This window comes from Bufo gargarizans, chromosome 6, assembly GCF_014858855.1.
Source record: "Bufo gargarizans isolate SCDJY-AF-19 chromosome 6, ASM1485885v1, whole genome shotgun sequence".
Lineage (NCBI taxonomy): Eukaryota > Metazoa > Chordata > Amphibia > Anura > Bufonidae > Bufo > Bufo gargarizans.
This window is the reverse complement of record NC_058085.1, coordinates 322,775,699-322,847,787: the sequence shown is the minus strand read 5'-3', so window position 1 is coordinate 322,847,787 and position 72,089 is coordinate 322,775,699. Positions and strand designations below refer to the sequence as shown.

General features: G+C 46.0%; 1 protein-coding gene across 1 annotated transcript; it reads right to left on the bottom strand.

The window, feature by feature from the left end:
• Positions 1 to 33,083: 33,083 nt before the first annotated feature.
• Positions 33,084 to 62,955, bottom strand: NSFL1C (NSFL1 cofactor). Its single transcript, XM_044296342.1, has 9 exons — positions 62,800 to 62,955; positions 57,992 to 58,092; positions 56,514 to 56,588; positions 44,233 to 44,401; positions 43,960 to 44,052; positions 36,243 to 36,352; positions 34,825 to 34,962; positions 34,584 to 34,748; positions 33,084 to 33,454 (listed from the first exon to the last, which is right to left on the bottom strand). The coding sequence occupies exons 1-9, from the start codon at positions 62,902 to 62,904 to the stop codon at positions 33,292 to 33,294; spliced, it is 1,119 nt and encodes a 372-aa protein (XP_044152277.1). The 5' UTR covers positions 62,905 to 62,955; the 3' UTR covers positions 33,084 to 33,291.
• Positions 62,956 to 72,089: the final 9,134 nt, after the last annotated feature.

Below are 72,089 nucleotides of genomic sequence, written 5' to 3'. Positions count from 1 at the left end.
ACCCAATTATGGATTTTTTATGTATTGTTTGATAAAGTATATGTACATTTTTTCTACTATACCCTTCTAGTCTCAGTTTATCCTTTGTTCGTGTATGCTTATGTACACTGAGTGGGTTTCTCACTATATAGGGTATAGTTGTGACGTCACTGGGCCAGCGGTAAACAGTGAGAAGGCCGCGGCACGGCTGGAGCGCCACTGCCTTCTCAAACAGCTGATCGGCAGGGGCCCCAGGTGGCGGACCCCTGCTGATCAGATGTTGATGATCTATCCAGAGGATAGATCATCAGTTAAAACAAACTGCAGAGAGACTTCCGGTTCCGGCGCTGAGATCACGCAATAAACCAGCACAGAAGGGGTAGTTTTGGTAACCCTAAACTCCTCAGAGCATTCTGTCCTGTGCTCCATGGACACATACTTACTCCGGAGCGGCAACAAGCAGGTACGGAGCGGAGCGTCACAGGCCGACAACACCATGCTGAGCAAGATGGCGGATTTGCGCCCAGCATCCCCGAACAGTGCCATAGATAATGCCACCGATGCCTTGCCCGTTACCCAGACGGAAAGCCAACCTAAGATGGCTAAAATAAATTACAAAACTATAGCCATAGAATTAGCCAGGCACTTGGCACCTGATATTAAAGAGACACCCTCTAAAACGCTGACGCAGTCTCTACAACAACTGCTCAAAGCGGTAGCGCAGCTGACACGTGCTAGAAGATCTTGGGCAGCGGCTCGCCTTGATGGAGGAGGAGAATTCTAAGAACGGTATGGCTATTCAGGAGCTACAAAAGCACATCAAATTGAAGGACCGTCTGGAGGACTTGGAGAATAGCTCCAGATGGAATAACCTGAGGCTCTTAGGCCTACCGAAATCTATCAAGCCGCAGGCTTTCAAAGACATCTGGGAGAGGGAACTACCAATAGCCCTGGGGCTAGATGGCAGGCACAAAGTAGAAAGGGCTCATCGCGTTGGACCGGTGTCAGATTTACAACGTTCACCTGCTAGGGGTGGTAATGACCTGATACCGAGACCCCGTCAAGTCATCATGCGCTACTTGGACTTTAATGATAAGGAGTCCATTCTAAGGGCCTTCAGAGCCTGGAAAAAGCCCCTGAAGATTAGAGGGCACGTCATCCTACTCTTTGCAGACTATTCAGCTCAAGTCGCAAGACAAAGAAGGGAGTTTAGCGTCATATGCTCGACTCTATTCCGACAGCAAATCAGGTTTCAACTGCAGTATCCGGCCACAACGAAAGTGAGTCTTCCGGATGGAACGATTACCTCATCCCGAAACCCATCAGCAGCTGCAGAATGGTTGCATTCGCTACTAGAATCGGAAGGTCCTCGGGACGCGGGAGACCATAGATCTGCCAAATCCCCGTTGAGGGAGAGAACCAGAAGCCCAGAATGGAAGCACCTACCTCAGAGGGAACGAGGTCGCAGGGGCTGGGGAAACCACCCAGTAGGGGCTGTATGCCTCACGTCAGCTAAGGACGCTAGCTTTTTCATGTTTAATGCTACTCATTGTCCTTCTCTTTTTTATGGGAAGAGCTTATGTCCGTTTAAGCTATCAATTACCACGGTTGGTGTTAATATAAAAGTTAGCATGTAGTTACCTGCATTACACCTGCCGCTGACATAAGGATATCAGCGGCAGCAAAAGTAAATTAAACTAGTAGATGAGTAGAATGTAGAAGGTGGGGGTTGGAGGGGTCTTTGCAACTCAGAAAAAAGGAAGCAATAAGCCTAAAATAAGGTAGAATTTGGGGTAAAGGAGCTGGTATTCATCACGGTTGACGCTTACCTTTGATGGGTTACTGTTACCGAGGGGAAGGAAGGGGTAGGTTACATTGTTGTGTCGGGGACTGTTTTCTTTTATTTTTCTTCTCTGTTTACTGTCCTGCCAGAATCACAAAGGTGGTGTGGGTCTTGCTGAATCTATTTCTGGGCGATTGATAGGTACTGAAACATGAAAGTGATTTCATGGAATGTAAAGGGCTTGAGGTCTCCCCACAAAAGATGGATGGTGTTACGTCACCTAAAGAGAGCTAATCCTGACATTGCGCTTCTTCAGGAGACACATCTAGCGATGGGGGATTTAGAAAGAATGAACAAATTGTGGGTTAGAGAGGTTCACGGGTCGGTTTCGATTGACAGGAAAGCGGGAGTCCTAATGTTATTGAACAAGAACCTGAGCTGCCAGGTCCTGGGGTCATCATCTGATACTAGAGGCCGTTGGGTCCAGATCCTGCTATCAGTTCAGGACACTCAATATAGTGTTTACAGCATTTATGGCCCTAATACTAATAAGGCTGGTTTCTTTAATGACCTAGATTAGTACAATTACTGACTGACCCCTGCCCAAACAAAATTATAGGGGGAGATTTCAATTCTGTAGTGATGGCAACGGATGATAGAAAGCAAGGTAAACCCTTGCAGACGAGTTCTAACCCACAGGACAGAGTCATGGGTAGGTTGATGGAGGGAGTGGTCCTGGTGGATCCATGGTGCCAAATGCATCCTGACGAAAGAAGTTACACCTTTTATTCACATTCAAAAAACTCATGGTCGAGACTCGATTATATCCTGGTTAGCTCCCACTTGATGGGAAAGGTGGAAATGGCATCTATTGGCGACATGGTGATATCGAATCACTCCCCAGTCTGGATCCAGTTCAGGGACAAGTATCCCAGAGGATCAGATTATTTATGGAGGTTCCCCTCAAATTTAGTAGCCAGCGAATACTTTGTTAATAAGTTGATAGGGTGGTGGGAAGAATTCAAAGGTGATAATCAAGAACATGAAGATTCACCTGAGCTGCTCTGGAATACCTCCAAAGTAGTCATTAGGGGAAAGATCATGAGCTATATATTCGGAATGAAAAAGCAAGCCCAAGTACGTCTGGAGCAGACCAGTTTGTTAGTCAGGCAAACATACCAAGCTTATATTCAATCTCTCACTGCCAAGAATAAGCAGAAATGGGTGACAGCTAGGGGAGCCTTCGAGACCAATGAAAAGGATAGGGAGTTATTGCATAGCACAAACATCACAGCGACCCTAAATAAATTTGGGAACAAGTTGGGCCGCCTTATGGCTAATCTTGCAAGAGGTAGAAGAGCTCCCCAGTCAATACTAGGAATGAGAGAGGCGAAAGGTGGAGTCGCTACTAATCCGGACATCATAAGACAGAGTCGAATTACCCCGTCTTAACTCAGAACAAATACAAAGTCTCAATGGTGAGGTCAGTTTAGAAGAGCTTCAATCAGTCATTAAAAAGCGCTGTAATTCTAAAGCACCTGGTCCAGATGGCTTTACCGGGGAATATTACAAGACCCTGATATGTCAAATCTCCCCACTTTTGCTAAAACTGTTTAACGAAGTGCTAAAAGGTACTGCATCCCCAGATAAGGAGAATGTCACGTACATCAAATTATTGCCCAAACCTGGAAAAGACCCCCTCTCACCAGGTTCTTACAGTCCCATTTCGCTCATTAATGTGGACACTAAGATCATTTCAAAGATTATGGCAGACCGTCTAGCGCTAATATTACCTTCCCTGATCGGGAAAGAACAGGTCGGGTTTGTGCAGGGACATTCAGGGGTAACGAACATCCGCACGGTACTAACGGTGTTGGACAGGGTGCATCACCAGCCTAGGGTGGGAGAGACTCCAGCCATGCTCACTCTGGATGCCGGGAAAGCATTTGACAATGTTCGGTGGGCATGGCTGGAGGCAGTCTTGGACAGGATGGGTTTCTCAGGGGCATTTAGAGTCTATTTATCGTAGCTATATAAACATCCCGATGCAAGGGTTTATACACAGGGATTTCCATCTCAACCCTTCAGACTCCAGAAGGGGACTCGTCAAGGTTGTCCGCTTTCGCCCCTTTTGTTCAACCTTTCTCTCGAACCATTAGCCAGGTACTTATGTCACTCAGGCCTTTATGAAGGGATAGGGATTGGAAGGAAGCAATTGAAAGTCGCAGTATTCGCAGATGATGCAGTGTTTTTAGCCAAACGACAGGAACACATTGAGCGAATAATGCAAGCTCTGGCCCTTTTCGGGATGTACTCGGGTTATAAAATAAATACATCAAAATGTGAGCTATTGACCTTAGCCCGGAAAGGCGAAGGAAGGTTTCATCTACCCCTTCACTTGGGTATTGCTAGGGCTCAGAGTTACATTACATATTTAGGAATAAAAAAGGCAGAGAACCACATTCACTGTACCGCCTGAATTTCCCCCCACTTATCACCAAAATCATAAATGAGCTGGATAGATGGCAGGGACTCCCATTATCTTTAGCGGGCAGGTGTCACCTGGTCAAAATGATGAGCATGTCCAAGCTTCTTTACCCCCTTCAGACGATCCCACTCCTCAGGCACGCGGATATTAAAACGTTGGAAAGCAGGTTCACCCGTTTCATCTGGCAGGGGGAGAAGCCCAGAATATCATTAGACAAACTAAAACTTAAAACAAAATTTTCCGAATATTAGAGGCTATAACCTGACCTGTCTCAGTAGGCATATCCTGGATTGGGTCAATGGGACGTCGTTTTACTTGAATCTGCTTCTTGAAAGGCAGTTGGTGCGACCCTGGGACCTGGTGGCTCTATTACATTCTAAGAGATCTTCCTTATCAAATCTCCAAACATCTTCCCCTTCGGGGTAATCCCTCTTTTGTGCCAGATAGAAGTAGCGCATTCTTCAAGGATTGGACTCTCAAGGGGGTTAATAAAGTAGGCGATCTTTTCCATGGGACGGAGGGTAGATAGGCGACACTGCAAGAACTAAAAGATAGGCTGGGGCTGGGTAATTCATCATATCTGCAATATACCCAGGTTAGGAACTATTGCAGATGTTTAGCTAGGGATTTGACCAAGGAATGGTTTCCTAATGATTTTAATTTATTTTTGAACATTAAAACAAAAAGATCCTTGTCTATGCTACACCATGTGTTGAGAGATAGGTGGAATACCAAGGACCCTAAAGGGATCTTCAAAAAATGGGGCCAAAAATTGGGTGTAGCGGAGATACATTACCTATGAACAGGGCTCTCAGCTATGAGCAAGGCCATTCTAAATGAAAAGTGGAGGGAGACCCACGTAAAAATATGCCATTTATGAGTTTGACTTGCCTAAATCCACGTCCAATCCTGGGAGACTGACGGTGTGCCCAAAATGCTCAACTCCCAAGACCGACTTATATCATGGCTTGTGGCAATGCTCGAAGCTGGGCAAGTTTTGGGGTGAGATCAACCAGCTACTAGGCAAGATTAGTAAATACTGCAGCGACATTACACCATCACTGGCAATATTACATTCTGACAAAGAAATGAAGACTGTTAACCAACGGTCAGTAGAGAGGAGGGCTGGTCTCCCTGTTTTACCTCAGGTGGGGCATAGATTGATTATGGTAGCCAAGAGGAGCCTGCTGCAATTATGGATCTCACCAGAGATCCCAACTCAGGAGATGGTGATTGCCCAAATGTGTCACTTATTTCACCTAGAGTTGTTAGAATCGCTAAAGCAAAAAGAATCATTGGGAAAGCATCTTTACCATACATGGAAATTATTTTTGCTGGCGTATATCCCGAGCTCAGAATATAGACAAATAATGGGTCCCTTTAAGTTAACTACTTGGTATTTGCTAGAAGATGTGAAGGGCGGCCTGGGTCAGCTGAAAGTGATCTAATCTGGCCTTGATATACTCTTTGTTAGCCTTCCAGCTGGGTATGTAAGATAGTCAGGATAATTCTAAGTTAGTAAGGTGATTTTGTGATCTTAATCTTGTATATGGAACTACACCAGATGGGAGGGGAGGGAGGGAAAGCAGTTGGGGGGAAGGGGTGTTTTGGAGATAACATAAAACCTCATTTATACTGACCTTGATTTGATTCCTGAATGGAAGACTATTGTACAATCTTCACTTATCTTGATGTATGTTGTCTCCTTTTGCTATGTATAAAACTTAACAAAACTTAATCAAAAAAAGATATTGGAAAAAAACAAACAAACTGCAGAACCCCTTTAATAATGTATTGTTATTATCCATATTGCTTCCTTTGCTGGCTGGATTCATTTTTCTATCACATTATACACTGCTCGTTGCATGGTTACAGACCACCTTTCAATCCATCAGAGGTGGTCGTCTTTGCACAATTTAGGATAAAGCACTAGCCTATGTGTGCTACCATGGTCCCGGCCATCAGAGAGGCTGACGTTTTTTCCTATAGTGTGCAACCATGACCACCACTGATGGATTGCAGGGTGGTCTGTAAACATGGAAACGAGCAGTGTATAATGTGATAGAAAAATGAATCCATCCAGCAAAGGAGGCAATGTGGATAATCACAATACATTAGTAAGTGGCTTGTATTAACTTTCTCTACATGATAAATGCCACTTACTGAAGTGAGTCAACCCCTTTAATGTTAGGCATAATGCCTGCATAACAGTACCCCACCCAATTTTCTTTATTTCTTATTATCATTTAAAGAGACAATTCCATCATTTTTCCTCTGAATGCCTGTGCTGTACCAATATCTGTTGCACAGACCCAGTGTTCTTGTAGTTTTGCTTATTATACCCATGCACAATGATGTATTGTATCAGCATAGACTAGCATCGGCCATAGTCCAACTGTTTTCAGCCAGGCTAATCACGTCTAATATAAAAATGGTAAAATTGGATCAATATTTTAGCCCAGAGCTGTATTTATAATTCTGCAAGCTTCAGAGCTGAACTCTCCCAGCATTCCCTGCCTATTCAGTGTCTGCACCGGTTGCTCTGTTGCATTCTGGGAAATGTCATCTAACGAGGGGACAATTAAATGGGATCTGTCGGCAGATTTGTACCTATGACACTGGCTGACCTGTTGCATGTGCACTTGGCAGCTGAAAGCATCTGGCTTGGTCCCATGTTCATATGTGCCCATATTGCTGAGAAAAATTATGTTTAATATACAGGCTCGGACTGGCCCCTCGGTGGGCCCCTGCAACGTAAGTGAGCCTTCATGTCTTTTTTTTTTTTTTCAAACAATTTTTATTCAATTTTCTGAATAGCACATCAAGAAGCATATGGATAATTTTGACAAGTACAGTTGTCATGAATGCACAAAAAAAAAATACACAAGATATCCATTTAACATATTCAAGTGTAAGTTGCGTTAAATCCCTCAACCCCACCCTTAGACCCCTTATTCCATCTGGTTACAGCCAACCTTCGATATTCTGGTTTATTTAATGACATCTTTTCAACATTTCAGATCCCTATTCAACCTTTAAATTCCCTAATGTTCCTTTTAAGTCCCTAATCAAGTACCATTCTGTAAATTTGAAATTATTCATAAGCATGTGTACTTCCTCTGCCGACAGATGCTTGGAAATATAAATATTCCACTTTTTATGCCCTTCTGCCTCAAGTTGATCCATCAAAAGAAAGTGTCTCATTTGATTTTGAAATTCTGCTTCGGACGGTATTTGGGGAGACAACAGTTGCGCAACAAGCACTTTAGAGCCACTAGCAACGCTCCATCCACTAACCCAGGGATCTTAAGATTTTCTGGAAAAATATGGAATAGAAGTACTCCCGGATCACAGGGCAAAACCAGCTTCTGGGTGTCTTTAACCCATGACAAGACCCATTTCCAGAATAATTGGACCTTTGGGCATAACCAAATACAATGATCAAGAATAGCCTTTGGAGCGTCACATTTAGGACATGCGGTCAGTCTGTCCTTATTATCACTTGAGCGCGGGATGTTAAAGGAGTATATAGCTCTGTGGATTAATTTTAACTGCATCTCCCTCCATCCCTCACACGCAACCACCTTCCTAATTAGTTTTAGTCCGTTCATAATTTTATCATTTCGGTCCTCCTCTTCACCTAATAACGCCTTCCACCCCCTACATAATTGGCCAAACGTTTTATCGTCCTCTCTATCTCTCAAATGCTTATATATTTCTGACAGAGTCACCCTACTTCCAGTCTGTCCAAGCAAGATATCAAATCTATTTGCTGTATACTCCCGGCTAACGTCACTCAATCTGCTTTTGCTAAAGTGAATGAGCTGATAATACTGAAGTTCATGGCCCTTTGGGATCCCATATTTCTCCTGAAATTCCTGAAAAGTCAGATACCTTGCCTCCTTGTCGTGAAGAGTATGTCTAAACATCCTCACACCCTTATCTTTCCAGATATTAAATAATAAGGACATGTTATACAACTTCCTCACTTCCTTCCAAGTAATTATTGTGTCCCTCAATATCACTGCCGATTTAATGCTTACTGGTAGGGAAGCCAATTTAGTGTGCAAGAGCGCCCCTAGATCCCAACCCTGGACTAATTCCCCTTCAAGTTTAGTGTTAGAGTAGTGGGAAGTCTGCGCCAACCAATCCCTGCAATGTCTAAATAGACTTGCTAAGTTATATCTTCGTATATCTGGAAAACTTACTCCACCTTTATCTACAGGCAAGAATAATGTTTTTAAGGCCACTCTTGCCGTTTTGTTTGACCACACAAAACGAGCGAAGGCGCCATTTAGCTCTTTTATGTCTTCATGCCGGATCAAAATAGGTAGAGTCTGCATGGGGTATAGTAATTTCGGAAAACTGACCATTTTTATCAAATGGCACTTGCCTAAAAGCGATAAAGGGAGATTCAGCCACGTATTTAATTCTTGAGTGATCTGTTTTATAAGGGGTGTGTAGTTTAAGTTGTAAAGTGAGTGAGTTGAATGACCAATTTTAATTCCTAAATATGTGATATAGTGTTTGGCAATTGAAATTGGATACCCTTGTATAGCCTTTGGTCTCCTTGGATCCGGGTGCCCAATGTAGAGCAATTCGCATTTACTAGTGTTAACTTTGAAACCAGAAGTCTTCCCAAAGTCCTCAATAACATCATATATTTTGCTGATGTCTTTCTGTGGATTAGCCAAAAAGAGAATTATGTCATCCGCAAAAAGAGATATTTTCACTTCTTGCGTTCCAATATGAATCCCTTCAAATACATTAGATTGTTCTAGAAATCTTGCCAGGGGTTCAATTGCAATATTAAACAGGAGTGGGGAAAGAGGGCACCCCTGCCTAGTTCCTTTTTGCAATGGGAAGGGCTATCTGTGCTCTTGGTTCTGAATATAGAGCCGAAAGGTAAGCTCTAAACTCCCCCTTTATATTCATGAAATCCAAGACCTTCATTAACCAATCCCAGCACACATTATCGAATGCCTTTTCGGCGTCAATCGTCAACAAAGCCATGGAATCTTTCTTAGATTGTTGCCTATTGACATGATCCAATACTGCCATCACCCGTCTTATGTTAAAGACTGCTGACCTTCCTTTTACAAAGCCCACCTGAGACGGTCCTATCAGATCAGGTAACATGGTGGCCAATCTATTAGCCAAAATCTTAGAAAAAAAATTTTGGTCCACATTAATTAAGGAAATTGGCCTGTATGACGATGGCAGGAGAGGATCTTTTCCGGGCTTGGGCAAAAGGCGAATGTGTGCCGTGTTATTGGTCAAGGAAGACACCTGACCCCCTAGAACTCTATTGAACCCATCCCTTAGAACTGGGATCACTACTTTTCTTAATGCTTTATAAAATTCCCCTGTGTACCCATCAGGTCCAGGTGACTTTCCTGATTGCAGGGATTTAATCGTTTCCGAGATCTCCTCTAAGGAAATAGCTTTATTTAATTCCTCCAGTCGACTATCCAGGAGTTTTGGGATTTTTACTTGGTTTAATAAGTTAGTTACAGGTGCCTGAATCTTAGAATCCTCCTCATATAGTTTTTGATAATATTTCCTGAAGATCTCCAGGACTTCAACTGGGTCACTATGTTTTATTCCTTGGTCATCCGATACTGTGGGAATATAAATGGGACCCCTTGGGGCTCTAGATAATCTAGCTAGAAGTCTCCCAGACTTATTCCCATATGTAAATAATTTAGATTCCTTTTTAGTTCTATACATATTTTCCCATCTACTATACCACAGCTCGTATTTTTTTTTAGCCACTACCCAATCTAGTTTGTGTTGTTTAGAGGGGTTAATGAGAAAAGTCGAATATTTCTCTCTCAGAGAGTAAATTTTCTGGAAGTTTTTGCTTTTAGATTGTGGACATAGGAGATAATTCTACCTCTCAACACCGCTTTTTCCGTATCCCATAGTAATATGGGGTTATCTGCATGCTGTGCATTGTCTGCTGTAAATTCCAAATGCCATCCCTTTAACATATCTATAAAATTCTCATTTTCCCCCAGGAAAGATGGAAATCGCCATATAAAATCTGAACCTTTACAGATTTGATCCCTCAAATCTAGTTGGATCGGTGCATGGTCAGAAATAACTAAATCTAATATTTTTGAGTTGCTGACTCTTCCAAGTAACCTGGCAGAAATCAGAAAATAATCAATTCTAGACCATGACTTATTAGGCGCGGAATAGAACGTATATTCTCGACCTTCAGGATTTCGAATTCTCCAGGGGTCAATAAGGCCATAATCCTGCGCTAAGTTTTTCAATGCTTTTACTCTTCTTGTTCTCCCTTGTTTTTGACTTTTCTCAGTTTTCCTATCTTCACCCTCATTCATGACTGTGTTCATATCTCCCCCTATTATAACATTGTGCTTCTGGGACATTCCAATGGAAGAACTAAGAACTGAGCATTTTCACCATTAGGGGCATATACGTTAATCAAACATGTTTCCTCACCTGAGGATTCTATAATCGCTATTTGCCATCTCCCCTCTCCATCTGACGTATGCTGCACAATCTTACAATTCAAGGATTTATGAAGTAGTATCAGCGTACCCGCTTTCTTGTTTACAGAGGCTGACCCCAATACTTTTCCCACCCACATCTTTTTCATGCGTACAAATTCAATTTCTTCAAGGTGGGTTTCTTGCAGCATAGCAATATCCACTTTACAGCGTTTTAGATGCTTCAGGACCATATTGCGTTTTTCAGGGGATCGAAGCCCCTTAACATTCCAAGAAACTAATCGCATGATCTAATTGTCGCATGTTCTAGATGTGGATGCGAAGTTATAGCATATAACCAGATGGAAATAACCTTACCCCCCTCCCCTTCCCAACTCCCCCTCCCCTCCCTACATAACAGTGACTTCAAACTATCACCTAAACTGTATGAAGTATCCTCTCCTCTCTCTATTGTAACCCTCATTTGTGGTTTCAACAGACTCCACTTTTTTCCGACATACTTGGTCAGTGCACTTACTGCAAAATTAAGACATACAATTCTCAGTGACAGGAGCGATGCCACCTGTCAGCAATGTATCATACTATATCATATTAATGCTGGTAAGAAATACAACCTACATAGAACAGTATACTATGTACTAGAAGAACATCTTATCAAAGATGGTAAACTTAGATAATATTCTAGATCTATTACTATCCATAATATGGCTTAAACATTAAAGCATGACAACAGTCACCATTTCATCAGGTTTCACCAGGGACCATATCCCGCCTTCTCTTAGCTGCTTCCGCATAGGAGACGCCATTTTCGATGCTTGCTTCTCTTCCATCCTCTTTTCTCTCCGAGCGTAGATTTCGACCCAGTGGTCTTTGATCAGGGAAGTCTGTCACGAACTATGGATCCGATCGCTCCGGATCCCACAGCTGTGACGTAGTGGTCTGTGACGGAGTCTGCGCACACACAGAGACCTCACGTGACCGGGGTATTACCATTCGGCTAACACCCCCCACTACACTTCGGTAACTGCCACCACGTGGGTTCCCGGTCCACAAGCCGACTATCCGGGTCATTCACTATCACACAGATCAGTGGATGAACCGGATATCACTTACTGACCAACCGCAGTCAATCACCCCCAGCTACAATTCCTAAATGCAATTTAACTAACTACCTGGTAACGTCTCTTCAAAGGCAAGGTACGTTGTTCAGCAGCTTAGAATATGGAAGACTTGGCCACTTAGATTTTATAATCTTTAATAAGCGGTAAAAAGCAGTGCATACAAGTCTAATGAAAATGACTATAAAACTACAGAATAATAATAACAATATAAATAATCACGACAGTTCAAATGAAAGGGAAAAAGATGAAAGAATACTTAGTTTCTCTGGAGGGTTTCAGATGGTCGTTCATATGTCCTTTTTGAATCCTTGCAAACCCCTTTTCAGTATGTATCAGGGGAGACCCTCAAAGTTCTTCTGATACAGGGATATGCCGTCAATGTCCAATTAAGTGTCTGGTGATGTTCCATGGGTCTCTCTCCTCTGTCCTTGTGCATGGATTTTTATGAACTCTCCCATGGGCAGGAGACTTACTCCTGGCAGCCAATGGCAGCAGAGTGACTGTGAAGCTTAGGGATTGGCCCCCAAGTGTTTTATGACCCCATCAAAGTTCAGTTCCTACAATGAGGATTATACTTAAGCTCGTATCTCCCTGATACATCGGCATATTTTTATACAGAATACATATTTGCGATCCTTATTTATTTACCTACAGAATGAGACCACACACGGTAATGCTGGGACCTGTAGTTCTTCTACCACCCATAGGTCAGCTACGGAATCACATCCTCTAGTCATATTTGATACCCAATTAACCACAATACTCTGTAGAGCCTGGATCTGGTGTCAGAATGGGCATAAGTTGATTCCTAAATGAAATATGAAAGTGGACTGGTTTTTTGCCCAGAGCTAATTAAGGGCTATTAGCTCTCCTCAAACCAGACCTGGAAATTAATGACGTCACGCTCCAGCCAGGCTTGACAGCGAGCTGATCTTATCTTATAGCAGTGATGGCGAACCTATGGCACGGGTGCCAAAGGCGGCACTCAGAGCCCTCTCTGTGGGCACCCACACCCTGGAAAAAGTCTATGGTGTACCAATATGCCTTAGACTTTTCCTGCCATTCAGCAGCGCAGGGTGCACTATGAACGGCACAGGCAGCGCACTGAATGTAGGCAGGCTATTGTAGATAAATGATAAAGTACATGGAAGATATACTATATTGGACTGTAGTATTCAAGGTAAATTGCTGTGTTGGCACTTTGCGATAAATAAGTGGGTTTTTGTTGCAGTTTGGGCACTCGGTCTGTAAAAGGTTCGCCATCACTGTCTTATAGGATGAGATGAGCTGGGCCTGGTATAGCTTTTATGACCTTTTATTGCTGGCCTTACAGAGTAGTGGTAATAAAAGTGTCCATCTATATCATAGGCGACCCAGGCTTCAGAAGATGAGAGTTCACTGTTTTCTTTACATAGGCCAGAAGCATATAAGATGGCCACCCAGAGGAATTATGTATGTATGCCGGCACACCGCCCTCTTTTAAAAGGTTGCCTGGGGAAATGGCCACAAGCCTATTCCACAGCAACCCAGCCATCTCCGGCCGATTCTCCCTGCCACGACAACCCGTTGGCATTTCCATGTAAACTACCTTTTCTGTGCTGCACGGTGAAGTTGTACTGCTGCAAAATCAGGCTCCATCTCAGCAGTTTCGCATTGTCTCCTGCGAGACGTGCCAACCAGCTGAGGGGATTGTGATCAGTGATCACTGTGAAATTGCGTCCATACAGGTAGTGTTGTAGCTTTTGCAGGGACCACACAATAGCTAAACACTCCTTCTCTATTGTGGAGTAGCTGGTCTCCCTGGCCAGTAACTTACGGCTCAGGTATAGTACAGGATGCTCCTCCCCGGCCTGGTTCACCTGACTCAGGACTGCACCCAGACCAAAGGCGGAAGCATCCGTGTGGACCACAAACTTCCGAGTGAAATCTGGGGCCTGAAGCACAGGAGCACTGGCTAGTGCATCCTTCAGGGCCTGGAAGCCTTGCTCGCATTCCGGCGTCCATGACACCATCCTGGGCAGCTTCTTCTTGGTCAAGTCTGTCAGAGGCTTGGCCAGGGCGCTATAGTTCGGGATGAACTTCCTATAGTACCCGGCCGTTCCCAAGAAAGACATGACCTGCTTCTTGGTGAGAGGTGTTGGCCATCTCGTAATGGCTTTCACCTTCTCTATTTCAGGCCTCAGTGTGCCTCCTCCTACTCTGTGGCCTAAGTAAGTGACCTCATTCATGCCCAGCTGGCACTTGCTAGGCTTAACAGTTAGTCCAGCCGCAGCAAGTTTGTCCAGTACTTGCGACAGGTGCATCAGATGCTCCTTCCACGTGGGGCTATACACGGCAATGTCGTCTAAATAGGCGACAGCACATTCTTCTAGTCCTTCCAGCAAGTCATTCACAAGCCTTTGAAAGGTGGCTGGGGCATTCTTCATCCCAAACGGCATTACAGTAAATTCGTATAAGCCGAAAGGGGTGATGAAGGCCGACTTCTCCTGAGCCTCCGAGGTCAGGGGAATCTGCCAATACCCCCTGCTCAGGTCCATGATTGTCAGGTAGCTGGCTCCTGCCAACTTATCTAACAGTTCATCAATCCTGGGCATGGGGTAAGCATCCGAGGTTGTGATGGCATTCAGTTTCCGATAATCCACACAGAACCTGGTTGTCTGATCTTTCTTCGGGACCAGAACCACCGGTGAGGCCCAAGCGCTGTGGGATTTCTGAATGACCCGAGCTGCTTCATCTCCTCGATCTCCCTCCTGAGGTCTGCCTGGACCTCCAGTGAGACACGGTAGGCGGACTGCTTTGTGGGAGCATGTGTACCTGTGTCCACATGATGGACTGCAAGGTGAGTTCTCCCGGGTTTCCCTGTAAGAGTGTCACGGTGAGCCGTCAACACTTCTAAGAGCTGAGATCTCTGCTGGGACGAGAGTTGAGGGTTGAGGGTTAAGTCCACCTCCAACTCTCGAGTGTCAGCTAGCAGATCTAGTAGGGGGTCGGCCTCCTCCCTTTCGGGCAGGCTGCAAACCGGCATAACATGTGGCGTTCTCTCGTGATGCTCCTTGAGCATGTTGACGTGAAACTTCTTCTGTCTCCTACCTCCCTCTCCAAGGCCCACCACATAATTTACCTTACTCAGACATTTGACAATGGGGTACGGCCCTTCCCATGCAGCTTGCAGTTTGTTTTGCCGCATTGGCAGCAGGACATAGACCTTCTGCCCCTCCTGGTAGATTCTCTCTCGGGCAGTGCGGTTATACCACTGCTTCTGTTTGCTTTGGGCCTGCACCATATTCTCCTGTACCAGACCTACCAGCGACTCCATTTTGTCTCGGAACCTGAGGACATAGTCTACTACAGAGACTTCAGTTCCGGCAACCTTGCCTTCCCAGGACTCTCTGATTAGGTCTAGGGGACCTCTTACTCGTCGACCATACAGGAGTTCGAAGGGCGAAAACCCGGTTGACTCCTGGGGAACCTCTCTGTGGGCAAATAGCAGGTGAGGTAGATATCGTTCCCAGTCCTTCCCTTGCGCCTCCACGAACGTCTTCAGCATCTGCTTCAACGTCCGGTTGAAGCGCTCACAGAGGCCGTTTGTTTGTGGGTGGTAAAGGCTGGCTACGATATGGTTCACCTGTATTTTCCTACAGAGCCCCTGCATTAGTTCAGAAATGAACTGAGGTCCTTGGTCGCTGAGAAGCTCAGCTGGGAACCCCACTCTCGTGAAGATCCCCAGCAGGGCGTCTGCAACCTTGTCCGCCCTAATGGAGGATAACGCCACTGCTTCCGGGTAGCGCGTCGGATAATCCACCAGGGTTAATATGAACCGTTTACCCGAACTGCTGGGGATGGCCAGTGGACCAATGATGCCCACGGCCACCCTCCTGAAGGGTTCATCAATTATTGTTAAGGGATTCAATGGAGCTCGGTGACGGTCTCCTGCTTTGCCAACTCGCTGACAGGTGTCGCAGGACCTGCAGTACTTGGCGACATCTGCCCCGAGGCCAGGCCAGAAAAAATTCTGCATCACCCGGGACTTTGTTTTGGTTATTCCCAGGTGACCAGCTAAGGGGATCTCATGAGACACTTGCAGTAATTGTTCCCTGAACTGCACAGGTACAATGAGCTGCCTCTTGAGTGGCCCCACCCTACTGTCACTGTGGGAGATGTCCTCCTTATACAGTTTCCCATTGTCCCAACACACTCGGTATTTGTCTCCCTCAGTGGGAGGGCTGGCAGCTAACCCTCTTAGCTGCTCCAAGGTAGGGTCATCTCGCAGGGCCTGCTCAAAGGCGGCACTACAAGTCCCAGCCAGCTGTCCTGTGGCGAACAGGGACAGTGGCTGAGGCTCTGACGCAGTTAAGTCCACGGGGTCCGAACCGGTGGAAGGGGACACTTCCACTTGCTCTTCCCCAATGGAGCGTTCCGCTGCGGCTTTTGCAGCCCTGCGAGTGACGGGCAACACAGGCACAATAATGTCATCACATTTAACATTTGCACAACTTGAATCAGTTAAACACATGTTTGCTACCTGTGTACATACACCCGCCATCCCCTCTACATCTCCTGTCATAGGAGAACTGCTCCCACACACCCCACCTCCCACCTCCCGCGGTCCATCCCCAAGGTTATCTGATGTTACGCAAACATCCTTGCACAGTACCTCGGTATGTCCAGGGACCTCCATAGGGACGGGTGAGTCCTGTGTGCTTCCAGGGGGCACGTAGCACGAGACCAATCGTCCTAGGTCAGTGCCTAATAAAACATTTGTGGGGATCTCCGCAGAGACTCCCACCTCCCTTACTCCACTCCCAGCCCCCCAATCAAGGAAAACACGAGCTAGGGGAACATTAGGGCTCACCCCCCCAACTTCCGTGATGGTGAGGCTTTTGCCGGGAATAAGGTCTGCGTCATCCACTAGTTCAGGCCGAACTAGCGTGACTTCGGCTCCTGTATCGCGGAAGCCTGTGGTGCATCGGTTGCCCACAGTAACCGACTGTAGGTTGTCTGCGGTGTGTCTTGCAGCTCCATTCACTAACAGCACAGATGATGGGTTGCGGGCAAGCTTGCCAGGGGGTGCTGTCTTCTTCTCCGGGCACGAGTGGCTGAGGTGTCCTGGCTTGCCGCACGCATAGCACTTGCGCACGTCTGTCGGTGCTGGCTTGACTCCTTCCGGTCTTTGTGCAGGCCTGTGAAAGGGTCGCTGGACAGGAACCGACAAAGCTGGCCGGGAGGAAGAAGCAGATGAAGAGGTTCCTCCCAGACGGGACAGAGTGTCTTTGAATGCCCGAGTGCTGGGCATGGCGACGTATTCATCGGCTAGCTCGGCCGCCTCTCGCGCACTCTTCGGCTTGTGCTCACATACGTATTTTTGCACATCTGTGGGGCAATTGGAGACAAACTGTTCTCGGACCATCAGATCCGCCAGGGACTGCTTGGTGTCCTCTGTGAGGGGATCAGACCACTGTTGGAAGGTGGTCTGCAACTTGCCCAGATGGTCCATAAAAGTATATCCGGGCCCTCTCCGCAGGGACCGGAACCGTAAACGGTAAGTCTCTGGAGTCAGCTGGTACTTGACCAGAATAGCCTTTTTGATGACCGCGTAACTGGTACGCTCTGCTAATGGTAGTCCGACCAGGGCCTCCATAGCTTTGCCCTTCAGTGCGGACATTAGATGTCCCGTCGACTGTGGCTCTGGTACCTGGTACTGCTGGCATGAGGTTTCAAAAGCATGCAGGAAAAGATCAATGTCACAGTTCTCAGACTCCATCACAGGCAGTTTTGGCTTGATCATCAGGGATGGGCCTGTGGATGTGGCATGCCGGTCGGACCCCTGAAGCTGTACTCGGGCCATGTCCAGTTCATGCCTGTGGACAGCTTCCCGTTCTGCAGCCTCGCGCTCAGCCTCGCGCTCTGCCCGACGTGCCTCCAGCAGCCGAAAATATAAGTCCGGGTTACTGAGCATTAGTTGGTCCAGACCATTTTGGGATGGCATAGAGACAGAGTTATGTCCAGCTAGAGGACTGCAAGCCCCAGCAGGCTGTCCTCCTCCCAGTTCATCATCCTCATTCTGGAAGGGGTCACCTGGCTCAGGGGCCCCAGAGTCTCCTCCATTCTCTGAATCCTGCAGGGATGACTCTTGACTCCTCCGTGCACATAACTCCTGGATAAGGACAGTCTTATTTTTCCCATATACTTGGATGCCTTTGTGCTCACACAGAGCTGTGATATCAGCCACGCTCAGGACGTCATAATTCACGAATTCGGACATTATTGCCAAATAAAAGATAGGACAGAAAACAAGAGAGAGGGGAGGGTACTGTCGTGAATTATTATTCTATCAAAACTAATGCACTGTGCTTCGTCTTCCAGAATTTTTCAATCCTTTAGTACAGAGTTATGGACATAACTTCATGCACTAATATTCTAAGCATACAGAATCCCGTAAGCTGCCACCAGAAAAATGTCACGAACTATGGATCCGATCGCTCCGGATCCCACAGCTGTGACGTAGTGGTCTGTGACAGAGTCTGCGCACACACAGAGACCTCACGTGACCGGGGTATTACCATTCGGCTAACACCCCCCACTACACTTCGGTAACTGCCACCACGTGGGTTCCCGGTCCACGAGCCGACTATCCGGGTCATTCACTATCACACAGATCAGTGGATGAACCGGATATCACTTACTGACCAACCGCAGTCAATCACCCCCAGCTACAATTCCTAAATGCAATTTAACTAACTACCTGGTAACGTCTCTTCAAAGGCAAGGTACGTTGTTCAGCAGCTTAGAATATGGAAGACTTGGCCACTTAGATTTTATAATCTTTAATAAGCGGTAAAAAGCAGTGCATACAAGTCTAATGAAAATGACTATAAAACTACAGAATAATAATAACAATATAAATAATCACGACAGTTCAAATGAAAGGGAAAAAGATGAAAGAATACTTAGTTTCTCTGGAGGGTTTCAGATGGTCGTTCATATGTCCTTTTTGAATCCTTGCAGACCCCTTTTCAGTATGTATCAGGGGAGACCCTCAAAGTTCTTCTGATACAGGGATATGCCGTCAATGTCCAATTAAGTGTCTGGTGATGTTCCATGGGTCTCTCTCCTCTGTCCTTGTGCATGGATTTTTATGAACTCTCCCATGGGCAGGAGACTTGCTCCTGTCAGCCAATGGCAGCAGAGTGACTGTGAAGCTTAGGGATTGGCCCCCAAGTGTTTTATGACCCCATCAAAGTTCAGTTCCTACAATGAGGATTATACTTAAGCTCGTATCTCCCTGATACATCAGCATATTTTTATACAGAATACATATTTGCGATCCTTATTTATTTACCTACAGAATGAGACCACACACGGTAATGCTGGGACCTGTAGTTCTTCTACCACCCATAGGTCAGCTACGGAATCACATCCTCTAGTCATATTTGATACCCAATTAACCACAATACTCTGTAGAGCCTGGATCTGGTGTCAGAATGGGCATAAGTTGATTCCTAAATGAAATATGAAAGTGGACTGGTTTTATGCCCAGAGCTAATTAAGGGCTATTAGCTCTCCTCAAACCAGACCTGGAAATTAATGACGTCACGCTCCAGCCAGGCTTGACAGCGAGCTGATCTTATCTTATAGGATGAGATGAGCTGGGCCTGGTATAGCTTTTATGACCTTTTATTGCTGGCCTTACAGAGTAGTGGTAATAAAAGTGTCCATCTATATCATAGGCGACCCAGGCTTCAGAAGATGAGAGTTCACTATTTTCTTTACATAGGCCAGAAGCATATAAGATGGCTACCCAGAGGAATTATGTATGTATGCCGGCACAATGTCCAACTCCAAACAGCGTCTCGCTTCTTCTGCCGACGTAAACGTGGAAACAGTCCCATCATTGAGAAAAACTTTAAGTATTGCAGGATATAGTAGTGCAAATCTCATTCGCCTCTCATACATTTCTGAGCATATAGACGAGAATTCCGTCCTCTTCTTCTGGACCTCCGCTGAATAATCACCGAAGATTAGGATCTTGTGACCTCTCAACTCCAGAGGTGGCTTTTGGCGTTTGAACAGCCTCAAAATTGCAGTTTTATCTGTAAAGTCCAGATATTTAACTATGACCGGCCTCGGTCTTCTCGATAGCGCTGATGGCCCCTTAATATTACGGTCGTATCCCTCTCGCAGGTCAGGGCCTATATGATGAGCTCTCTCGACTTTACAAGTGGTATCCAGCCCCAAGGCTTTCGGGATTTCATGCTCGCAGATACGAACCAGATCTTGTGCTGGGATTGACTCTTGCAGGCCTAAGATACGCAGGTTATTTCTACGCGACCGATTTTCCAGGTCGTCAACTTTTACTTTAAGGGCCATATTCTCACTCGCCACTTTCTCCAGTTTCAATCGGAGGTCAGAGTAAGTTTTCTCTAGCGTCTGGATTCTATGCTCGGCGCCATCTAGCCGTTTGCCATGTTCGGCTGTGGCTGCTTGTAGTGACTGAAGTGTCAGCCCCACTGTGCTTGCCAAGGACTCTTGCAGGTCGGGTAGGATCCGACTCGCTACCTCGATTGCCAGTCGAACATAGTCAACCTGCTGATCCTCCCCTTGAGACTCAGTTTCTTTTTGTGAACGCTGGTCATCCATTTCATCAGGAAGTGCGGGCGGGAGAGATTCCTCCTCCGCTATCTCAAATTCCTGCGCTGTAACTTTTCCCAGCTTCTGGGATTTTGTCTTGTTTCTCGTCCCCATGTTAGTGATATAGCGATCCATACGCTCTTACCAACACGGTAAGCTCGTTTTTCCCGAGTTTCCACCGGTATGAATGGGGGTTTTAGCTGATTTGTACACCGACCTACACGGAGCTGAGGTTAACTCCGTCTCTCCATTTCGGCGCCGGAACCGGAAGTCCGAGCCTTCATGTTTGAAAGCTCACTGTCACTAAAACTTTTTCCTTGAGCTGCAGGCTGCTGGCGGTCAATGAGCTTCGCGGAGGGGCCCGCCTCCTGTCTTCATGGGCTCTTCCCCTGAACATATCCATGATCCCCTGCTGCAATCTATAACGATGTCAACCACTGGGGGGACCACAATGCTGCCCCAAACTGTAGTATAGGCAGTGCTTCCTTCCTGAATAGGTAGGCTGATTGTCACGGTCCCTTCTGTGAGAGAGGTTAGACGATCGGGTAGACTTGCTGCATGTGAGGCTATCTGATAGGTCTCTCTGTTTTCCTCTATGTATGTTGTTGTTTGGCAGGATCTCACCTCTCCTCAGGTGCCGCTTGTTATCAGTGATGAGGCTCTATTTAGATCCGCCTCACACTGCTGACCATGCGGTTGATAGTTTCTGCTTGGAGTTGCTAGTGCTGGTTTGTCTTGGATCTCCTGCTTCTCCATACCGCTCTAAGCTAAGTACTTGTTACCTTTGCTGTTTCTTATTATCTGGTGTGTGTTGTTTCTAGGCCTCAGGGAGACGCAGGTTCCTTCATTCTGGAAGGAACCAGCTGTCTCATCCCCTGCTACTTATCCTGGGGATCGTCAGTTTTAGCAGGGCTTTAGGTATCCGGCATATGAGTATTTCCACCATCAGGATCTGCTCATACTGGCAGGAGTCAGGGAAGGGCCTAGGAATTACTAGGTCACCATCTCTCTTCTTTAGCTTTTGAGGCCTAGCTTGTTGTCTATTCGTTGTGGTGTGTATTTGATGTTTTCCCTTCACCTTAACCTGTGACATTATTAACCACCTAAACCTTTATCCTTTGTTTTATCAGTGCTGCTATGGATGCTGTTTCTGCACTGGTCGATTGTATGCAGGGGCTGTCTTTGGAGGTGGCTGACCTCCGCACGGCCGTTTCAGAGACCACAGGCAGCGGGTTATGGCAGCGGGAACCAGACCTGCCCTGAGCCGAAGGTTGCTCTTCCAGGGGAAGTGACAACTTTGTTCAGTTCAGGGAATCGTGCAAATTATATTTCAGACTGCGTCCTAGCTCTTCTGGAGACGACAGTCAGAGAGTGGGGATTATTATTTCGTTGCTGAAAGGTGACTCTCAGTCTTGGGCTTTCTCTTTGCCGACTAGTTCACAATCCCTCCGGTAGGTAGATTAATTTTTCAGAGCTCTGAAGCCCAGAATATCATTAGACAAACTAAAACTCAAGACAAAATTTTCCGAATATTAGAGGCTATAACCTGACCTGTCTCAGTAGGCATATCCTGGATTGGGTCAATGGGACGTCGTTTTACTCGAATCTGCTTCTTGAAAGGCAGTTGGTGCAACCCTGGGACCTGGTGGCTCTATTACATTCTAAGAGATCTATGATAACCGCGCCTGTCAAATGCTCTCTTGTGGTGAGAGATACCACTATAGCTTGGAAGATCCTCAGAAATCACTTTCATCTTCCTTATCTGGGACTTATCTACGATGACCCAGATCGGGTTTCCCTGGCCGAATCTAAGTTGCGTTGCTTGCGGCAGGGAGAGCGTTCAGCTGAGTCCTATTCCTCTGAATTTATGAGTTGGGCAACTGATATGGAGTGGAATGACCAGCTCTCCGTAGTCAATTTTTCCAAGGACTGTCTGAGAACCTGAAGGACGCCTTGGCATTTCACTCAAATCCAGATTGGAGGCGGCCATGTCTCTGACGGTGCATATTGATAGACGCCTGAGGGAGAGAGCTAAAGTTTCTCTCACTCGGGACGTATTATCATACAGGGAAGCGGTCTCTTCTGAGAATGCACTTTTGTCTTTTACCGGTAGTACCCAATTTCTCCTGCCTGCCAAGGTGGCACTAGATTCCCAAGTTGTGGAAATATAAAAAAATTTTGACAGTGGGGCAGGGGTTAACTAAGGCTCCTTTCACACCTGCGTTCAGGTGTCCGCTCGTGAGCTCCGTTTGAAGGGGCTCACAAGCGGCCCTGAACGCAGCAGTCTGGCCCTAATGCATTCTCAGTGGAGGCGGATCCACTGAGAATGCATCCGCCTGCCAGCGCTCAGCCTCCGCTCCGCTCAGTGAGCGGACACCTGAACGCTGCAAGCAGCGTTCGGGTGTCCGCCTGGCCGTGCGGAGGCGAGCGGATCCGTTCCGACTTATAATGGAAGTCAATGGGGACGGATCCGCTTGAAGATGACACCATATGGCTCAATCTTCAAGCGGATCCGTCCCCCATTGACTTTCAATGTAAAGTCTGAACAGATCCGCTCAGGCTACTTTCACACTTAGAAAATTTTTCTAAGTTATAATGCAGACGGATCCGTTCTGAACGGAGCCACCGTCTGCATTAATATGAGCGGATCTGTTCAGAACGGATCTTAGTGGATGGCCAGTTTGTCCGTATGCATCGTTTGACAACAAGCGCATTAAAAACATTTCTGTGTTTGCGATTGATTCCGCCTCTCTCTTAAAAGTGTCTGTCTCAAATGGTGCAGGACATTCGCCTAAAGGTGGGAGATTCTCATATTGAATCCATTTCATGTTTTGTGCTGGAGGGTTTGCCTGCTCCTCTGGTGTTGGGTTTACCATGGTTAACCAGGCCACACAGAATCACCCATCGGTCTCAGGAATGTGGGTTCCTGAGACCGATGTGAATGGCAGTCGCCTTGTGAGGGCCTTTCACAGGGTGCATCCTGATAAAGTCGGTCCTGGGTGTCCGGAGCCACCCATAGAAGGGCGTGGGGGTGGGGGGTACTGTCATCAGTGATGAGGCTCTATTTAGATCTGCTGACCATGCGGTTGATAGTTTCTGTTTATAGTTGCTAGTGCTGGATTGTCTTGGATCTCCTGCTTCTCCATACATCTCTAAGCTAAGTACGTGTTGCCTTCGCTGTTTCTTATTATCTGGTGTGTGCTTGGCTCTGTTACCGTATCCATGCACAGAGTTTGGCTCTGTTACCGTCTCTATGCTCAGAGCTTGGCTCTGTTACCGTCTCTATGCACAGAGCTTGGCTCTGTTACCGTCTCTATGCACAGAGCTTGGCTCTGTTACCGTCTCTATGCACAGAGCTTGGCTCTGTTACCGTCTCTATGCACAGAGCTTGGCTCTGTTACCGTCTCCATGCACAGAGCTTGGCTCTGTTACCGTCTCCATGCACAGAGCTTGGCTCTGTTACCGTCTCCATGCACAGAGCTTGGTTCTGTTACCGTCTCCATGCACAGAGCTTGGCTCTGTTACCGTCTCCATGCACAGAGCTTGGCTGTTGACTTATCCAAGTACAAAGCTTAGTTATGATGCCATCTGTTAGTGTATGATAGTTCTGAGCATAGCTCTGTTAGCATTTCTTCGTGCTCAGCTTGGTTCAGATATTGTATGTTACTACTGAGCTTGGTTCCATTACTGGGTCAAAGTATTTGGCTCTTCTGCCATATCTATGTTTGAAGCATATTTCTGTTACCATATCTGAGCATATCTTATTGTGGTGCTTAGTTCTGTTAGCATATCTAAGTAGCAGCTTAGAATATATATATAACTAGCAGAAGGACCCAGCTTCGCACGTGTATATTTCATCTATTTTATTTAATGTTTGTGTCATTAAAAGATATTGACAGTATCCACTATAACAGTGACATCTACAGTACCCTGCCCCTTTAACCACCTCAGCTCCCCTAGCTTAAACACCCTTTAATGACCAGACCACTTTTTACATGCATCCCAATGTAAACAGACAGTGCCAGCCCCACTCTGCTGCCCTTGAAGCGGATCCTGCGGTCTAGCAACACGGGGCCGGGTACGCCTGGTGGTATCAGGGACCTCAGCCTTTGGGTCAGAGAGCCACTGCTTTCTACAGGTTCATATTCTGACCCGCTGGATTCGTCAGATGAGGGTTCCCATTCCTCATCCCACTGGGTCAGAAGCCTGTAGGCCTCTTCAGAAGAATACCCCTTGTTTGCCATTTGGTCAACTAAATTTAGGGGGTATTCCCTGAGACTACCCAAGAAAAAAAGGAAGCCTGTCTTACAAATGCTAGCGAAGTACCGGAAGCCACTGCGATTGATTAAAAAATATCAAAACTGATTTTTTTTTTTATCGCCGCAGCGCTTGTGAAGTGATTGTGCAGTGATAAAAAAATATATATTTTTTGTCTCTGCGGTGTGGGCAGGTGAACGCACGTGTGGGCGACCGATCAGGCCTGATCGGGCAAACAATGCGTTTTGGGTGGAGGGCGAACTAAGGTGACACTAATACTATTATAGATCTGACTGTGATCAAAATGCTGATTAGCGATACGCTAATCAGCGAATCAGTGACTGCGGTGCGGTGGGCGCTAAACAATCGCTAACTACCTAACCAAGGGGCCTAAACTATCCTAAAACCTAACAGTCAATACCAGGTGATTGACAGGGGCGATCAAGGGGTTAATTGGGGGTGATGGGGGGTGATCTGGGGCTATGTGTGGTGTTTGGTGTGTACTCACTGTGATGTCTGCTCCTCTGCTGGAACCAACCGACGAAAAGGACCAGCAGAGGAGCAGAGAAGCCATTTAACACCTTATATTTATAAATATAAGGTGTTATATGGCTTCTGATTCGATTTTTTTTAAATCATCAGCCTGCCAGCCACGATCATTGGCTGGCAGGCTGATGACGAAATACTCCTCTTAACTTTTACCGGCCCGCGATGCGCATGCGCGGGCCGGCTGTGAGCGTAATCTCGCGAGATGACGCATAGATGCGTGACTCTGCCTGAGACAGCAGCCTCCAAACCGCGATCCTGCGTTTGGCGGTCCAGAGGCGGTTAAAGCTGACCTACAACGGTGAAGAAAAATGGCTGGGTTGCTATGAAAACCTGGTGTAAAACTGTGTGTACGTGGAGACTAAGGGCCTGCGAGCTTCCATTGGCTGATAAGGGTCATGTGACCAGGCTTCTATTGGCTAATGCATTTTTATTTTTGAATATTTCACGCAGGGATGTCATTTTGAACAGCTCACTCTCAGACAGCAGCATTCTGCTGTCTGAGTGTGAGCTGCAGGAAGAAAGTCACCCTCCCTCCCACCCCTGCAGCTGGTTGATTTTTACCTTCATTTTTTCAATCCCTGTCAGCTGCGGCGTGGGAGTGGGCGCGACCTAACAGGATTGGGGGCATGGCTTAGTGGATCCTGGGGGCAGGGTTTTTAAGTCCGTCTTTTGAGGGTGGCCTGAATGGCAACCCTACCTCATCCCTGAACTGTCACTTCCACAGCACTCCGCTCCCTTAACAGTGTCATCCACAGTGCCCTGCCCCTTTAATGCTGACCTGCAGCAGTGAAGAAAAATGGCTGGGTTGTTATGGAAACCTGGTGTAAAACTGTGTTTATGTGGAGACTAAGGACCTGCGAGCTTCTATTGGCTGATAAGGGACATGTGACCGTGTGTATGGCAGTTGGGATATGAAGATAAAGACCTGCAGGCTTCTATTGGCTAATGTAGGTCATGATATGTGCCATATTTAAATTTTTGGGGGATATCTCAGGAACGGTACATGCTAGAGAGCTGTGATCCCCACAAGATTTATTTTCAGGTAGCAAGGGATGTGTATACCAAGTTTTGTTGAAATTAATGGTTGCGTTTTTGAGTGATCGCAGAACATACATACACACATGCATATATATATATATATATATACACACACGTCCTTTTTATATATATATATATATATATATATATATATATATATATATAGACTAGCTGAGGGACTCAGCTTTGCTCAGGTATATTTAATCTATTTAATTTAATGTTTGTGTGTGTCGTTAAAAGATATCAACACTATTCACTATAACAGTGACCTTTACATCCCCCCCCCCCCCACGGTGCCCTGTCCCTTAAAATTGGAACTCCACAGCAGCCCACCTTCTGAACTTTGACCTTTAGAGCAGCCTTCCCCTTTAACAGTGATTCACAGCACACCACCCCCTTAACAGTGACCTCCACAGGGGCCTGCCCCTTTACAGCAATCTGCCCCTTAATGCAGACCATCCCCTTAACTGTGACCTCCACAGCAGCCTGCCCCTAGGGTGACCAGAGGTCCAGTTTTAGACCGGACAGTCTAGCTTTCGGACTCCCTGTCCTCAGTCTGACACAAGGATGTAATTTTGAACAGCTCACTCTCAGACAGCAGCACTGCGTGAGCTGCAGGGAGAAAGTCACCATCCCTCCCACCCCTGCAGCTGACAGAAGTTGATTTTTAACTTCATTTTTTCAATCCCTGTCGGCTGAGGAATGTAGGGGGCATGGCCTTACCGGATCGGATCATGGTTTAGCGGGACCTAGGAGTTAATTTTTAACTTAATTTTTTCAATTTCTGTCGGATGAGTGGGTGGGGCGTGGCCTAACCAGATCGGGGGCGTGTTCTTTGAACAGCTCACTCTAAGTCACCCTCCCTCCCAACCCATGCAACTGACAGAAGTTGATTTTTACCTTCATTTTTTCAATCCCCGTTGGCTGAGTGGGAGGGGGCGTGGCTTAGTGGGACCTGGGGGCGGGGGTTAAGTTTGTCTTTTGAGTGTGGACACATTGTGGCAGGGGGTGTGTCTGGGCTCCTTCCTGCAAGAATGACGCCCCTCTGGGCACCTAACTGGCTCATTTGCATACCAAATAAACAGGATTTTCAGAGGATAAAAACATCTATTGCTGGAACAAAGTCACATCTTGAAATAAGGTACTAAGTGCTATTAGGCCATGGCTTTACTTCACTAGCGATTATCCTGGTAACAGATTTCCTTTAAAGCTGACCTACAGCAGTGAAGAAAAATGGCTGGGTTGTTATGGAAACCTGGAGTAAAACTGTGTATGTGGAGGCTAACCGCTGGCGAGCTTCTATTGACTGATAAGGGTCATGTGACCAAGCTTCTATTCGCTAATGTATTTTTGGGGAATATCTCAGGAACGGTACGTCCTAGAGAGCCGAGACCTGGTCTAAAACCTTTCCAGACACCTGATGTACCTGTTTGCCAAATTTCGCGATTGTAAATGCGACGGTGCGTATTCCTTTAGCGGACAGACATACATACACACACACATACACTCAGCTTTATAGACTAGCAGAAGGACCCGGCTTTGCACGGGTATATTTTATCTATTTCACTTAATGTTTGTGTGTTGTTAAAAGATATTGACAGTATCCCCCATAACAGTGAACTCCACAGCTCCCCCACCCCTTAACACTGACCCGCCCCCACAGTGCCCAGCCTTCTTAAAATGGGACCTCCACAGCAGCCCATCCCCTCAACTTTAACCTTCACAGCAGCCCGCCCCTTTAACAGTGAGTTTCACAACACCCCACTCCCTTGACAGTGACCTCCTCAGGGGCCCGCCCCCTAACAGTGATCTCCACAGCAGCTGCCCCTTCAATAGTGGCCACTGCCTCCTTAACGGTGAACTTCAATGCCCGCCTCTTTAACAGTAACCTCCACAGCAGCCTGCCCCATTAACTGTGACCTCCACAGCAGCTGCCCCTTTAATAATGGCCTCTGCCAACTTAACAGAGTCCTCCACAGCGCACTGCCCCTTTAACAGTGACCTCCACAGTGTCCGCCCCTTTAACAGTTACCTCCACAGTGCCCGCCCCCTTAACAGCTACCTCCACAGTGACCACACCCTTAACAGTGTGACGAATATTGTACCCCGACTGACGTTGGACGTCAACTACGTAGAGCCAGCGAGATACGGTATGGTCACAGGTTACCAAGGCGTGACGTTACGTTCTCCTGGAGGAGCGGGTAAGGTTAGCTTGATACAGTTTACACAGACACCTCCTGTTCACATGGGCACAGAGAGGCAACAAGCTGTGAGAGCCTTTTCACTGCCCCAGTGAAACAGCACGTTCTCAGCCCGGGTATACTGCCACCAGTTTCTTGTTTGATATAAACCTGGTACGCTAACAGGATTATATAGGGTAAGAAACCAACCCGCGGTAGCATCTAACTAGGCCGAAACACTGACGTAGGGATTTGTTATCAAGATACAAGAACAGCACAAGTTTAAGTTATATATTTAATTGCCTTAAGGGCGCACTAGACGTAACACAATAAACACACAAACAATATATATAGTGGTCTGAGGTTACAAATACAGATGGCGTGGTACAAACAGGGTTAAGCAGAACAAAAGTCAGTTTACTAGGTATAGGAGTCCTTTGGGTTGTGATGAGTTCTTAGCTGTGGTCACATGGGAAGCAGTGATGTCAGCTGGTTGCAGGTCCCTCTAAACACATGGCATGATGTGACCTCCCTTCAGAGAAAGACACGCCCACTTGTTGGCACAAGCCTTTTAACCTGTAGCCGGCCCCTCTCGCCCTCTGGCCACAAAACCGATTAGGACTCATGGCTTCAGACCATAATTTTGCAGGGAGGTGGTTCTGGGACCAATGGATCCGCCTGGGTTCTGGTGACTAGTAGAGTCCAAGCATGGTACAGTTATTTAGTTTATGTGGGGAGATATGTATATCTCCCTTCCCTGGCTTCCTGCCACCAAACCATGACCACAGGCCTGTTCATCGTGGCCACAGGGACAGAAATATGCATCTGGTTTAAATCTGTGATGGGCGGGCGATTCATAATCCCTTATGAACCGCCGGTTCCATTATGTCTGATAATTTTCATTGAACTGGGGAATGGCCTAGACCCCCTGCAGGGAAATTTTTCCTGTTCCCTGGCTGGCTGAATGAAGGTGAGAAATGAAAACAAAGGTGGACTGCCAGAGGCTCTCTACCATCTGGCTGGCTTTGAAGCAGGGCCCCCCCCTGTGGAGCTCACTACTTCTGCTACCTTTCAGCAGATGGTTGGTGTGGGAACAATGCCTGATAGTAAATATTAATCCATATTCCTCACAAAGTGACCTCCATAGTGAACGCCCCTTTAACAGTGACCTCCACAGCAGCCTGCCCCCTTAACAGTGACCTCCATAGTGAACGCCCCTTTAACAGTGACCTCCACAGCAGCTGCTCCTTCAATAGTGGCCCCTGCCCCCTTAACAGTGACTTTCACAGCGCCCTACCCCTTTAAGGCTAGGGCTACACGATGACATGTGTCGCGCAACATTTTGTCGTTCCAATGTCCCGCAACAATTTTTATAATGATAGGCTATGGTGTTGCACTGCGACATGCTGCGACTGACACGACAGTCCCAAAAAGTCATTGCAGAACATACATACGTCCTATATATATAGATTTATTAGTGTATACATCATATGGATATGTGGCCTTAACTTTACTAAAATGTACTCTTTTCAAAGACAATAACTTATATGTACCTCAAAATGGTGATAACAAAAACTGTAACTCATCTTGCAAAAAAAAAAAAAAAAAAGCCCCCATTCATCTAAACAGCTAGAAAAATAAGGTTATGGCTCTTGGAATACAAAGACAGAGGCTCTGCTCTCTCTGCAACTGCTGTGGCCTCTGTAATATGGAGAGGGTGTGGCAGTTGCAGAGAGAGCAAAGCATGTAGGTGTAATGGTAAGTCCCACGTTGCTCATTTGTATATATTAAAGTGTCATTTTTCTCAGCAATGCGGGCACATATGAACATGGGGCCAACATAGATGTCTTATCTGCCAAGTGTACATGTAACAGGTCAGCCAGGTTCATAGGTAAAAGTCTGCTGACAGATGGACTTTAAACTACCGGGGGATGTGCCGTAATGTTTTATTTGGGGAATACCCCTTTAATCGTTTCTTCCTGCTGTAACCACTTCCAAGGACACGTACACTAATTATTAGTCTGCCTGCTTGTATTATTAATAGCTCCATTAATAATTATGAACACGTTCATACGTCCCCGGTGGGTTCAAGTTCGCACTCTCAGGCTCGCACCTTGGCAACAGAGTGTCTATTGTTCAGATACAAACAAGTCAGAACGTTCATAACCATAATAAGCAGAACGAGCAGTCATAAAATATCAGCAGCACCCAAACTGACCCCATACATATCAAATTACTACCATCTCAGACAAGCATGGAAGTTTATTATCCTCCAGCTCCCTCACTTTTTTGTAAATATAGGATAAAGGGGTATTTTGAGATGGGAATACCCCTTTAAGGCTTCTTTTGTCATTGTACTGTATAAAGCTCCCCGCCCTTCTCTAAATTTTTGGGGGTCTCGGAAAACCCCTTTAGCCAGTGTAGAATGAACAGTTCTTTCTAATATATGTTGGGTTCCAATTTAGCATTTGAAAGATCTTTGCTTGCTGACGGCAAAAAAACCCATCTTCATGTCCAGCTGACATCCGATGCCTCTAATACCCTCAATACTCAGGCCATGAACAAGGTCTTGGATAAGACCGAAATGTTGGCCAGTATACTACTATGAATTTATTTTTCCGGATGGATATAGATATTCTATACACATACACACAAAAATATAAAACAAAATATAAGAAAAAAAAATAAGATTTTTATGCAACATTCTCTCTCGAGCGCAGTGGTCTTCCTATCAACATTGGTAATATATTTACCACTGAGCACGTCCATACTAAATGAGGAGTGCCGTTCAACTCTTACCTACAACTGACACAGATGCAGAGAATGTTACAAGCAAGAACCTGAAGCATTTGCCCTGCAGCTGCTTTATCAGGACAGATTCTCAATCCATGAATTTTAAGAGGTTTTGTCCAGATAATTTCCATCTGAATGATATAGGGCTTAGTATAATGTGAAAGCTCTCACAAAACATGCCTTGTACCCGTGTCACTAATAATTCAGCCTCTGGAGGTAAAAAAAAAAGTCCATTCACTGGCAGAAAACAGAGATCTTGAAAATGTTGAGAAACAAGCACAAGACATGTTAACAACGGCAGCAGTATTTTTAATCAGATCCTCTTTTAATTTATTTTTTTAACCACCAAAATTAACACACCCCTCACATGCCCACTGCAGTTTTCGCACCCAGTATGTTCATACTGAGCATCGGTACCCAGAGGAGATGCCAGGTTTTCTCAGTGGGCGTCTCCTTCTCCTTGGCTGTGGCACAGGAGCCAGAGGCGGCACTCAGAGCCCTCTCTGTGGGCACCCGCACCCTGGAAGAAGTCTATGGTGTACCAATATGCCTTAGACTTTTCCTGCCATACATCATGAATTGTAAAGTGTTGAGGAACATGGTGGCGCTATTTAAATAAAGATTATTATTCACGAGGGCTGAGGACCCGATTCAATAACTATTAATGCTTAGCTTAAATTAGTCCTCCGGGAATTATTTAAAATGGCCACCAGCAACCTGTCCTAAAATGTGAGGAGGACTGGTTGCCTGCAGAGCTGAAGAGGGGGTGATAAGTCGGGGGCCTCGCTACACTCTGGCAATTGCTACATACTTGGTGAGTTTTTCCTGGCAGGCTGCTTAGCCATAATGGCATATCATAGGCAGGATGGCATCATTACTATCTGTTGTAGAGCGGTGTAGTGAGGCCACAAAGGGGTTGTGGCAGGATGAACGTTATCCTGTGGATAAGGGAATAACTAACTGATCAGTGGTGGTCCAACCGCTGGGAACCCACCAATCCAGAAAACAGGGATCCCAGACTCAGCATGCGTCCTACCGCTCTATTTATTCTCTATGGGACTGCTGGAGATAGCCGAGTACAGGCATCTTGCCAGAGTTGTTGTTAACAGCATTTAGAGATGTTTTCCAGCAGCCAGCATGGGCCATAGACACAACAGACTGGAGGGGACTCACTGACTTCTATGGGAGAGTTTTCCAGGCATACTCTGTGACCTTTGCAATGGTCATTGTACAGGGAGGGAGTGTATATTAGCTGTGATCATCAACTACTGTGAATAGTGGCTCCAGAGTTGTCTACACAGAGCTGTTCACTATTATTGTAATCCTACCTGTGATAATGAGATGACTGCAGATCTGTACAGAACAGGAAATGTCAAGCCTATTAGGCTTAATGGTCAGTGTGACAATTGCAGGATTTGATTATTTTAAAATATGGTGACACTGAAAATGATACCACCAAAGGAAAAAAAAAAGGTATAACATCAAAAACGTGATTTACACAATAGGTCATTTCCGTTTGAGACAATCCCTTTAAGAGATTGCTGCATACTATTTGAACACTGATCTCTATAATACTATGTATTGTATATATATATGTAACTATGTCTATTCGGAGGATTTATGTCGCAGAAAAAAAAGAGCTCAAACCCCTATAAAGAGATTTTAAGAAATTAATCAGCACAGGGCGTTGGGATGGATATCGCAGCTTCTCTATGATCCTTACCTCAGGTATGTGGCTCAGGATTCAGGTCTGCCATTAGGATGCAAATTATTAAGACAGAGGGGAAGTTTGTTGGTTTATTTCCTATTTATTTCACTTTTTAAGTCCAACGCTTATTACAAATCCTGCAAAATGTACGTCTAGAGAGGATATTAGGAGTCCACCCGAAGCATTGGGGAACCCAGGACTACAAGACAGAATGGCTCCCTTTTACCAGCGGAGGTTAGAACAGCAAGTAAGAGTGGAACAGAATGCCGGGAAGGGGGGAACGTGATGTCATATTAATCGCTGCACAATGACGGCATTTAGAAGGTTTGCTTCCTTCAGGGTCAGGTTTTCATCTGTCAGCTCTTTGTTTGGAAAAGTTGTCATGAGCACAAAGCTGGTGGCAGCCATGGCTGGTCGGGCGCTCGCAATAAACATACGGATGTCACAGATCCTGTAGAGGAGACAGAAAATGTCAATGACACGCAAGTTAACAGTACGAGCTTCTTTTCATATAGGAAATGCATTTGTGGTCATGTGCGCACTCCATTCACTTCTATGGAAGCACTGAAAATAGCCGAGCAGCACACACAGCTATTTCCAGAAGTTCCACGGAAGTGAACGGAGTGGTGGGCACGCTTGCGCGGTCTGTTCTCCATTCATTTCTACATGACTTCTGAAAAAAGGAAAGTGCGCTGCTCGGCTATTTTCGGCACTCCTATAGAAGTGAATGGAGGGCGGCCGCACATGCACGGTCCGCTCTTGTTCTCTTGAGAACGAAGCTCCCAGAGATACATGGGACCCACACATAGCTGACATTGGTGGCATATCGTACCAATATATCACCAATGTCCCAGATGTTCCTTTGAATACCTCATCTAGTTCTCAATCTGTGACCTTCCATTCAACCTCCTTACATCATGTTCCTGAAGCATACAGCACTTAGAACCTAGTCTTCAAATTCCTACTTACTTGCACAAGTATTTCATGCATCTTGCACAGGGTAACGGCTCAAGCACACGGCCTTAGATTTCGTACACATCCAATCCACATTTTCGGATGCAGACCCATTCATGTCAACGGAGCCGCAAGACATGCAGACAGCACACCTGTGTGCTGTTCGCATCTGTAAGTCAGTGCCGCGGTCCCGCAGGAAAAAAGAACATGTCCTATTAGTGTCCGTTCTGCGGACAAGGCTAGGACATTTTTGAAAGAGGAAAAAGAAAATGGCGGCAGGCTCTCGGCCGGTCTCCGCGATTTGTCGTGTGCAGGAGCCCTTAATCTAACTTAAATCGCCACTCAGATAGGAAACCATGGTCCCCTTATTCTTGCTATTCATGAAGGTAACCACAGTTTTGTGGCATCACTAACTGTAAAGCCATGAAATGTACAAGCTATGGACACCTTCGGGGCAATTTTTCTATGATTGCATTTTACAGAAAACAATTGGAAAATGAGCCCAAAATGAGGAAAATGCAATAAAAAAAATATATAATACTGTCCCGAAGATGCCCATAAGGCAAATCCCCTCTGAAGAGCAAGTAATGATCTTCTGTGGATATACATAATAATAGAACTCGTACCTATGACTGTGATTGAACTTTTGCACAAGTCTCCCCCCATCTGCCAGTCGAATCTGGATGTTAGTAATGGGATCAGAGTCGTTGATAATCACTGATGAGCTGGCTCTGGCCTCATTCTCAGCCTGCTGTGACGGGGATGCTGCGCTGAGGACATTGGGGGTCGTACTGGCAGGAACAAAAGTAAGTGAACGGTTAATGTATTAATACAAGGGGCATCAATATAAGTGGAGACACCACTAACCTGCCCAGTTTTTGCCCTTCTCCTGCGAAGGCTTTGAAGGAAGTTCTAGCTTTCGCAAAGTCTTCATCACGGTGGTCTTCCATATCTAAGTTCACCTGTCCGCCCTGAGCAAGTCTGCGAAGCTCACCTGGAATCTCACTATTTTTGCAAAGTGTGGAGAAACGGGTTTATTAATAATAAATGTAGTGTCTTTGTTAAATGAACCTCCTTGTCACTCACCCCTAGGGTAAAGTAGCTGCTTCAGCCTTCATATAGCTGTCATGGGTAGTAAAGACACTCATCCTCTATTCACTGCTGGGGTGTTCCCCCCCATTTAAAAGGCACCTGTCAGCAGATTTGACCTATAAAACAGACTGATCTGTTGCATATGCACTTGGCAGCTGGAGGCATCTGTGTTGGTCCCATGTTCATATGTGCCCGCATTGCTGAGAAAATGAAATTTTAATATATGCCAATGAGCCTCTAGGAGCAATAGGGGTGTTGCTGTTACACCTAGGCTCTGCTCTCTCTGCAACTGCTGCACCCTTGTTACTTTTATTGACAGGGCCAGGCAGTAAAAACATCATAATGCCTGGATCTGTCAATCAAAGTGGAGAGGGTGTGGCAGTTACAGAGAGCTGAGCCTCTAGGAGTAATGGCAACGCCGCCGTTGCTCCTAGAGGCTCATTTGCAAATATGAAAACATAGTTTTTCTTAGCAATGGCGGCACATATGAACATGGGACCACCACAGATTTCTTCAGGAGCGAAGCGCTCATGTAACAGGTCAGTCAGTTTCATAGGTACAAATCTGATGACAGATGCCCTTTAAATGGGGCGTTGGTTGTGCATGTCTGCTGCCACTCCATTCAATATTATGGGACTGCTGAAGATAGCAGTGTACAGTGCTCTGGCAATCCTATATAGCTGAATGGAACACATGACCCCCATTCCTGTGTTCAATAGGGATCCCAGTGGTTGGACCACCACACAGACACTCATCCCCTATCCTGTGGATAGCAGATAAGCATGGTTCCTAGGAAAACCCCTTTAATAGTACATTATTATATCAGTTAATAGGCCTAGCTGAGCCCTTTCACCTAATTAAGTGGGCCAAGAAGGTTTACATGGCGGTATGGATTCATTTGGCTAGGCTAAACTAAAACATTTAAAAAAACAAAATTAACCCCAAATATTTCTGGCTCTACTAGTACAAAGAGGGACCCCTGTATAGTAAGCTCTTTCCATAACGCCCATAAACAGTAACAGAAAGAGGTGCATATCGAAAGTGTTCACCTCCACTCCGAAGCCAATGCTGCAAGCTGCCATTAGAATTCCTTTAGGGGAAGGGGGCCCATAGATGGGGATAGCTGAATCAGATGTGAAAACCTCTTTAAAAGGACCCCAGCTCACTATAGAAGACTGTCCCTAACCTCTCACCCTCTGCGTATTGCTTCCAAGAATTGCGCATTGCTGGGGTCCTGATAGCTACGCATTTCACCATCGTCCAGACTGAATCCGTTTTTCCAGAGCTTCAGAACCACGTGGACCTGCAGCAGACAAACCAAATATAAGTACCCAGAAAAAAACGGTAATTACACTTAATTATATTTCCTGGAAGTCTCCATGACGGCACCCATGAGCTTAGCCCCGCCCTATCAGGGACAGGAAAAACACGTAGAGAGGTTACATTGACCCTCCCTACCTAACTCCTCAGTGTTTTTACTGTCCCTGTTCGGAAGAAGACGTGGAGAGGGCAGGCGGTAATCGCCTGTGAAACTTATCTATTGTGGGGGCGGCAGTTCAGGAAGGCAAAGCCCGTAGCTCCCTACCTTCCTGGCCGGAGAATGACTGCTGTTGGGGCCGATACACGAGGTGTAAAACCCAACACTTGCTCTCTACAGATTGTGACCAGTAGCGCTGGAAGAAGGGCATCCGGCGTCATTTTGGATGTGGGCACTTCCCGTGCAAGCGATGCAGCCTTCCGGCAGGCCGCAGGTGAGTAAGTTCTCGACGCAGGAGGACGAGATTTGAATTAGGCGGACTAGTAATGAGGCCAGAATTAAGAAAGATTAACCTCACTTTGCCCTTACTTGTCCTGAGTCCCGCCGGAAGTGACGAGGATAGCGTCACTTCCGGTTTCAGCGTACCTGCGTCCCACATGGCCTGATGTTCTATAATGGCAGTGGCTGCTGTGGATAGTAGCCACGGAGGTTGCAGATCCTCTCTCTAGGGTAAGCATGAATCGCAGCCCAGCTAATACAAGTCCAGCATCTCTTCAGACTGAACCACCAGGATCTGGAGCCTATTTATTTCATTGCTTATATGCTGGTTCTTATCACAGAATCAAAAAGAACTCCTTCAGAGAAGTCTAAAAAAGAAAATATATTTAAAAAAATATATATATATTAACTCCATATTCAAATTGATAATATATCTCCCCTTCTACTGCCTTCGATATACTTATTATATATGTCATAATTTTTTATTTTTTTGGGTGGGAAAATCTAGTCGTCTCCACGACGGCTCCCATGACATAACAGATGAAAAAATTAGGGAGGCACCGCTCCCTAGAGGACTTTACGTCCAAAAGCGGAAAAAACATCTACCTTATAATGACGAGTAAAGGTTTGAGCAGATTTCCAGGTAGCAGCCTTACGAATGCTTTCTAGAGAAGCGGAGGCTGTTTGAGCCCATGAGTCGGATATGCTTCTGGTTGAATGGGCTTTAATACCTACAGAAAAAGGCATACCCAAAATTCTGAAAGCCTCCGCTATAGTTTATCTAATCCATCTAGAAATAGAATTTGCTGTCGCCTTTTTACCCTCGTTAGGACCTGAAAATTGAAGAAAAAGATTTCTATCTTTCCTCCATGATTTTGTTTTTTGGAGATAAAGGACAGATCTTCTGACAGCTAACTTATGAAATCTTTCCTCTTTCTCATTACTGGGTTTATCACAAAAAGAGGGAATTATTATGTCCTGGGATCTATGAAAAGATGACACTACCTTTGGGAGAAAGGAGGGTGCTAATTTAAAAATAAGAGTGTCTTCAAAGGATCGAAAATATGGGAAAACAGTAGAAAGTGCCTGTAACTCACACACCCTTCTGGCAGAAGTAATGGCCACCAAAAATATAGTTTTCAAAGTCAAAAATCTTAAAATGTAATCAATGGGCTTAAAGGGGGCCCCCATTAAAGCATTTCGGACCAGATTTAGATTCAAGTTATGGATGGTAGGACGCAAACGTTCTGCGGCTAAGAGAAACCTAGAAATTTACTTGTCTTCAGATAATCCGCAATCATAGAAGACACTCAACGCTGCAGCCTGAACTTTAAAGGGGTTCTCTGGGCTAACCCTAAATTTGGGGCATAATTTTAACCTGTGGAGGGCAAAATGCTGGTCTGGTACTTAAAGAGGACCTTTCATCGGTCCAAACATTGTGAACTAAATGTCATCATCTGTACAGCAGCGCCCAGGGATCTCACTGCACTTACTATTATCACTGGGCACCGCCCCGTTCTCCCGCTATGTCCTCCGATATGTTCGGTCACTTGGTTATAGTAGGCGGAGACTTAGGGGACTTGGTTATAGGAGGAGACTGCCCTTGTTCTCCTGGGCGTCTCCTTCTCTCAGGCTGTAGCGCTGGCCAATCGCATCGCAGAGCTCACAGACTGGGAGGTTTTTTTACTCGCAGGCTGTGAGCTCTGCGCTGCGATTGGCCAGCGCTACAGCCTGAGAGAAGGAGATGCCCAGGAGAACAAGGGCAGTCTCCTCCTACTATAACCAAGTGACCGAACATACCGGAGGACATAGCAGCAGAACGGAGCGGCGCCCAGGGATAATAGTAAGTGCAGTGAGCTGTACAGATCATGACACTTAGTTCACTATGTTTGGACCGATGAAAGTCCTCTTTAAAGGGAACCTGTCACCAGGATTTTGTGTATAGAGCTGAGGACATGGGCTGCTAGATGGCCGCTAGCACATCCGCAATACCCAGTCCCCATAGCTCTGTGTGCTTTTATTGTGTAAAAAAACCGATTTGATACATATGCAAATTAACCTGAGATGAGTCCTGTCCCTGACTCATCTCACATACAGGACTCATCTCAGGTTAATTTGCATATGTATCAAATCAGTTTTTTGACACAATAAAAGCACACAGAGCTATGGGGACTGGGTATTGCGGATGTGCTAGCGGCCATCTAGCATCCCATGTCCTCAGCCTTATACACAAAATCCTGGTGACAGGTTCCCTTTAACTTCCACAGCGCACCCCTTTCCAAGATTCGTCTTCTCTTCCTTTCTTGAGCAGGAGACGGATCGTCATGAATGACGTCACTGCCTCCTGCAAAAGAAAGCTCCGGCCTGGCCAGCTTCACTCACCGCGCATGCGCACTAGCATTCAGCTAGTGCGCATGTGCGGGATTGACGGACGCTCTCTGCAGTGTACAGGCTTTTATGTGAAGCTTGTACTGACTCCTGCACTGCACGATGTAAGAGCTGTGCAGGAGCCACAGTGGCTGATTGCTAAGCTGTGGATCTTACTGTGGGCACTGACTGGCACTGTGCATGGCACATTGGGGCAATGAGAATGCCATCCAAAGTACCCCATGTGCCAATGTGAGCACTCTTGATGGCACTGGGGAACTGTGGATGGCACATTGGGGCACACTGGATGGCTCATGGGGGAACTGTGGATGGCACAGGGGTCACTGGATGTCACTCGGAGCATTGTGGATGGCACATGGGGCGCCGTGGAGGTCACCGTTAGTGATGGGGCTCAGGCACACAACTGTATCAGTTTTGCGGTCTGCAGTTGAGGATCCACTAAATAAGGATACCGTCCGTGTGCGATTCACATTTTTTTTGCAGTCCCATTGAGTTATATGGGTTTTCGATCTGCATTTTGAGGACCAGAATAGGACATCTTCTATCAGTCACAGAACTGACATACGGATGTGCAAAGCACAGGGACTTTAGTGTATTTTCCATATCTGTATGTCAGTTCCAGAAATGATAGAATATGTCCTATCCTGGTCCTCAAATCCATAGATCTCAATGGGACTGCAAAAAATGTGGATCGCAAAATGGATACGGGTTTAGATACACAGCTCAGCAGTCAGGATCATAGAAGATGGGATTAGATACACAGCTCAGCAGGCAGGATCATAGAAGATGGGATTAGATACACAGCTCAGCAGGCAGTATCGCACACAACATTCTGTGTATCAGGCACATACCTGATAGGAGACAGAGTGAGAAGTACGGTAGATTCCTGTCTGGGTGTATGCTGCAGGCAGAGCAGTGGGTGGGGTGGGGGCGTGTCCAGCCTGTGACTCATCTCTGTGCACTGCAGCCAGGCTTGTGTATCAATAAAGTTATGTATTCAACAAAACAAGAAGGGGAGAAAGTAAACAGATCTGCCAGGATAAATCTAATGTTTTCCAGGAAGGAAAGAAAGGTCAGACATGAAAAACAGGTATTGGGGCATATGTATGGAAGGTGAGGGGTGTTAGGAGCATAGAAAAAAAAGTTTGATTTTGGGACCGGACAACCTCTTTAAGAGTACTAGGTTTAAGCCCAAGATCCAGCCCTTCCTGAAAGAATTCTAGAATTGGAGGGACACTAAGAAAAGAAAAAGCAATATTATTGCTCCTGCACCAAGAAGAAAATGTTTCCCAAACTTTACCATAACAGTTTTTAGGGGGTAACCTTTCTACTCTGCAGTAATAGGTCTACTACTCTGGATAAAAAATAGAATTTTCAGAATCGCCCCCGCAAAGGTTTCGTCTCACGTCTTTTTCTCCAGGTCTAATTTAAAAAAAAAAAAAAATCTGCAAAAAGGGTAAAAGAACTACGGGAGTTAGGAGCCATCGAGTCAGTTCCATAGATAGACATTACTCTCATCTATTTCTAGTCTAACAACCCAATGGTTCCAACAGAACAATTATAAACCTCTGAACAAATCCATTATATACAGGAAATTCAAGATGGATTCTATAAAAACGTCAATTCCTCATATCTCCAAGAATGCGAGAATGGTCACAATAGACCTAAAGAACGCTTATTTTCATATCCCGATACATACGGGCCATCAGAAATTTCTCAGATTTGCTATCCCAGAAAAAGGAGGTATAAGACACTACCAGTTTACTTGTCTTCTCTTCGGAATATATTCCGCCCCCAGACTATTTACAAAAATCATGGCGGAGGTGGTGGCTTTTCTCAGATTGAAGGGGGTTCTAGTTTCGGCCTATTTGGACAATCAGTTTATCGTAAAATCCCAGAACCACAACTTTCAAAGTCAACTAGATTTCGTTCTAACAACCTTAGAAAATGTAGGTTAGATCATAAATTGGAAAAAAAAAATAATAATAATCAGACCTTTCTATCGCCAAAAAGAAAAAATTCCTCCGAATGATTCTAGATTCAGGGAAACAAAAAACTTTTCTTCCGCAGGAGAAGGTAGAAAATTTAACCCAGATGCTCAAATACTTCAGAAGTTGGAAAATAGTATCTATAAGACAAGCCAAGAAAATATTGGGACATAGGACATCCTGTATCCTGGCGGTCCCATGGGCACATCATTCCAGAATGCTTCAGGATCAGATTTTGAAAGTATGGAACGGAAACCAGTTATATCTGGATTATATGTTCAGTCTGTCTATAAAAGTGAAGAGATCCCTAAATAGGTGGCAGATGAAAAGCAACCTCTTATCAGGCATAGAGTGTATACAGGAACCCTCTCTATTAATAACAACGGATGCAAGCAGCAGAGGTTGGGCAGCACACGTGGGTCAGATATCTTTTCAAGGAGTTTGGAGTAAAAGTATGAAGGAAGCATCATTAAACCAGAGAGAATTGGCAGCTGTATGGGAAGCAATGAAAGTCAGGGAAAATAATATCCGGATCCCTCTTGAAAATCGATTCGGAAAACATGACTACAGTTGCGCTTCTCCGACATCAGGGAAGTACGAGGGGGCAACAACTGAAGAGTTTATCAGGAGTGATTCTTCGGTGGGCAGAAGAAAGTTTATTATGTCTGACAGAGGTGCACCTCAGGGGTCAAGAAAATGTTTAGGCGGACTTTCTAAGCAGAAATCGGATCATTGCAAGGGAACGGACCCTTGCGAATCAGGCATTTGATTAATTGTAAAAACCTGGGGGTACCCATCCATAGATCTCTTCGCAAAGGAGAAACAACTCAAAGCTAAAGAGATTCTGCTTCCTGCATCCAGAAGACATCCCAGCTCATTTGGATGCGTTTTCCATCAAGTGGACTGCGAATCTCTGTTATGCCTATCCTCCGATAAACATACTGTCCAAGGTACTTCAAAAGATAGAGAGAAAATGCCACGGTTATACGGTTTGCTCCATTCTGGCCCAGAAGAGCGTGGTTCTCGCTCATAGCTGAAATTATCTCTCTTCCCCCTCTCCAGCTTTCACATATTCCTAATCTGGTTATGCAGGGTCCAGTTCCACATCCAAGACTAAAACATCTAGATCTAAGAGCCTGGATGTTGAATAAGTCAGTCTAGAAAATAAAGGTTTTTGTATCAGTTTGGTAGAACCTGAATAACCCAACTGTAGTTGGTGACTCGCCGCTATTGATATAAAAAAATATAAAAATAAATTAAAATCAGCTAGCCTTCCTCCCACTCTTCTGGCGTCATTTAGAGGCTAAGGGGAGCTGTTTGGAGTCAAAAAGTAAAGGTCTATTTTTTCCTCCCTTCTTATAACTCCACCTTCCAGTTTTCCCTTTGTCCGACCTGTTTTGGTTCTGAAAATTACTCCTTTTATAGGGTCTATCATTGCGAAATTTATACTCTTCAGGGAAACCTTTTTTATTATCAGACGCTTTTTCTAATATTTTATCCAGATCGGGGCCGAAAAAATAATTTCAATGGAAGGTGCTAAAAACCCTGCAGCCATTTTGAGAATTGGGATAGAAGATAGGATTTGATCTCTGAGTTTTTTCTTTTATGTGAAATTCTAATTGATCTAACCAGATACAGAGCGCTCTAGCGACACAGGTTGCGTACACATTTAGACGGAATAAGGAAGTTCCATTTACCATGTTTTCTTGATCAACCCCTCAGCTTTATCCATAGGCTCTTTAAGAGAACGATGCAGATAATCCAGACATAGCGGATTGTATTTCCTCCTTAACCATAGATCTTATATCATTCATCAAAAGAGATTTATCCTGCACAATCTTTGATGTACAAGAAGGACATACAGGTTTTTTATATGCTAGATCTTGCTTTTTTGTTGCAAATAGCACATTTAGCAGTCATGCATTTTTGTTTTAAACCAGCTTCCTTTTCTCCCTAGGAAACGACAAGATATAAGCTGTGATAAGAACCAGCATATAAGCAATGAAATAAATGGGCTCCAGATCCTGGTTACTCAGTCTGAAGAGATGCTGGACTTGTATTAGCTGAGCTGCGATCCATGCTTACTCCAGAGAGAGGATCTGAAACCTCCGCGGCTACTATCCACAGCAGCCACTGCCATTATATAAGGGCAGGCCACATGGGACGCTGAAAACCGGAAGCGACGCTATCCTCGTCACTTCCAAAGGGAGGCAGGACGAGTAAGGGCAAAGTGAGGGCAATCTTTCTTAATTCTGGCCTCATTACTAGCCCGCTTAATGAAAATCTCCTCCTCCTGCATCCGGAACTTACTCACCTGCGGCCCGCCGGAAGGCGGCATCGCTCGCACCGGAAGTGCCCACATCCAAAATGGTGCCGGACGCCCTTCTTCCAGCGCTACTGGTCACAATTTGTAGAGAGCAAGTGTTGGGTTTTACAGCTCGTGTATCAGCCCCAACAGCAGTCACTCTCCGGCCAGGAAGGTAGGGAGCTACGGGCTTTGCCTTCCTGAACTGCCGCCCCCACAATAGATGAGGGCAGGCGGTAATCGCCTGTGAAACTTTCCACGTCTTCTCCCGAACAGGGACAGGAAAAACACTGAGGAGTTAGGTAGGGAGGGTCAATGTAATCTCTCTACGTGTTTTTCCTGTCCATGATAGGGCGGGGCTAAGCTCATGGGTGCCGTCGTGGAGACGACTAGGAGAAATTACCAATCTAAGTAGCAGTACAGCTTCAACAAATCTCTAACTATTCAGACAGATGATATTATCAGATACTTACATCCTGTCCTTGATGGTGTTTGCGAGCACCAGCTACATAGGCTGATTCCTCCTCTGGAGCTGCCCCAAGTCTGTACCCACCACCTGCAAAAGGCTGAAAAGACAGAGATAAAATCATTTACATCTGGATTTCAAATATCACAAAGGAGTTCTTCCTTAGCTCTTACTACAGTGACCCAATGAAGCACTGAGACAGCTGAGTGCATCGGGTGAGCATGTGCCCATACACACTACAATATCAGCTCTGATAATGCAGCTTGATCAGACGTCTCACCAATGCCCGATTGCTGCTTTCTCCAGGGCTTTTGGTAGCTCTATCCACAGCAACCGCTCCATGTTCTTTGGCTCCTTTGAAAAGATCTTCCACCAGTTCATTAGGACTCTTCTTTCTTGGAGGACCAACGATTTGCTGACCACTTCTCTCTGAGCCACCAGCATAAAACCTACATTAAAATTAGAATATTATTATCAATATCAGAAAACTAGTATAATACTGCTGCCTATGTTCAAGAATTATACTGTAACTAATAAAACACTAACCCATAAGCGTATACCTACTATAATACATCCTCCTGTGTACAAGTACATGAAAATTATATTACTGTATCCTGGGCACTAGAATATAACTACTATAAATTCATCCTATGTACAAGAATATAAGCACAATAACACTGCTCCCTATGTACAAGAATATAACCGCTATAACACTGCTCCCTATGTACAAGAATATAACCGCTATAACACTGCTCCATATGTATAAGAATTTAACCACTATAAAACTACCTCCTATGTAGAAGAATATACAGTGGCATGCAAAAGTTTGGGCACCCCTGGTCAAAATTACTGTTACTGAGAACAGCTAAGCAAGTTGAAAACTAAATGATCTCCAAAAGAAATACAATGAACCACACTTTAACATTTTAAGCAATATCAGTGTATTATTTTGGCTCCGTACAATTTTAGAGTGAAAAAAAAGGAATACCTTGCAAAAGTATGGGAACCCAAGGAGATTTGAGCGCTCAGATAACTTTGACCAAGGTCTCAGACCTTAAATAGCCTGTTGGGGTTAACGCTTGTCCACAATCATCGTTAGGAAAGCTTTAAAAATACCCAGGCTCCTCTAACCTTGTCCCAAAAAACAGCAGCCATGGGTTCTTTTAAGCAGCTGCCTAACAATCTAAAAATGGTTTAGGCCCACAAAGCAGAAGGCGATAAGATGATAGCAAAGTGTTTTCAGGTTACCATTTCCTCAGTTCGACATGTAATTAAATGGGTTCTCCAGGAATTAAGAAAATGAAAATACTTAAATATTACTTTATTAAAATATATATTTCTCCAATTACCTTTCATTAATTATAATGCCTTGTTTTGTCTGGTGAGCAATCATAAGGGGAAATAAAATGGGCGTCATCCTATTCGTACACACAAAACCTGTCCTAATCACACAGGAGGACAAGTTACTTCACAACACTGAGCTAAAGAGCTGCCTCATCCTTCTCTCTGCTCTGCTTGTCAGTGATTATGATTAGTGATGAGCGAAGCAAGCTTTGGATGTTACAAAAGAAGTCGCTTAGTTCAAAAATTCGGATTAATACTGTATTAAGCTGAATGTTTTACCATGGCCCTTACAGTCCCCTGATCTGAACATAATTGAAAATCTGTGGATAGACCTTAAAAGAGCAACGACTGCAAGACAGCCCAAGAATCTCACAGAACTGGATAACTTCTGCAAGGAAGAATGGAAGAAAATCCCTCAAAACAAAAATTGAAAGATTGTTGGATGGCTACAGAAAACGTTTCTAAGCTGTGATACATGCCAAACGGGATGCTACTAGGTACTAACCATGCAGGGTAACCAAAGTTTTGCTTCAGGCCCTTTTCCTTGTTATTTTGAAAATGATAAAAGATAAAAAATAAACAATTATTTTTGCTTAACCACTTAAGGACCACAGGTTTATACCCCCCTAGTGACCAGGCCCTTTTTTACAAATCGGCACTCCACAACTTTAGCGGTTTATTGCTCGGTCATGCAACTTACCACCCAAATTAATTTTACCTCCTTTTCTTCTCACTAATAGAGCTTTCATTTGGTGGTATTTCATTGCTGCTGACATTTTTACTTTTTTTGTTATTAAATCGAAATTTAACGATTTTTTTGCAAAAAAATGAAATTTTTCACTTTCAGTTGTAAAATTTTGCAAAAAAAACGACATCCATATATAAATTTTTCGCTAACTTTATTGTTCTACATGTCTTTGATTAAAAAAAAATGTTTGGGTAAAAAAAAATGGTTTGGGTAAAAGTTATAGCGTTTACAAACTATGGTACAAAAATGTGAATTTCCGCTTTTTGAAGCAGCTCTGACTTTCTGAGCACCTGTCATGATTCCTGAGGTTCTACAATGCCCAGACAGTAGAAAAACCCCACAAATGACCCCATTTCGGAAAGTAGACACCCTAAGGTATTCGCTGATGGGCAAGGTGAGTTCATAGAACTTTTTATTTTTTGTCACAAGTTAGCGGAAAATGATGATTTATTTTTTTTCTTACAAAGTCTCATATTCCACTAACTTGTGACAAAAAATAAAAACTTCCATGAACTCACTATGCCCATCACGAAATACCTTGGGGTGTCTTCTTTCCAAAATGGGGTCACTTGTGGGGAAGTTATACTGCCCTGGCAATTTAGGGGCCCAAATGTGTGAGAAGTACTTTGCAATCAAAATGTGTAAAAAATGGCCTGTGAAATCCGAAAGGTGCTCTTTGGAATGTGTGCCCCTTTGCCCACCTAGGCGGCAAAAAAGTGACACACATCTGGTATCGCCGTACTCAGGAGAAGTTGGGGAATGTGTTTTGGGGTGTCATTTTACATATACCCATGCTGGGTGAGAGAAATATCTTGGCAAAAGACAACTTTTCCCATTTTTTTTATACAAAGTTGGCATTTGACCAAGATATTTATCTCACCCAGCATGGGTATATGTAAAATGACACCCCAAAACACATTGCCCAACTTCTCCTGAGTACGGCGATACCAGATGTGTGACACTGTTTTGCAGCCTAGGTGGGCAAAGGGGCACATATTCCAAAATGCACCTTTAGGATTTCACAGGGCATTTTTTACAGATTTTGATTTCAAACTACTTTGCACACATTAGGGCCCCAAAATTGTCAGGGCAGTATAACTACCCCACAAGTGACCCCATTTTGGAAAGAAGACACCCCAAGGTATTCCGTGAGGGGCATGGCGAGTTCCTGGAATTTTTAAATTTTTGTCACAAGTTAGTGGAATATGAGACTTTGTAAGAAAAAAAAATAAAAAAATAAAAATCATCATTTTTCGCTAACTTGTGACAAAAAATAAAAAATTATAGGAACTCGCCATGCCCCTCACGGAATACCTTGGGATGTCTTCTTTCCAAAATGGGGTCACTTGTGGGGAAGTTATACTGCCCTGGCAATTTAGGGGCCCTAATGTGTGGTAAGTAGTTTGAAATCAAAATGTGTAAAAAATGGCCGGTGAAATCCGAAAGGTGCTCTTTGGAATGTGTGCCCCTTTGCCCACCTAGGCTGCAAAAAAGTGTCACACATGTGGTATCGCCGTACTCAGGAGAAGTTGGGGAATGTGTTTTGGGGTGTCATTTTACATATAACCATGCTGGGTGAGAGAAATATCTCTGCAAAAGACAACTTTTCCCATTTTTTTATACAAAGTTGGCATTTGACCAAGATATTTCTCTCACCCAGCATGGGTATATGTAAAATGACACCCCAAAACACATTCCCCAACTTCTCCTGAGTACGGCGATACCAGATGTGTGACACTTTTTTGCAGCCTAGATGCGCAAAGGGGCCCAAATTCCTTTTAGGGGGGCATTTTTAGACATTTGGATCCCAGACTTCTTCTCACGGTTTCAGGCCCCTAAAATGCCAGGGCAGTATAAATACCCCACATGTGACCCCACTTTGGAAAGAAGACACCCCAAGGTATTCAATGAGGGGCATGGCGAGTTCATCAAAAAATTTTTTTTGGGCACAAGTTAGCGGAAACTTTTTTTAATTTTTTTTTTCTCACAAAGTCTCCCTTTCCGCTAACTTGGGACAAAAATGTCAATCTTTCATGGACTCAATATGCCCCTCACGGAATACCTTGGGGTGTCTTCTTTCCGAAATGGGGTCACATGTGGGGTATTTATACTGCCCTGGCTTTTTAGGGGCCCTAAAGAGTGAGAAGAAGTCTGGAATATAAATGTCTAAAAAATGTTACGCATTTGGATTCCGTGAGGGGTATGGTGAGTTCATGTGAGATTTTATTTTTTGACACAAGTTAGTGGAATATGAGACTTAGTAAGAAAAAACAAACAAAAAAATATATATATTTCCGCTAACTTGGGCCAAAAAAATGTCTGAATGGAGCCTTACAGGGGGGCGATCAATGACAGGGGGGTGATCAATGACAGGGGGGTGATCAGGGAGTGTATATGGGGTGATCACCCCCCTGTCATTGATCACCCCCCTGTAAGGCTCCATTCAGACATCTGCATGTGTTTTACGGATCCACGCATCCATGGATCGGATCCGCAAAACGCATACGGACGTCTGAATGGAGCCTTACAGGGGGGTGATCAATGACAGGGGGGTGATCACCCGATATACACTCCCTGATCACCCCCCTGTCATTGATCACCCCCCTGTAAGGCTCCATTCAGACGTCTGCATGTGTTTTACGGATCCACGGATACATAGATCGGAACCGCAAAACACATACGGACGTCTGAATGGAGCCTTACATGGGGGTGATCAATGACAGGGGGGTGATCAGGGAGTGTATATCGGGTGATCACCCCCCTGTAAGGCTCCATTCAGACGTCCGTATGCGTTTTGCGGATCCGATCCATGGATGCGTGGATCCGTAAAACACATGCAGACGTCTGAATGGAGCCTTACAGGGGGGTGATCAATGACAGGGGGTGATCAGGGAGTGTATATGAGGTGATCACCCCCCTGTCACTGATCACCCCCCTGTAAGGCTCCATTCAGACGTCCGTATGCGTTTTACGGATCCGATCCATGGATGCGTGGATCCGTAAAACACATGCAGACGTCTGAATGGAGCCTTACACGGGGGTGATCATCCCATATAGACTCACTGATCACCCCCCTGTAAGGCTCCATTCAGACGTCCGTATGCGTTTTACGGATCCGATCCATGGATGCGTGGATCCGTAAAACACATGCAGACGTCTGAATGGAGCCTTACAGGGGGGTGATCAATGACAGGGGGGTGATCAGGAAGTCTATATGGGGTGATCACCCCCCTGTCACTGATCACCCCTCTGTAAGGCTCCATTCAGACGTCCGTATGTGTTTTGCGGATCCGATCCATAGATGCGTGGATCCGTAAAACACATACGGACATCTGAATGGAGCCTTACAGTGGGGTGATCAATGACAGGGGGTGATCAGGGAGTGTATATGGGTGATCACCCGCCTGTCATTGATTCCCCCCCTGTAAGGCTCCATTCAGACGTCCGTATGTGTTTTGCGGATCCGATCCATGTATCCGTGGATCCGTAAAAATCATACGGACGTCTGAATGGAGCCTTACAGGGGGGTGATCAATGACAGGGGGGTGATCAATGACAGGGAAGTGATCAGGAAGTCTATATGCGTGATCACCCCCTTGTCATTGATCACCCCCCTGTAAGGCTCCATTCAGACGTCCGTATGCGTTTTGCAGATCCGATCCATGTATCCGTGGATCCGTAAAAATCATACGGACCTCTGAATGGAGCCTTACAGGGAGGTGAGGGTGATCAGGGAGTCTATATGGGCTGATCAGTGGTTTATAAAGGGTTAATAAGTGACAGGGGGGGGTGTAGTGTAGTGTAGTGGTGTTTGGTGCTACTTTAGTGAGCTACCTGTGTCCTCTGGTGGTCGATCCTAACAAAAGGGACCACCAGAGGACCAGGTAGCAGGTATATTAGACGCTGTTATCAAAACAGCGTCTAATATACCTGTTAGGGGTTAAAAAAATCACATCTCCAGCCTGCCAGCGAGCGATCGCCGCTGGCAGGCTGGAGATCCACTCGCTTACCTTCCGTTCCTGTGAGCGCGCGCGTTCACAGGAAATCTCGGCTCACGCGAGATGACGCCTATTGGCGTTAGCGTAGCCTGGGAGAGCCGCCGCAATGACGCCTTTCGGCGTTAGCGCGGCGGCAAGTGGTTAAAATACAAAAGGAATATGTCATCTTTAGCTTTGTGTGTTTTGGAGATCATTTCATCTTCAACTTGCTTAAAGGGGTTGTCTCATCACAGACAGGATAGGATATGCCCCAATTGTCTTATAGGTGCAGGTCCCACCACTGGGACTGCACCTATATCGGTAATGGAACCCCGCAAGATGGTGTCTGAAGGACTCCAGTCCGGCCACCACCAAGCGCGCTCCCCATAGAAGTGAATGGGAGCGCACCTCGCATGACCAGCCACCGCTTCCATTCACTTCTATGGGCCTGATTGAAATAGCCGAGACAGCACTTGGCTATTTTTGGAGGCCCCATAGAGAATGAATGGAGGGCGGTTGCGCATGCGCAGTGCGCCCTCCACCACTTTCAGGGCTCCATTCTCGATATAGGTGTGGGTCGCAGCGGGACAACCCCTTTAATGTTCAAAGTAACAGTATTTTTTTTTTTTACCACGGGTGCCCAAACATTTGCATGCCACTGTAACCACTATAATACTGATCCCTATGTCCAAGAATTTAACGACCCTTTCACACGAGCGAGTTTTCTGCGCGGGTGTAATGCGTGACGTGAATCCTGACCCATTCACTTCAATGTGTCTGTAAAAATCGCAGCATGTTCTATATTCTGCGTTTTCTCACGCAGCCCTGGCACCATAAAAGTGAATGGGGCTGCGTAAAAAACACATTGCATCCGCAAGCAAGTGCAGGTGCGATGCGTTTTTCACTGATGTTTGCTAAGAGATGTTGTTTGTAAACCTTCAGTTTTTTATAACGCACGTGAAAAACGCATCAAAACTCACTGCACCCGCGCGGAAAAAAATTAACTGAACGCAATCGCAGACAAAACTGACAACTTGCAAAATGGTGCGAGTTTCACTGAACACACCCTGAACGCATCTGGACCTAATCCGTCACGCTCGCATTAAAGAGGCCAAACTACTATAATACTGATCCCTATGTCCAAGAATATAACTACTATAATGCTGCCCCTATGTACAAGAATATAACTACTATAATACTGCCCCCCTATGAACAAGAATAACTACTATAATACTGCCCCCCATGTACATGAATAACTACTATAATATTGCTCCCCCATGTACAAGAATATAGCTACTATAATACGGCCCCCCTATGTCCAAGAATATAACTACTATAATACTGCCCCCCTATGAACAAGAATAACTACTATAATACTGCCCCCCCCTCATTTACATGAATAACTATAATACTGTCCCTCTATGTACAAGAATATAACTATTATAATACCACCCCCCCATGTACAAGAATATAACTACTATAATACTGCCCCCCATATGAACAAGAATAACTACTATAATACTGTCCCCACATGTACATGAATAACTATAATACTGTCCCTCTATGTACAAGAATATAGCTACTATAATACGGCCCCCCATATGTACAAGAATATAACTACTATAATATTGCCCCCCTATGTACAAGAATATAACTACTATAATATTGCCCCCTATGTACAAGAATATAACTACTATAATATTGCCCCCTATGTACAAGAATATAAATATTATAATGTAGTAAAACCAAACAGCACTCTGCAAACACTATAGACTGTACATTTTTACTAATGTTATATTCACTATATACACTCATTGACAACAAAAACAACACACTCAGGTAGAAATGTTGGTTTGCTATAAAACTCGGCATGCAGTTATTTATTATGGAGATATGTAAATTATTATAGAATGGTCTGATTAGACACTGGGGCATACCACAAGAGGTCGTAATTAGTACCCCCCCCCCCCCCCCCCACTGCCCTGTAAAAAGATCAGAGGCTACTTTTGGGTAGTGTACCTCTAGGTGAGATATCGTTGACTGCTAGACATGCCTCTACGACACACACAAAGATATTTTGCCGAGAGGAGGCGCATCATTGGACTCAGAGAACCAGGATAGTCCTTTCAAAGAACTGCCCACCATCTAAGCTGTTCTGACCTAGCTGTTAGGTCGTGTTGGGAGCAGTGATCATGTGGGGGCTTGCACACAGTGAACAGGCTCCAAATGGCCCAGACAACCAGTAGAGGATAGTTTGATCCACCAACAATCACAAGGAGCTCCTACAGTTTCATTCTCCACCATCCAGACATAAATGGCACCTTCATTACACACACCCTGTCTCTGCCTAGACCAGGGGTACTCAACTGGCGGACCGCGGTCCGAATCCGGACCGTGGTTGCCAGCTATCCGGACCCCTGCATCCACCTGGGTGCCAGCTCTCAGGGGGTGCCACAGTCCAGAAGCAATGAGCGCTTCCATCAATACAGATGGAAGCGCTCATTGCTGGAACGCTGGGAGCTGCGGTCCTGTCACTTACCACTCTGCTCCCCGCGCTCCTCCCCTCCTTCAGGCCAGCGGCTCTCTGAATGGTGAAGCAGGAAGACTTCTTCCTGCTTCCTCATTCAGCCTGCAAGCACAGATCTGGCGGCCGGCGTGTGTGGGTGGAGCCTGCAGTCCGGAAATCTGCATAAGCCCCGCCCACACCTTGCTGCTGAGTGATCTGTGTCTGCAGGGGAGAGAGGACTGTGAGCTTCAGGAACGGGACAAGGTGAGTAGCTACTGTTTTTTTTTTTTTTAACACAGAGGGGGCAAAATAGGCATTTCTACTGTGAATGTGAAGGGGGCACAATGGGCACTGTGAATGTGAAGGGGGCACAATGGGCACTGTGAATGTGAAGGGGGCACAATGGGCACTGTGAATGTGAAGGGGGCACAATGGGCACTGTGAATGTGAAGGGGGGCACATTGGGCACTGTGAATGTGAAGGGGGGCACATTGGGCACTGTGAATGTGAAGAGGGGCACATTGGGCACTGTGAATGTGAAGAGGGGCACACTGGGCACTGTGAATGTGAAGAGGGGCACACTGGGCACTGTGAATGTGAAGAGGGGCACACTGGGCACTGTGAATGTGAAGAGGGGCACACTGGGCACTGTGAATGTGAAGAGGGGCACACTGGGCACTGTGAATGTGAAGAGGGGCACACTGGGCACTGTGAATGTGAAGAGGGGCACACTGGGCACTGTGAATGTGAAGAGGGGCACACTGGGCACTGTGAATGTGAAGAGGGGCACACTGGGCACTGTGAATGTGAAGAGGGGCACACTGGGCACTGTGAATGTGAAGAGGGGCACACTGGGCATTTCTACTCTGGAGGGGGCACACTGGGCATTTCTACTCTGGAGGGGGCACACTGGGCATTTCTAGTCTGGAGGGGGCACACTGGGCATTTCTACTCTGGAGGGGGCACACTGGGCATTTCTACTCTGGAGGGGGCACACTGGGCATTTCTACTCTGGAGGGGGCACACTGGGCATTTCTACTCTGGAGGGGGCACACTGGGCATTTCTACTCTGGAGGGGGCACACTGGGCATTTCTACTCTGGAGGGGGCACACTGGGCATTTCTACTCTGGAGGGGGCACACTGGGCATTTCTACTCTGGAGGGGGCACACTGGGCATTTCTACTCTGGAGGGGGCACACTGGGCATTTCTACTCTGGAGGGGGCACACTGGGCATTTCTACTCTGGAGGGGGCACACTGGGCATTTCTACTCTGGAGGGGGCACACTGGGCATTTCTACTCTGGAGGGGGCACACTGGGCATTTCTACTCTGGAGGGGGCACACTGGGCATTTCTACTCTGGAGGGGGCACACTGGGCATTTCTACTCTGGAGGGGGCACACTGGGCATTTCTACTCTGGAGGGGGCACACTGGGCATTTCTACTCTGGAGGGGGCACACTGGGCATTTCTACTCTGGAGGGGGCACACTGGGCATTTCTACTCTGGAGGGGGCACACTGGGCATTTCTACTCTGGAGGGGGCACACTGGGCATTTCTACTCTGGAGGGGGCACACTGGGCATTTCTACTCTGGAGGGGGCACACTGGGCATTTCTACTCTGGAGGGGGCACACTGGGCATTTCTACTCTGGAGGGGGCACACTGGGCATTTCTACTCTGGAGGGGGCACAGTGCACAGAGGGCATTACTACTATGAAGGGGGCACAATGGACATTACTAGCACAGAGGGCATTACTACTATTAAGGGGCACAATGGGCATTATTACTTTGAAGGGGGTACAATGGGCATTACTAGCACTGAGGGCATTACTACTATTAAGGGGGCACAATGGGGATTTCTACTATGGAGGGGGCACAGAGGGCATTATTACTGTGAAGGGGGCACAATGGGCTTTATTACTGTGAAGGGGGCACAGTGGGCATTACTACTATTAAGGGGGCACAATGGGCATTATTAATTTGAAGGGGCTACAATGGGCATTACTACTATTAAGGGGCATTATTACTGTGAAGGAGGCACAATCGGAATTATTACTATGAATGGGGCACAAAGAGGGCATTACAACTGTGAAGGGGCACAGATAGGGCATTACTACTGTGAAAGGGGCAAAGAGGGCATTACTACTATGAGGGGGTACTTAGGGTATTCATACTCTGTGGGGAGGAACTAAGGAGGCATCGCAAAGTGTCAGAGGCACTAAGGAGCATCGTAATGTGTGGGGGCACCAAGGGATCACCCTGCTGTGAAGGTGCACTTAGAGGTATCACACTCTGTGGAGCACTAAAGAGATATCATACTGTCTAAGGGGCATAATTATTGTTAGGGGGCACTGAAAGGACATTCTTACTGTTTGGTCGGCAGAAAGAAGATTAGGTGGGCTTGGAGGTGTGGATTATTGTAAAAAAAAAATATATAATAATGCAGCGCTACACGCCAATGGTGTTTTCCCTCCTTGTATTTTTTTGTTTGTTTTGCAGCTCGGACCTTCATCTTACGGCAGACTCGGCTATGTGGACCTTTACAAAAATTACTTGAGTACCCCTGGCCTAGACCATTTCCAGGAGCTTAGCAGAAGGGAATCTGGTGTCATGATGCCCATCACGTGGCCTGCCACTGACACCTTCATTTTCAGTGGTGTCATGAATGAGAAACCTGGACTGCTACAGACTGAAACTGTACAGTCTTTGGTGACAAAACCAGGTTCAGTTTGGGATCCAATTACAGTGGGGTTCCAGCATGGAGTCCTCGTGGTGAGTGCTTCAATCCTGCCTTGTTGCTGTGGAGCGACACACTGCCCGAACTGATGGTATGATGATCTGGGGATCTATCACATACGATAGTCAGACGCCCCTAGTATTGATAGGGGGACACTAACAGCTCAGTGATATGTGCAGGACATCCTTTTTGTCAAGGAGTGTAAATGAATATGAGGCAAAATCATTTGTGCCCATCCACCATGCCAAGGTGACACAGTGATGTGCCCCTGCACATTTACTTCATTTAATAGGAAATGCTGACTGTTTCATAATATTCCTACGTACTGGTATATAACTACAATAATAAACGCCCCCTGTGGTCAAAATCAGGACAAGTAGAGTTTTCTGGTGATTGGTCATATACTGTAGCTGGATTTACGGACCTTCACAAGTTTATATATATATATATATATATATATATATACACACATCCATAAAGAGATTCAGGCAGCACTCCCTTTAGTGCATATAATAATGCAGGTGCACACGGTGGTCCCTCGATATGGGACAAAATTAGTAGAGAAGGAAAATGGTCCTGTGAGAGGACCGAAACGTTGTCTGACATGTGTGAATAAATTTCACTTTTTTACTTAAAGGAGTGCTGCGGACTTTCCTTCTCTCTCTCTCTCTATATATATATATATATATATATATATATATATATATATATATATATATATATATATATATATATATATATATATATATATATATATATATATATATATATATATATATATATAAATCATATCCCATTCAGAAAGGTAATGGCAAACATCACTGATCTCTTCTGCAAACAATATCCAAACGTGCAAAAAACCTTTTCAACAGACATAAGACTCTCATCATCCCTGGCGCGCCCTCTATAGAGTGGTCTCCATTGTCAGGAACTTCTAGTATTCATTACCCCTATTGTGGCTGTGCCTGCCTCTTCCTTCCATGTCCTATTCACAGTGGCGCAGGAAGCTGAGACATGAGCAACGTGGTCAGAGCAAAGTTTCTTGACTTCTTGACCCACACAGACGAAAAGGGAAATCTCAGGTGACTTATACAAACAGCTCGCTATATCTCAGCTTCCTTTACCCTTGTGAACTATTACACTGCCATCGCCCATGAATTTGCAGGTATAACATAGGCGTCAATATCCGAGTCATCCACAAAACATCTAGCACAGCTCAACACATGGAAAATATTAATTAATTCTAACCTCTGCCCTTCCTCTTCTTCTTCTTCCTCTTCCTGTGCGTGCACCAAGTCTCTGAAAGACGTCACCCTGTGATCACTGAGATGAGAGGCAAGGGTAAACAGTTAGTGCTTTGGGTCATACACGGGCTGTCAGGGTTTAGAAGACTTTAGGGAGCCAAACTCATTTCTGTAGTAGTCAGGAGTTGTCAGCTGAGGGTGCAGTGCAGCAGAAGTAGGAGTGTCTCACTTTACAGCTGCTGCACTAACAGTTCAGGCGGTCCAAGCCCCAAACATACGTTTGTATGGGAAGATGAGACAGCAAGAGCATTAGGATGTACTACCGATGCTGGGCGGTGCATCATTTCCAAGTGGCTCAGCCCTGAATTCTCCCGAGAGTCTGCATAAAAAATATTCTCCCTGCCTGGAGCCATTCAGGTCCCAGGAGCATGCTCACAACACTCACAGAAGGGCCAACAGTGACCCTATTGAGCAAATCAACACAAGGCCCACAATCAGATTTATGATTGTTATACAATAAAGGGGTTTTCCTCAGGTTAGGTCATCAATATCTCATTAGTCGGGGTCTAACTCCTGGCCCCCCTGCCAATCAGCTGTTTTAAAAGGCCACGAATGTCATGTTCACCGGTCACATGGCCTAGGTGCAGGTGCAACACCAAGCACAGCCGCTATACAATGAAAAGCACTTTGCTTGACAGACTGTGAGGAGGCGCCAGCGCTCACTGTAACACCACAACCAGCAAATATTGAAGATCTATCCTGAAGATAGGTGATCAATATTTTCCTACCACAAAACCCCATTAAAGGGGATTTCCAGGTTTATTTTTCTTAAATTTGCTCCATTAGCCAGGGTTACATACACACCTGCTTCTCACTACTCCATTCTGGCTCCGTGGCTCCCAGGCTCAGTGCTGCTTAGGGACACATCACCGCTGAGGCCAGTCTTTGGCTGCAGTGGCACACATGACTGTCTGTGCAGAGGTTGACAAATGAGGACCGGAAGTCACGTGACGAGAGCCAGGGAACCAAGGAGCTGGAACTGAACAGGCAGAGAGCAGGCGAGTATGGATTTCAACACAGGTACTGCTGGCTGGGAGGCAAATTTTAAAAAATAAATAAAAATAAAATTATGGAATACCCTATTAAAGTGGTTTTCTGATGACTAATATTAATGGGACACAGAAAATATAATGGCTGGACCTCTGGGGCCCCACTGATATCTAGAATAAAGTGAGCCACAGGCTTTGGCTTTTCCCCTGCACAGATTCGCTCCTGCCTCTTCACTTGAATGGAGATATGCTGTCCTGGGAAAAAGCCATAGAAGCCCCAGAGTTCTACGCTCACTGGGGGTCTCAGCAGTTTGCCCCCCCCCCCCCCCCCCCCGATCTGTCATTGACGGTTCTTCCTATAGACACACCATCAATATTAGTCTTCAAAATTCCCTTTTTCTGAAAGCAAGCATGCTAGTGTTCGGGCACTCACCTAGGTCCAGAACCACGAGAAGTGGAGCCTGGGGGCGGCTGTGGTAGTGTCACTATGTCTTCATCATCTCCTCCGTCCTCATAGAAACTGCCTAGTGCTAACTAGGAGGAGGAAAATGGAAAATTTAAAGGTTTTTCTATCCAAAAAACTGCTGTGATACATAAAGAAGGTTCAGGTATTTTCTGAAATGAATCTCTTGATGACACCCTGCAGTCAGACCACACAAAAAAAGGAAATTTATTTCCAAAAGCAGCCTCTTTGCACATGGACCTTCTGGTATAATCGTGCTTAATACACAGTATCCAGTCAGAGCAAGCAGAGCTGCAGTATAAAGCATAGAGCAGGGAAAAAGCAGCAGCCTCTGATGTGATTGGGGTGGATTTCAGACTCCAATAGATAATGCAGCTAAGAGAGAGCCACCAACAGTAGTATGTTGACCTATATGTACTAAGGTGTCCTGCTGTTTACTGGGGCCTATTCAGGCCATTGCTGAAAGGGGACCTCTGAGTGTTTTATACTGATGACCTATCCTCAGGATAGGATATCAGTATGTGATCTGTGGGGGTCCAACACCGACAGCCCCTCTGATCAGCTGTTTAAGAGGCCTCTGGGCTAAGGTGAGTGCCACAGCCTCCTCGCAGCTTTCCAAGCACAGTGCCGTCCATTGGATAGTGAATGTGCTCGATATCACAGCTCAGCCCCATTCACTTGAGGTGATGAATGATGATGATGTCACTGGCCTAGGAAGCAGCCTCTTCAAACAGCAGATCAGTGGGGTGACAGAAGTTGGATCCCCACCGATCACATACTAGAGACTTATCCTGAGGATAAAAAAAACCTTTAATAAAACAGATGCAGCTAATGGGTGGGGAGTACACTGGGTCTCCTCACCCTACACATGCAGCAGAATGGGCTGCTAAGACTTATTCTGAAAAATGGTGACTTGGGTCCTGAACTAGACTGTAGATTAAGTATCCAATGGGCTTCTGGAGTCCTCCTTTTACCTGTAAAACGTACAGCTTTATACTGACCCAGTGCAGCTCACAACCAGCTGGAGGTGAAAACCCTGCACTGGGGCGATCCAGATCCCTAGAATTTACATAAGATTTGGATGCTCATTCAGTCATGTGGTTTGGGACACCCTGGTGTAGTGAGGATCCGGTCATGGTTTGCATTTCTCACTGTGTCCACAGCCTCTCACCATCTGCAATATGTACCAGTGAGGAGGGAGGGTGCGGTGCCGTGTGACAGCTGGCAGGCAGGAAGGACAACTGACATATGGGGAGCTAGTACAAGATCATTGCATTTCCTAGATGTCCCCCATCCCTCCCCCAAACACACACTGATGCTAAATGCCTTGACTAAATCATCCCTATTGTTTACTACTGAGAAACGCCCCCATCAGTAACACAAAGGATAAGTCACTCCCAGATGTAGCTTCTTGATGGGTAGCATAAGCCCCCTCAGCCTCCATACTCTTCCTTGGCCACTGGACATTACCACTTAGAGGCTACCCAGCCCTCTCGATCCGTCTGCAGCAAAGTACTATCCAGGCAGATCCCGCACCTCTGCTCCGGTTCTCCCCGCTGGGCACTATTTACCTGACTGCAGAGGTGATATCACGTAACCGCTGCAGTCAATGGTTGGATTCAATGGCTGTGCTTCCAATGAGGTCAGGGACTGCATGCAGTGGTCACGTGTTGTCACTGAGATGTCACTGCTGCAGTCATGTAAATAGAGCCCGGCCGGAAGAACCGGAGCAGCAGTGCGGGATCCGTCTGGTAAGTACTTTACTGCAGGTGGTTACAGAGGATTGGCCGGTTTCCTCCCGAGAACAGAGCGCTGTCGAGGCTGTGCAAGATTGATAAAACGGCTAAGGGTATGTTCACATGTAGCTTTTTTAACGCTGTGAAAATGCACATGCCGAATGCATCCATAGGCCACCATTCACTGTACTGTGCGCCTTGGTATGTGGGGGGCATTTATCCAGTTATTTTGAAGGGGTTGTCCGAGTTATAAAAAAAAAATATATAGCACTGTAAATCTGATGGTCAGCAACGTATATAACTAAGCTAAGCAAGATTTAGGCAAAAAAAATATCTATTTCCTCATTTCTCTGGTTCTCTTCTAGCCCTTTGTTTACCTGCAATAACAACAATCTCTGCCCCTCCCCCTGCTCTGCTGAGGGAGTGAATACAAGTGCTGCCCTGAGTGACATGTCTGCCTGCTGGGAGACTGAGCAGCATGTTGTATGTGTAGGACTACAAGTCCCAGCTGTACAACGACACTGCTGAGGGAGTGAATACAAGTGCTGCCCTGAGTGACATGTCTGCCTGCTGGGAGACTGAGCAGCATGTTGTATGTGTAGGACTACAAGTCCCAGCTGTACAACGACACTGCTGAGGGAGTGAATACAAGTGCTGCCCTGAGTCACATGTCTGCCTGCTGGGAGACTGAGCAGCATGTTGTATGTGTAGGACTACAAGTCCCAGCTGTACAACGACACTGCTGAGGGAGTGAATACAAGTGCTGCCCTGAGTGACATATCTGCCTGCTGGGAGACTCAGCAGCATGTTGTATGTGTAGAACTACAAGTCCCAGCTGTATAATGACACTGCAAAGGGAGTGAATAAGTCTGCCCTGAGTGACACGTCTGCCTGCTGGGACGACTCTGCAGCATGTTGTATGTGTAGAACTACAAGTCCCAGCTGTATAATGACACTGCTAAGGGAGTGAATACAAGTGCTGCCCTGAGTGACATGTCTGCCTGCTGGGAGACTCTGCAGCATGTTGTATGTATAGAACTACAAGTCCCAGCTGTATAATGACACTGCTGATACACACAGGATCTCCCCCCTACCTGCAATGCTCTGCAGAACTCCTCCAGTCTGTCAGCTCGTGTGCCTAACATTTGTCTCCTCACTGCCTGCAGCTACTCAGTAAAGCTTTCAGCCCTGAGTCTGTGCAGCTCAAGGGGTTAAATGTTTTTCCTCAAGAATCCAGGGAGAGAGCAATAAGCAGCAGCCAGTGTTCTGTCATTCTGGTGGACCTTATTGAGATGCGAGTCTCTTCTAGCAGATCTCACACCTCAGGAAATCCACCAATCACCGTTATGTTACCCAGCATGCACCGCCGTGGCTTCCCTCTTCCCACAGTGCCTTGCGATAGCCCGTTCAGCCGCTGCGCGGCGATTATCTGCGGAATGACAGAACACCGGCAGTGAAGGGGGGTGTGGCCAGCACAGCGACGTCTCGTCTCATGTAAAGGCACAGATCTGCTCTCTCAGGATTGTGCACGAAACATCATTAGAGCAGGGAGAGAGGCTGACATCACAGGTCATGTGACCCTCAGTGAAATCTGAGAAAGGAGCAACTGGAGATAAAGTAAGTGAATTGTAAAGTCCCTACATTTGCCTAGTTAGAAACATACAAAGAACAAAAAAATAACTCAGACAACCCCTTTAACTATAAAATAAAGTGCAGTAGACTGTACTGTCCGATTCAGCAGGCCATGACAAAGATGTATACCACAGTATGCACACTTACTTTTAAAGTGGGGGCAACACATGCCCATGTATGACTATATACGGTGGCATACGGCATAGCCTTCCGTCAGGGGGTGCACAGCCTTATAGAGGATCAGACGTGATGTGAAAGAGCCCAACACGTCCCAGGCCACATGATCATTCTCCCCTTAACATGATTTAAGGGGGTTCTTCTGGCTACAGATATTAATGATCTATTCTCGGGATAGGTCATCAATTTAAAACTGGTGGGGGTCCGACACCTGCCAGCTGTTTGGAGCTGCCATAGCACCAGAGCCTATAGTGTATGGAACTGGAGGCAGACAGCGCTGTGTAGTGGCCATGTCAGGGTACTGCAGCTCAGCCCCCATCCGGCACCAGAAACTACACTTTGTATGGAGCCTTCTGCTCCCGCTCTGTACATTGAGAGTTTTTGGTCACTGTGGCAGCCTGAAAGAGCTGATCAGCAGGGGTTCTGAGTGTCGGACCCCCACTAGCTTCATACCGATGACCTATCCTGAGGATTGGTCATAAGGAGCCCAAAGAACCCCTTTAATAAAAACACGTTAAAAAACTATACAAACCTAAGACCACTCACACCGGAGGATCTGTTACAATGGCATCCAGTCCAGGCAATACATGTTTACCTGCAATGATACATTGTAACAAAACATCAGGACAGAAGGGGCACTTGTGCTGGGGATGTGTCTGGACCAGATACAACTGTAACAAACAGCCAGCTGTGAAATTACGCCGCGCAGGTTTGTAGCCGATAGATTCTAGGCTTCCGCACCGCACAGACTGACAGGTTCATATGTCCTAGAAAATTATTTGTAATTAAATATTTTGGTGACACAACAGACCGCACCCCAAACTAAAAATGGTAGTTTTTTTCACACCCCATAATACAATGAAAAATATGGCGCTGCCATACAGCACAACACAGGCCATATTTAACTCCCAGTTCATGGCACGCGCCATTTTCTGCCTGTCACATTGTATAAGACAGCGGTGACAGACCTGACCCAACTAAAGAGGAGACAGTGATGGGGAACTGCAAACCCCCCAACAAGAAGGGCTCAAAAGCTTGGAGACCCTTGTAGTCCTGGGGGTGACATTTATAAGGGGATTGTGGGGTCTAGCAAGGCAGGGGGGGAGGGGCCGTGGATCTGTCTCGCGTGGGTCAGGCGAGATGACAGTGCGATCTCCAGCCCCGGCGCTCCCGCTTCTCTCCCCATGTGCCGCGTCTGTCCTCCCGCCTCTGCAACCCCCCTTCCTCCGTTACCTGCAGGTCCCAGCCGGCGGACTCGAGAAAGAACCGCGCTCTCTCCTCCTCTGAGCCGGTCACCGACACAAACTCTCGCACCGCTTCCTCCTGCTGAGCCGCCATCTTACTGTGCAGCAACACCTACTGTCCCCCGGAAACACGGCCCCAGCGCACAACGTTCCCAGGGCGACGGCCTGTGTCACAGCGTAACCTGTCCCCCAGAAACAGAGCGACGTGTGTTGTAGACCTGTTACCGGCTGCTGGAAATATGGTCAGTCCATAATAACCGAGGTCTAGAGCTACCAACTGTAAGTAAGGCTCCCATGCCGAGCAGTACTGAGATACTCGTGGAATAGACTGAAGAAATAGTGACAAAATTCAATCCTGAAAGTGACAGCCACAGTGTCCCCATAACAGTGACATGCACAGTGCTCCCATAACTGTGACAGACAGTGCTCCCATAAAAGTGACATCCACAGTGCTCCCATAAGATGACATCCACAGTGCCCCTGTTCTGGTTCTGACAAAGCTGCCAGTTTGATTTGATGTACTGCTCCAAATTAATTAATTAAGATACGTGCACGGAGAGATCAGACAGACAACTCACTACATGGAGTTAATCAGTATCTCTGGTTTATTTCTGAAAACAACATGGGTTTCACGAGAGGAGGGAGTGAGGGGGGGGAGGGGGGTGAAAGATAAAGTATATATTTTCTATTGGCTATGAACTCTCTACTTTTCTGTAACCTTGACGGCCAGAGGAAATTCCTTCTCCCTCCCCCCTGGGTGAAACCGTTACTTCTTTCTTTGTAGCTGCTTGCTTGAGCTGAACAGAAACCACAAAGAAACACATGATAAAAACACAAAGTAAGATTCTAGTTTATAGGTGTTGGCAGAATGCCTGGCCACCATCTTAGCTCAACAAGCAAGTATCCATTTTGTATCAATAGTCCATAACAGTCCCCCCTTGGAGACTTGATTGTAGACTTTCCCTTCGCCTAGCAAATCCCCTGGGCATACCATTCGTATCCTCTTCACCCGCAGTGGCGACAACCTACCCCTTATAGGTAGGCTCCCGGTTGCTCGGACTTGTGGTAATACCCTGGGATTCATCTCACCCTATCTCAGCCAGGCATCATTGTGAGGAGGGGGAGCTGTGTTGAACGATGTTTCCTTCTGTCCTTCCTCATCGTAGAGGAGCATAATAGGTCGTTCATCAGTTTTCTTCATTCTTTTTGAAAAGCGGGTCACACAAATAAGAACGAGCTTAATCACTACATATATCACCAATATTATTAGGGCTACCTGCAATATTACCTGGACAATTCCCATGAGCCAACCCCCAATACCTTTGAACCAGTTATTGGGGTTAAGGGAAGAGAAGGTATCAGACCACCATGTATCTTTATCAGCTTTATGTGCATCCAGCCATTTATCTCTTAAATCCGCCATTTTCTCTATACCCACCTTAACTTGCAAATTACCCTGCGGGTCTATGTAATGGCAACAAGAGGGTCCCACAACCTGGCACATACCTCCATCTTTAGCTGTAACATAATCTAGAACTAATGTGTGTTGGTTGGTGACAATGATTAACTGGTTTTGCACAATGTTTGAGGTATTCATAAGTCTCATCTCTTCCCATATTTGGTCATCCAGGTCTGTTGCTACTACCAGATGATCCCACATCTGCGCTATCATGGGATATATGAAGATGGAACTAACAATTTGGTTGGTAATGCTCGTCTCTACTACATGTGGCTTGCCATTTGGTCTGGGTGTGTTATCTTTGGCCCTACGATACAAGGTGTGTTTAGGTACTGCATTTATGTCAATTTCAGAGTGTGGTACTATAAAGGTGGCAGGAGTAAGCTTGGCGATGGTGCACAGTCCTGTGACATTCTCAGATAACCATTTGTATGCTTTGTGTCCACAAACTAAGTATATATCTTCTGGAACTGCTACTGCTGTGCCATTGAATAATCGGGTAATTAGTTTGGCTAATTGTGTCCCTTTCACCAACTCATATCCTTTTGACTGACTTTCGGTGTCGTTAGCTAATATACCTGTCCGGAGATCCTGTACAGTACGGTGGTTACAGGGCAGATCCTTTCCGTTCTCAGCATCTACACCAATACACTGCACGTGGCTGTCTGTTTTTGAATCATTGCAACCTGAGTGTATGTGTGGACTAAATGTCATACCTTTGGTTTGTACTTGGAGACAATAACAGTGTGTCCAGCTAGGAAAACATGTGACATTAGCCCAGTGTCCCATTCATTACCCAGTGGCGTGAACACTGCAGATATGCCCACTGTCAAAGTCATGATCAGTATGTGAATCCTCATGGCTTATTGTTCCAGGGTCGTCGGGACAGCCTTTACTCTTTTACAATGTGAGGCGTGGATCCAGGTAAGCCTCCCTTCGAGTTTCACAGAGGTCGGGGTAGTCAGCAACACCTGGTAAGGCCCCTTGTATCGTGGTTCGAGGGTGTTTCTGACGTGTTTCTTGACCACCACCCACTCTCCAGGTTTGAGAGTGTGTATTCCCTCTAGGGAGTCAGGATCTGGAATGGAAGAGAAAACTTGTGCACATATGTTAGACAATTGTTTACTATGGGCAATCACATATTTAGCAACAGATTCATAATGCATTTGCAGTGGGAAGTACTGTCCCATCCTAGGCCGTGTCCTAAACAAAATTTGGTGTGGAGGCCTAGGGGTGTGTCTAACTGAAAATAGTGCTATTGGCAGGCATTGTACCCAACTGAGCCCTGTCTCCCCAGTCATTTTCAGCATCTTGGACTTCAGTACCCCGTTCAGTCGTTTGACTTTGTCGCCGCTTTGGGGTCTGTAGGGTGTGTGATAGGCTAAGTGTGACCCTACCATCTTCCAGACTTCTTGGGTTAATCTAGCAGTGAATGCTGGGCCCTGATCACTCTCAATGACCTCAGGTACTCCGAACCTACAGACAAGCTCCTGCATCAGTTTTTTTGCAGTAGTGGTTGCTGTCTGGTTTCGGACGGGGTAGGCTTCTGGCCACCCAGAGAACAAGTCTATCACTACTAGCACATATTGAAACCCTTGGCACATTGGCATCTGGATGTGGTCAATTTGAATCCGTTGGAACGGGTACTGGGCTTTGGGGAGACATTTGGTTGGTGTAGGCTCAGGTCTTCCCGGGTTGCACTGCGCACAGATGAGGCAAGACTGAGTATGCCTCACCAGGACAGGGGTTATACCTGGGGCCATTGTCTATTAGTTCTTTCATGATGGTCTTAGATTGATGGGTGGGCCCATGAGCTATTGAAGCTATCAGAGGATAGAGAGCTTTGGGCAGAGATGCTCTCCTTCCTTGGGTCCACAGTCCAGATTCTTTCTCTTCTTGGGCTGACTCTTTTAGCCAATCCAATTTTTCTTGTGGCGTGTACCTGTTTCTGTATTTGTTTCAGGAGGTCCCATGTGATTTCTTCTTGTTCCAGGTCTTCCTGTGTTATCATAATCTGGTCTGACTGGACTCTTTCCTCTTTCACTGCTGCTTCCTTGGCCGCTTGATCAGCTAGGGCCTTTCCTCTGGCTTCAGAGGTGTCAGCTCGAGTGTGCCTGTAGATCAATAAAATCTTCAGAATCTCCATTATACTCCCCCCTTGGAAGAGGAAGGAGTGCAGCAGGATGGAGGATGTGGCACCTCTGAATGGTGACATTATCTGGCAGAAGCAAACTACACGGAAGCCGGAGGTGGCGCTGTGCAGTGAGGTGTTTAGGTTGAGTCTGCTGGAGGATGGCAGAAATGTCAAGGGGAGCCAGAATAGTGAGGGGATGACCCAGCACAACGTCAGATGTGACATTTAGAAGAGAGCTGGCAGCATGGATAGCTCTGACACAGGAAGGGGCTTCTCTGGCTACTGGGTCCAGTCTCTTGGTATGGTAGGACTCTGGGGTCCTTCAGGGTCACAGTGACTGGTGGGACATTGAGGTATCCAATATCCTGGGGTCCTCTGGCCCAGAGAGTATTGGGGATGAGGTGCAAAATGGTTTGCAGCGAATCCCCTTGCTCATATAAATCAGTGCAGAATTTTATTGTCAGACATCCGGCAGCCGTGGGTGTCACATAATTTGAGTAAAAACCACAAAGACCAAGAAGCAAGACAGTTTCTTATCAGAAAGAGGAGCTTAAACTAACACAGCAGAAACCAACATTTCTGTGAAAAGAAAAAAGGTGGGGGTCAACTGATCCCCCGCAGCTGTCCTGCAGTGTGGTGAAATGATCTGCTTGGAATGATCTGCAAATTTAGCTTTTGTCCATTTCTGTAGTTGTTCTATAAAGAATTCTCCAGACTCATGATCTTGGGGGTCAAAGTTAGCACCTTTTAAGTTCAGGGATGTGGATTTGATCCATTATCAGTGAGGAGTATTCACCTGTCTTGTTTTCCACTATACTTTGCAGGTCCGACCATGTGCACCCATAGGTTTGATGCACTTGGGACAGTTTCCTGAAAAAGGGCATGGGATAGGTCTCAGGGTCAGGCAGTAAATTCACTATGGTGAATAACTGTTGTGGGGTGAAAGACACATATTTTGGTGGTCCCTGTGGCCGGTTAAGTGCTAGGGCTTCTTTCAGTGTCTCAAGGTTTCCCTGCTCAATTTTCTGTAAGTTCTTTTGTAACTCTGTAATCTGACCCTGCAGTATTTGATCTTGTGAACGTCGTGATGGGCGCACGGTCATGGGTACAGTCCACTGTGGTGCCAGGGGTAAAGTTGGCGGATCCCCATAGTCTGTCGGGGTACCCCGCGAAGGAGTCTGCATATTACCCGGTGCATTTTGTATGCCCATTGTGGATTCTGCAGCACCGTCTGCATCCCCCTGTTCTGCTTCATCAGGTTGCCCCCCTACCATTATAGGAGTAAGGGTGGCAGGTGAGTGGGGTAGCATGAATGTACCGTCCGGGTTTATCATCGGGTACAAGGTAGTAGGAAGGGGCAAGGGTGACATAGGAGTGACGGGGGGGGTCCGGACCGAATGATATTAAAGGTCCGTTCATGGGCGTTGCCTGGGGACAAGATGGCGCTGTAGCTAACACGGGAAGTGATGGGACGTGCCGGGGAGTAGTTACCAAGGTGTGGTTTTGTGGGTGGGGAACCCCACAGGGAAGGCACGTATCACGGGAGGAGGGATTCTGTTGACCACATGTTTTGCAGGTCCACCCACCTGCTTTCTTCCCGGCGCCATTATAGGGTGGTGGCTAGTCATGTATCAATGCAACACCAGGCTTACAGAAATATCTCTCTTTTCTCATCAAAATTTAGTTCCCCCCGGTCTGTTCAAATTCTTTACTACAGTCCAACCACACACGGACCATGTCTGTCAATTAATCATCTTCTAACTTCCCTCTCTTCTCGTTTAACAACACTTGCCAGGTAGCACTACATAGGATGCCTCCTTTACAGACACCTTTAACTCTTCTCCAACTTACTTAATCCTTTTATGAAACGTTTGCCTCTCCTGTCCGCCACGTACTGTTCAGGTGAACAGTAACCCTTCGGGACACTTTCCTCATTTCCCATTATCTCTCGTACCTACTGAAGCCGCCTAAAGACCTCTGCATAGAGTAATCACTGGACGTGAAGACCTTTGAGTTCCGGTCAGCACACTCTGGGCTACCGCGAACCGCTCTCCACCCATCTGTGATCGTCCCCTTTATGGAGATTTGAGTCAGACACCGGGCTGAACTCCGATACAGGAACACAGGAGAACTCCGTGTCTCAGTCAATGATACTTGTCAACAGGGTCTTCACAACTTATAGGCACAACACAGTACATCAAGACTTTAAGAAAACATATGGGGTTCTTACTTTCATGCCCTCGAGGACGTCCCAGACTGCTTCCGCACCCCTCCCTCAGACGAACACCAAGAGGCTACACCAGGGGACACTTTATAGGCAAGATGACTAAATTTTCCTACCTCATATCACGGGTTGCGACCCCGGTGTCCGTTAGTGCGCCTCTCCTCGTCTGGTCTCTGGGGGTACGGGAACAGAGGGTCCAATCCTCGAGCCCCACGTTGGGTGCCAAAATTGTTCTGGTTCTGACAAAGCTGCCAGTTTGATTTGATGTACTGCTCCAAATTAATTAATTAAGATACGTGCACGGAGAGATCAGACAGACAACTCACTACATGGAGTTAATCAGTATCTCTGGTTTATTTCTGAAAACAACATGGGTTTCACGAGAGGAGGGAGTGAGGGGGGGGAGGGGGGTGAAAGATAAAGTATATATTTTCTATTGGCTATGAACTCTCTACTTTTCTGTAACCTTGACGGCCAGAGGAAATTCCTTCTCCCTCCCCCCTGGGTGAAACCGTTACTTCTTTCTTTGTAGCTGCTTGCTTGAGCTGAACAGAAACCACAAAGAAACACATGATAAAAACACAAAGTAAGATTCTAGTTTATAGGTGTTGGCAGAATGCCTGGCCACCATCTTAGCTCAACAAGCAAGTATCCATTTTGTATCAATAGTCCATAACACCCCCATAAGATGACATCCACAGTGCCTCCATAAGATGACATCCACAGTGCCCCCATAAGATGACATCCACAGTGCCCCCATAAGATGACATGCGCAGTGCCCCCATAAGATGACATCCGCAGTGCCCCCATAAGATGACATCCTCAGTGCCCCCATAAGATGACATGCGCAGTGCCCCCATAAGATGACATGCGCAGTGCCCCCATAAGATGACATCCGCAGTGCCCCCATAAGATGACATCCGCAGTGCCCCCATAAGATGACATCCGCAGTGCCCCCATAAGATGACATCCACAGTGCCCCCATAAGATGACATTCACAGTGCCCCCATAAGATGACATCCACAGTGCCCCCGTAAGATGACATCCACAGTGCTCCCATAAGATGACATCCACAGTGCCCCCATAAGATGACATCCACAGTGCCCCCATAAGATGACATCAACAGTGATCCCATAAGATGACATCCACAGTGCTCCCATAAGATGACATCCACAGTGCCCCCATAAGATGACATCCACAGTGCTCCCATAAGATGACATCAACAGTGCTCCCATAAGATGACATCCACAGTGCTCCTGTAAGATGACATCCACAGTGCTCCCATAAGATTACATCAACAGTGCTCCCATAAGATGACATCCACAGTGCTCCCATAAGATGACATCCACAGTGCCCCCATAAGATGACATCAACAGTGCTCCCATAAGATGACATCAACAGTGCCCCCATAAGATGACATCCACAGTGCTCCCATAAGATGACATCCACAGTGCCCCCATAAGATGACATCAACAGTGCTCCCATAAAAGTGGCAGCTTCAGTGCCCCCATAAGATGACATCCACAGTGCCCCATAAGATGACATCCACAGTGCCTCCATAAGATGACATCCACAGTGCCCCCATAAGATGACATCCGCAGTGCCCCCATAAGATGACATCCGCAGTGCCCCCATAAGATGACATCCGCAGTGCCCCCATAAGATGACATCCACAGTGCCCCATAAGATGACATCCACAGTGCTCCCATAAGATGACATCAACAGTGCCCCATAAGATGACATCCACAGTGCTAAAAAACCTAGCAGGAAAAGAAAAAGGGAAGAGGAAAAGGAAAGAAAGGGGGGAAGGAAGGGGAAAGAAAAAAAAGAAAAGGATCAGAAAAAGAAAAAGGGGGAAATTTGGGGAGAATGGCCCCAAAACGACGCTCAGTTGATTCCTCTGCAATTAAGCCTGGGGCTAAGACCCCAGAGAACAAAATCGATAAGTTTTTGAAATCGCCCTTTTTAAATGATAAAAACCCTGCCAAAACGAAAAAATTCGCTAAAACTTCCCAAAATGACGAACTTTCCCAGGATGGACTAGAGGACGCGGATCAGGAGGTAGGCGAGGAAAGCCTCTCTGCACAAATGCGAACTGAATACGACCCAGCCGTCTTGGACAGAATTCTAAGCGCTGTGGAAAATAATGGCACTTTAGTGCAAGGAATGTCCACTCAATTGGGGTCAGTGCAGAGCGATATTTCTCTAATAAGAGAAGATCTAGTAAAGATTCGGGATCGGGTCCATAGCATGGAAAAATCTGTTGACTGCAAACTGACATGGGCATATTAAAATCTAAAACTTTGCTTCTTGCTTCAGAAAATCAAGCACTTCAAAACAAGGTAGAGGACTTAGAAAATAGATCAAGGCGCAACAACGTTCATATAATCGGTTTCCCAGAAGGAGTTGAAGGCCGACATCTAGAGGAACAACTTAAAGATGTGCTTATGAACAGCTTTGGCAGCGATAACTTTTCCTCTATGTTTCAAATAGAAAGAGCCCACCGAATTCCGGGAGGGAAACCTATCCCAGGGAGACCGCTGCGTGCAGTCTTAATTAAATTATTACTGTCCGTGGATAGAGATAGTATCTTGAGGAGAGCAAGAGAATGCACCTATTGAATATCAGGGCACAAAACTGCTATTCTATCCTGATTTTGCGCGGCAGACTCAGGAAAGAAGAAGAAATTTTATAGAGATAAAGAAACGCTTGGCGGCTAAGGAGATTAAATACTCTCTACAATACCCAGCGAAATTAAGAGTAATTCATAACGGGTCTTCCCTTTTCTTTGAGACACCACAACAGGCATCAGACTGGATGGATCAAACGGGCATCTGAAATTGTGCTTCATTATGATTGGAGGGATAGGAGGGGGGGGGGCCAGGCTGGGGGAGAACGGCCGGAGGTTAGAGGTTCGCTGACTAGTTCGGGCGGATCAAGAGAAGGGGGGGAACCCACCTTGCAGGAATGGTCTTTTTTTTTTCTCTCTTTTTTTTTTTCTTCTTCTTTTTTCTTTTGTGAGGGATGTCCACTAGAATTGTAGCTTGGAACGTCAGAGGACTTGGGGAAAGAGTTAAAAGGCAAGCGATTATGGATGCATTAAAAAGATACCTTCCAGCAATTATCTGTTTAGTAGAAACTCACCTAACTAAGGAAACCTTGTCCCGCCTGACAACGGGATGGCAGTCCCAATCGTATCATTCTACCTTTAATGGCTCTTCCGGGGGTATTTTGGTTCTTATTCATAACTCCATAGATTTCACCCTTATAAAATCTTATATAGATGCCCAGGGCAGATTTATTTTTTTGCATGGCAAGCTCAATGGTGACAGTTATATCCTAGCCTTTTTCTATATACCTCCGCCATTTTCAATGTACCCACTGCTTCAGTTAATGCTTTTTTTTGAAAAGAGACCAGAATGCCGCTTAATCCTGATAGGGGATTTTAATGCGGTCATTGAT

Excerpts from the sequence above, each read along its gene's own strand:
- NSFL1C (XM_044296342.1), bottom strand. The coding sequence starts at position 62,904 with ATGGCGGCTCAGCAGGAGGAAGCGGTGCGAGAGTTTGTGTCGGTGACC. Across the intron at positions 58,093-62,799 it reads CCGCCGGCTGGGACCTGCAG|TTAGCACTAGGCAGTTTCTA; the intron begins GTAACGGAGGAA and ends TCCTCCTCCTAG. Across the intron at positions 34,963-36,242 it reads TTGGAAGCAATACGCAGAGG|TGAGATTCCAGGTGAGCTTC; the intron begins GTGAGAGGTTAG and ends TTGCAAAAATAG.